General features: G+C 39.1%; 2 protein-coding genes and 2 long non-coding RNA genes across 17 annotated transcripts; all 4 read right to left on the reverse strand.

Moving 5' to 3' along the window:
* Positions 1-693: 693 nt before the first annotated feature.
* On the reverse strand, positions 694-7,449 carry LOC116263322 (uncharacterized). Of its 6 annotated transcripts, none has more exons than XR_007574366.1 (10): positions 7,181-7,449; positions 6,754-7,068; positions 5,634-5,724; positions 3,006-4,291; positions 2,750-2,887; positions 1,949-2,039; positions 1,701-1,862; positions 1,545-1,619; positions 1,227-1,337; positions 694-1,158 (listed from the first exon to the last, which is right to left on the reverse strand). It is a non-coding gene; the product is annotated as an uncharacterized LOC116263322 (long non-coding RNA). The 6 variants fall into 6 exon arrangements; XR_007574363.1 differs by having other exon boundaries at positions 6,754-7,088; XR_007574364.1 differs by lacking the exon at positions 6,754-7,068.
* An 18,612-nt stretch (positions 7,450-26,061) lies between these two features.
* Positions 26,062-31,947, reverse strand: LOC116262472 (uncharacterized). Its single transcript, XM_031641887.2, has 6 exons — positions 31,781-31,947; positions 29,243-29,347; positions 28,972-29,126; positions 28,243-28,330; positions 26,699-26,916; positions 26,062-26,549 (listed from the first exon to the last, which is right to left on the reverse strand). The coding sequence occupies exons 2-5, from the start codon at positions 29,275-29,277 to the stop codon at positions 26,790-26,792; spliced, it is 405 nt and encodes a 134-aa protein (XP_031497747.1). The 5' UTR covers positions 29,278-29,347; positions 31,781-31,947; the 3' UTR covers positions 26,062-26,549; positions 26,699-26,789.
* Positions 31,948-38,135: 6,188 nt separating this feature from the next.
* On the reverse strand, positions 38,136-44,215 carry LOC116262474 (uncharacterized). Its single transcript, XR_007574369.1, has 6 exons — positions 43,520-44,215; positions 39,782-41,067; positions 39,526-39,663; positions 38,725-38,815; positions 38,477-38,638; positions 38,136-38,395 (listed from the first exon to the last, which is right to left on the reverse strand). It is a non-coding gene; the product is annotated as an uncharacterized LOC116262474 (long non-coding RNA).
* A 19,200-nt stretch (positions 44,216-63,415) lies between these two features.
* On the reverse strand, positions 63,416-69,506 carry LOC116262473 (uncharacterized). 9 transcript variants are annotated; one of them, XM_050079823.1, is made up of 6 exons: positions 69,179-69,506; positions 66,569-66,673; positions 66,298-66,452; positions 65,574-65,658; positions 64,034-64,227; positions 63,416-63,884 (listed from the first exon to the last, which is right to left on the reverse strand). In XM_050079823.1, the coding sequence occupies exons 1-5, from the start codon at positions 69,253-69,255 to the stop codon at positions 64,125-64,127; spliced, it is 525 nt and encodes a 174-aa protein (XP_049935780.1). In that variant the 5' UTR covers positions 69,256-69,506; the 3' UTR covers positions 63,416-63,884; positions 64,034-64,124. The 9 variants fall into 9 exon arrangements, 5 of the variants coding, with proteins under 5 accessions (XP_049935780.1, XP_049935778.1, XP_049935779.1 ...); XM_050079821.1 differs by having other exon boundaries at positions 64,034-64,251; XM_050079822.1 differs by having other exon boundaries at positions 65,574-65,661.
* Between the last annotated feature and the right edge of the window lie 2,583 nt (positions 69,507-72,089).

The raw sequence follows: 72,089 nt of genomic DNA on the forward strand, positions 1-72,089 counted from the left end.
ATAAAAGCCAAAATCTCACCAATGGCTAAAAACCTTTCTATTTGAAACCCAAAAAGAAAGGCAAAGTTGTGAATCCAAGTCGATAGAAACCCAAACAGAAAAATGAAATCTCCTATATGTTCAAATCACTTCAAATATGATTACAAATGCATTGTAGTTTGATACGTTGAGATATTTGATATGCTTGTTTTTTTTTACTTGTTCTTATAAGACGACTGATATATTGAAAATTGATTTCTCTAAAGTGAGTATGATTTCATATTAATTTTTTGAAATTTTTATTACATTTGTTTCCTATTTTTATTTGAATAATTTTCTAAAATTAAAAGCACATTCCTTAGTTAACTAAATTCACAAAAAATTCAACCGATTCATTGAATCAATAGCCCATCCATTTCAATTAACCCACTTATCGAGCTCTTGACCCTCTTCAACTTGCAGCCCTTACATCCAAAATCCTAGCCAAGTGGACGAAGCACTTGACATGCATCTCCCCTTGCACTTGCAGTTTGTGATGTTCATCATTTTACTAAATAATGTAAATCTTCCATTATTTTGCTTTTAATAGGCATAGATGCTAGATTAACTTTTGTTGTAAATATTCTTTTACCTGTTTTATAGTTGTAAGGTATCATGACAGAAGTAACACAAACATCAAATCATCCCATACCTAATAGAACATAAATGCCAGAATAAAGATATAACAAGCTATGACTGGATTGGATATAAGAGCTGCAAGATTCCTTGATAACATTAAATGACCTTGATTGTGAACAGCTGTGTGAGCTGCAGTACTCCTAAACTCACTACATTGGACATGGTCCTCTCTGAATGTTGAGTCAAACTCTCTTGATGCTGCAATGATCGATCAAAGGTGATTGTGAAAAGTAGTAATCAGAGGTGAAGATAAGACAGACACAGAATTAAATTACTTCATCTTGCCAAACAACTTCTGAATATGTGAGGTGTCATGGACAGCCTAAGTTAAGAACTAATTCCGTAGAGATTTGAAATGTAGCAACAGCGAGACACAAAAACCAGTGTGATGAGATGAAGCTGGCTAATGCATAGGCATGTACATGTACAGAGTTCTCACCTTGCCAGCATGAACCATGCACAGCTTCAGCCAGTGCAATACCACCCTCACCATTATTACAGCTGAAAAAAGAAACAAATGAGACCGATATTTCCAACTCTGGAGCAGATAAATGTTGAAAAATATATACCTTGGCGTCAAACCCAATCCTCCAATCAATGCGGCACAAAGATCCACTCATAATGTCTCCACAAAGGTTTCGCATCATCAACACATCAAAAAGAGAAGGATTTTTCACAAGCTGGACGTACAGATCACTGAATTAACGTTCATTTAAGCCACACAATGAAAGTTTCCACTCAACTCAGAGTAACTAAGGTACAATGCAAATCAATTTTAAGAAACTAAGAGATGGCTTGATTAAAAACAAGCAAATATGCAGTGTATAAATAGAATATGAACATTTTTGTTTTCATCATCATAGAATTAGTAACCATATATAGCATACCATCATACAGCAATTATCAATGGTGACTTCCTCATAATTGATCTCTGGATACTTTTCTGCTACCTCTCGGTAGCACTGCAACCAAAGAGAATGGAAAGCTAAGTGAGGTCAAGAGAGAAATCATCATCTCGAAATGGAAAGCAAATATAAATGTACCTTAAGAAAAAGTCCATCAGTCTTCCTCCTATTGCTGGCTTTGTGTATGGGGGAAACTTTTTTTCTTCCATGGGTTTTACCATAGTGGAAAGCATATTCTGCAAATGTCAGACTAGCTTGTCTGGTAATGATTTTGAGACTTTCAACAACACCTCTAACAACCTGATTACAAAAGAAAAAACTAACTGAAAAGCTCGAAAAAGAGGGCAATAGAAGAACAAGAGATTGGCATTGCTCAACAAAATTACCTGATGCTCCAGGCCGCTGTACTCTCCTTCCTCGTTCTAACGAATTGCCAGAAGATCAACATCATCATATCGGATTTTGTAAGCAGTAAACCTGAATTAGATGGGTGGCATGAATCAAGGATTGCAGTTTAAAAAATTGAAATCAATGTGGGAAAAAGAGATTAATTGAACAACAAAATTAACTCCAGCAATTAGATGTAACGGCACAAACAACATATAAAAGACCACTTCACTATGTTTGTCAACTGACAAGGATCTTTATATATAAAAGGGAAACTCTTCATCCACTTGTACATTTTTATGGTACAGTAATAAGAGGAGATATTTGCACGTTACTAGTTTGTGATTTGCCTTTTCTTCAAAGAAGCTTTTTGCTCAAGTAAATATCTACCAAAAATAACCATCGTACATATACATAGATATGTACATAAAGGGAGAGAGAGAGTAAACCCCAGGTTTCGGTAATCCACATATTGAAAAGATGATCCAAAGTGTCACAACAACTTAGTTCCAAGTCTACCTTCCACTGACATTCAACACTTTTTCTATTTCCTATGGATTAGCTATGGCAAACCTGAATATTCGGGAATAGCAATAAAATTATAAATGGAGAAGAACCAAAACCATGCAAAAGTGATCACTTCTGTGTCATTTGATGTTTACCTCCATTTAAAAGCCTATACCAATTGTGCTAATTTCATCATCATTGGAAACTACAAATGGTAAGCAATTCAGAACAGGCAACACTCATCATATTTCAAGAGTAAAATGTGAGAGAAGCAGAAAAGAAATAAGACGTACATGTGCTTGAATTTTCTGAATCCATATTCTATTTTGCCTTCTATCATCTTCATGGGTCCAGATCTAATCATGGTCCTTTCAGAGTGAGAACAATCCCTCTACTTTTCACTCTCAAATGACCAATTCTTGGAAAAGCTTCTATCAAATTAAACAGCCAAACCAAGAATCAACGAAATTGATGTATCAACATATATCCATAACAAAGCAGAATAAAAAAGGATAGAATAAAGAAAGCTTGTAGAGAAAGTAACTATACCGGAACACTCCAATGGAGAACCACCCACATGACCATGTGCATGCAAGAACTCCTTCAACACCATCTCCTTGCAACTTTTCCATGCTTCAAACACCACTTCCTGCATGATTTCAATTTCCAAACGTCCATCACAGACTTGAAAGAATTTCCCTCCCGCAAATATCACCCAATATAATGACCTGTTACCCGGGCCATGTAAGCGGGTTCATCAAAAAGCGGCAAGATTTTAGCTGGGTTGATCTTGCAAATGTAAACATTCAAATATTGAGAGAGAGAGAGAGAGAAGAATTACCTCTTCTCGACTTACCTACAAGGGTCTTAACATGAAGAAAAGAAGAAACCAAGAGTATAAGGCCTTTGATAAAATCTTCAGGACACTCATCGTCTAAAAGCTTGCCAACAACTGAAGGAGCATTTGCAGGATTCACCACCCATCAAGAATATATATATTCTTGATCAACTGAAACTTACATGCAACAGCACATGCCAACTGAAAGAATGTATGCATAATACTCTAGGGAGACTAAAAGCAGGGCTAATAGACAAGCCATTGCTAAGTAGCCACATGTTGGTCCATTCATTGGCACATTCAAGCCTGACAACAGCCTCATCTATAGAGCTCTAATTTGGCCCCCAGTGCCTACAAAGAGTTGGATGAACTTCATGTACATCCAAAATGCCAATGATTTATGATTAGGCAAAACAAGACATTTGACAACCATATCCTACAATAACGAGATTCCTACAAAGATTGCTTTTAAACCTGTGAACAACCAAATCTAGTAAACTCTTGGAGGATAGCCTCATCTTATGTTCCCCAAGGGACAGATTTATTGGAAACAAGCTTGCAGTTGTTTCGTTGAAATAAAAAGATCAAGTAAAGAAAAAATAAGAAAAACACACTCTCTCTATGCCCATGAAATCTACACAACATGCCCACCATGGCAAAGGCAAATCACCCCCCCCCCCCCGTTCACACATGTAAGTTATAGTCCATGCATTGCCTCCCATTCCGAAGCATGTACAGCTTCCAGTAACATAAACCAGTTCTTTGCAAATAGATAATTGGTGTTATCCCCAAGTTCTTTCATTTGGAAAAGAAACGTACTAAATCATTATGCAGGCAGTTTTTTGCAAAATAGACAAACTTCCCTTTGTAAACGCACAGAGCATTTGGTTGTCATTTCAACTGTCTTACCTTGAGTCGCACCAGTGAACCCATCAAATGCCAGGTTACCAGGAGGTGCGTTAAGATGCACAAGCTAGGTAACAGTCACTGAGTTAGTCTGTAGAAAACAAAAAATCACTAAGTGCACAAGATATTTGCAGAGGAACAAAATAAATCTTAAGTGCACAAAATAGAATGCTGGTGATCATTCTATTTGTGTTGATGTACCAAGTTGATTTAGTGAATCTTGATGAATTTGATGGGAAGAAAATGGAAAAAGAACTTTTCAAGTGTAGGTGGTTGACTTTTTTCAAGAAAAAAAAATGGATATTTTTATGGGGACAAGAAAGACATGGAAAAACCTTACCAATCTCATAGTGAAGAAGAAAAATATTTCAAGAAATCTTTCTCAGTGTTTTATGCATAGGTATATTTATGACACAAATTTCTCCAACGAAGTACACCTTGAAATGTGTTTCTTGTTCATCAAGGACCCGCTAAATGATATAGAGGATAGTTTCTTTACACATTTTTCCCTCTTGGGAACACATCTTGGAAGCTTCCTGTTGACCAACAAAGAGGAGGGTCGTATAGATCTTTCATCTGTTTTATTGGTACATACTGGACCTGGTTTTACAGTAGTCTCATATTTGGTTGCACATGAGCTGGACTTGCTATCTTTACATTTAATAATTTATTCTTGTTAAAAAATCTTTAGAAAAATTGTATTTTAAAATGTTTGCTTGCATGACTCGAAAATGATCATGCAATGAAAAAAATTTGGCACACGCATACAACCATTGCATACTGAGTCATCATTATAGGCAGTACCAGTGGCAAAAAAACATGCGAATTTCTGATATGATGTTTTAGATCTCATTTCAGGAGAAACATGCTTATTTGGTCTACTGAGAGCACCACATTCAAGACTTTGCATTGTACTAGCGTTCCAGAGATAGTGATGTATGAACGACTTTTATGGCAATTGAATCAACATATGAATTTATCAAAAATTAAGAGAAAATGATATAACAGTGCAAAACATAATTACATAAATCATTGATATGGAAATCTACAAATTGTTGTGCTAATGAATATGCATTATAATTTATAAGGCATCTGTCCCCAAAAACTTATTTACCAAGTTTAGATTCAGTTGATTTAATGTAAGGAAGTCGTTAGTTTGTGGATCGGCCCCAACCACTTCTAACTCCTGGTAAAAGGGCCTGGTCCACATAGTTGAACAACAAAAAGTAGAAAAGAGAAAAAAAAAAAACTAAGTCTCCCACATTGACTTTGAATATTTTAAGATATTCTATTTGTAGAATAAATTCAAAAGACAAATATTTAAAGCAAAAAAGACACCCGTTTTAGCGACATTAGTGAAGCAAAATGGAGAAAAGAATAAAAGATCACACATGATGGAACCCAAAAGCCGACAAAACATGAACTTCACTAACCGACTGGTGGTTTGAGCTCTCCACCAGCAGCATACTTGCCCATGACCCCGTTTTCACCTTTTATTCCAGGGCAACTCCCATGTAGTGAAGTCTGCAAACATGAAAAATCAATATCTAGATTAGGTTTGTCCGAATTTCAACATGAAAACTAAACAGATGCTTGATGGCGAATGGCGTAAACAGCTGCCAAGAAATACGGATTCTTTAACTCGACCTAAAAAGGTTTCGGCTTAAGCAGGCACAGCATCCACATCCATAATACTCCTATCGTTTCATACCCCAAGAAGAGAACACAGTTTCACAAAAATCAAACCTAGAACTAGAAGAGATAGAGAAAGAGAGAATAATTACTGAATCAGTCTGACAAATGAAAATTCTCCTATGCTTAGGGCAGATGGTGAGCGAGGAAAGCAAGAATGATCAATTAACTTGAAATTTCGCTCAATTAGCTTGGGAAATGAAATTTCTCCTATGCTTAGGGCAAACAGCGGGCAAGTGAAGCAAGTAGCGACAACAATGTTGATAGATGGATAGTCAGCTAGAGGTCAAGACCAAGAGACACAGATCAAGAGAAAAACAATAAGAATGGCCAATCAAGGTAGAGAGGGAACCGGAGAGTAAGAGAGATGTACAGAAATCGCCAATCGGTAGACAAAATATAAAGAAAGGGACAGATCGAGAGATCAAAGAGGAGACTGAACGAAAAACAGTCAGAATGGCCAATCGAGAGAGAGAGGGAGTCGGAGAGTGAGAGAGGTGTACATAAATCGCCAATCGGTAGACAAAAAACAAAGAAAGAGACAAATCGAGATATAGAGATCAAAGAGGATATTGAACTAAAACAGTCAGAATGGCCAATCGAGGGAGAGAGGGAACCGGAGAGTGAGAGAGGTGTACATAAATCCCCAATCGGTAGACAAAAAATAAAGAAAGGGACAGATCGAGATCGAGAGATGAAAGAGGAGATTGAACGTTAATGGAGATCGAGAGAACGTACTAGAAAAGAAGCAGGAGAGATAGAGAGAGAGAGATCAGGAAAAGTACCGAGCGCGAGATAACAAAATGGGGAGAGATTAGATGAAAATAGGAAATTACATTTCTTATAGAAAAAATTGCTCACCCTAACATGCGCTTGTGCTTGTGCGGATATTGGGAACGATTCCCCAAACCATGAACCAGGAAACGTGGTGGTGCGATGAGATGTTGTCACCGGCGGTGATGAGGTTGAGGAAGTTGGCCCAGCAGAGGACGAGATGTGCAAAGATGTGGCGGTTTCGGAGGATGACGGCAATCTCTCCCAAACCCTCTCGAAAACCTCTCTCTCCCGTCGCCCCCTCGAACGCTTTGATTCCGTGAAATATTCGTGACTCGCTTGAAACGCAAAAAATCTCGCGAATTATTGCAGTGTCACCACTTGGCTCCTTTGTCTCTCGACCTTTTAGATGCCCCCGTTCCCTTCCGGTCATAGCGATCATTGTTCTTGTGGATCAAAAATTTTCCCAAACCAGAAAAACAGAACGAGCGAATGGAGGAGGGAGGAAACTTACAGTCTTACTCCACCATCAGAGGCAAGTAGCGAATTGTAAAGGATGAACTGTGGCAACCCAGGCACGCAATCTGCATCCTCCTCCATTCTCGGCACCATCGAGGATCCAGCCTCGCTCCCATCGAGAGAGAGCGAGAGAGGGTGCTTTCCCTCAGATTTCCCCTCCTCCGATAGCACTCGGCGGGAAAAAAGACGGCCTTCAACGGTGACGGTTGAGAAGTTGTGTTTCTTGAACTTCTTGATTATAACTTTCGAAAATTTAAAAGCGTCTCCCGGGTAATTCCCCGCCCCCAAGCAAGAAACGGAGGCAATCGATACACGGTCAACATTTTGGCGAGTAATGTGCCACTCCCTAGATTTGAAATCCAGATAATGCCATTTAAATCTGGATCCGAAGCTCCATATGGAATTGACAATATGTGATCAGATTTAAGTTATATTATTCAGTTTAACTTGGTCTCAACCTTGGTAAATGAAATTCATATTGGAATAACTTAGACTCCTCCCTCATTTTTCAGAATTGTTCTTGGACCTTTCTATAGTAGGGGGCGGTGGGGTGGGGGAGTATAGATGTCATTTATTTGCCCATGAAAGAGCAAATGCTCTACCTATAAATTCCTTTTTTTATCCTTAAATAGACTTAAAGATCGGGTCAATCCATGGATCAGATGCGGTTTAGCAGTTTTGACAGTTTTGGCTCTACATATTTCCAATTCCCCTGTCGATCCAAGTTCAAAATGTAGTTGTATTAGCTGGGAAATAACAATATTTTCTAATATAGGACTTGGATAACACCACATGATTTTTGTACTTAATGTTTAAAATTATTGTTTTCGTTCAAATGCTGCTAAAATGTTTAGAAAACATTAGCCAGCCACATCATTTTGGCACATTTAATTCAAACTACAAGAATTGTGTATCCCGTTAACAGTACTTTTGTTGTAAACATTCTTTAACCGTTTCATAGTTGTAAGATATCATGACAGAAGTAATACAAACATCAAATCATCCCATATCTTATAAAACGTAAATGCCAGAATCCAGTGATGCTATAAACAACATGATCTAGCGTTTGGGTCATTTCTTCTCCCAAGAATATTAAAAGGATTACAAACAAAAAGGCAAAGGAAAGATAATTAAAATTAAGATTCCCTATCTCCCAGCAAGGTTCGATATGAAACTTTCCAACATATTTATCAAATATTGGTCTTGCTGTCCGTCTTATGATATTGCATATTGCATGCAGAAGTTGCATAAAAACATTAGAACACAAAGTACTTTCTTGAATTTAGTGGATAAATGCCAAGTTTGAGTTTCCACCTTATCCATTTAAAACCAGACATCACTAATAAACATGTTCAACCAATATGCAGGAAAGGGCTGAAACTGTACTTGGATATAGTTCACCGAACAACTCTTCATCTATATAAAATGACAATCCAGCAAGACCAAAGCTACTAAATCGACAGCTACCACACGAACTTATCAATGTAGGAGCCAAAAGCAGAAAATTTTAGGTTCTTTTAGAAAGATGCAAGAGAAGGCAACCCACAAGTAAGTAAGCAGAATGTGAAATTCATGAAAAGTCAACTCAGTCATAATCAGGATTCTTCACCCAAAAAGGCATGAAACTGGTTGCATCAAGGTTGAGTTCATCTCATGGACAGGTTTGATATACGGATCAGTGTAACAAAAGTTTTCAGTAGGAATAAGCCATGTAAACAAATCGATGAAACAGAAAATTAAATAAAAAATAATTTACAGCAATAAATTAACAAAGTAAAGGCATGACTGTCTCTGTGAAGTGATATGGGGGAAAGAGTGGAATCACTAGAATAGGAAGCATTGGCAAACATAGATCCAGAGGCAATCAAAATTCATAATCATAACTGCAGCGGCCAGAAATTCCCAAATGACAGACAAAAGGCTTAAGTGACCATGTGGCTGCGCAGCATGTACATTCTAAATGTCTTCATCCGATTAACTAACAGCTAAGCAGCCTAAAGAGCAGATTTTTCCAGATATCATTTAACCAATTTTACAAATGTGTAAAACATGCCTTAGATTTTAGATGATGCTTACTTTCTAACAGAGAAAACAACTTATATAGTACTAAAAGTCTAAAATCATGATTACGAAATCAGATATTTTAGTTAAATTAGTACAATCGAGAACATGCTTTCGTTAGTAAAATACTGATATTAAATAATTCACAGCTAAATGTTTAGGAAGCGAAAAAAATACATGTGAATCCTTAACATTGAGGACAATTAAGAGACAGAAGCCCATTCACACACACACACGCACATACACAAACAGATATATTACAGGTATGGACTATGTGCACTAATAATGAGGGCAGCTTAAGTTGCATGGATAACTTTTAATTATATATTAAAGGTTCACCTATCACTTGGTAAATGAAACTAGTAGACATTATAAGAAACAATCGCAAAGCCGTAAGGACCTTGAAAAAATGACCTTGCCTGTTTCTTTCCTATTTTCAGGAGTCACTACTGGGTGTAACGTCAGAAAACATGTTGAGAGAGCATCAACAGATGCAAAGGCAGTCATAACAACATATGAAGGAAAACAGAACCAAGCCACCATACAGCCAATCTAGGAATCTGCAGTAACAATAAATTGCCAGAGCCAGTGAATCCTCCTGTATCTGATAAACCAAATGCTCTCTTGGAATGAACAACAGCATGTGACAACACTTCAGAGTGGGAGTAGCGTGTTACCTAAGCAAGAATGCAAGAATTTGATGCCGTTCACAGCAACAATGCATAACAAAAACAGTTTTTCTTTTTCCGTGCTTTTGTTTTTTGCTCATACCTTACCACACAGAAATATCACAACAGTTCCCTTGGAGAAGTCTTCATAGAAAGGCACCCTTGGCAGCATGATTCCCGTCTGAACTGAAGAAGAGAGTTCAATTCCCTGAAACGTACTCTCTTGGCATGATCAGATCCTACCTGTTGAGACTTTAAGTTGTAGGACGATGCAGAAGACAAGTAAGCGGCTTTTTCCAGGCATTCACATTGTCCATAAGCTTTCCATTTTCCTTGGATTGTCTCCTTCCCCTCTCCCTCATTAGGTAAACCAACAGCAGGAAGTGCGGACATGAGAGAAAACCCAATTTTGGATCCTAATAAGAGAACCCTCCACGGGCTCTTCCCATATTCCAAAAGAGAGATGCCTATAATTTTTAAAAGGATTTGACAGAAAGAGAGAAAAAGGTCAACACCAAGCTCATTAAGCAAATGTGTGCACCAGCATGGTATTATTTAAAGAAATAGAAGGTGTGGAGCTGGTGAGCGTTTAACTTTTGTTTCCTACATGATCATGTTCATCACCTAAATGATCATGTTCATCAGCATCCATATTCAGTGCCACCATGTTGGAGCTGGAGTGTTTACCTTCTTAATGAGCTTGGTGTTCGGCCTCTTTAGGCCTCTGTAGGTTCAAAATTATACGAAGGCTGATAAAACAGCATCTATCTTTTGGAATATGGGAAGAGCCCATTGTTAGGATTTGGAACTTTTGTCGTGTCTTTTTCTCCCTGCACATTTTTTTTAATAGGAAATATAAGGTCAACGCCCCAACTCCAAACATTGTAGCTCCAAGCATAGCTTAAAAAACCCCAGCTCAATCTGATTATTTAATTGGATTCCCAAAGGTTCGACATATGGTATCTCTAATTTGAGAAGGGACAAACTTCAAGGAGGGTCCCTTTAATTTCAGGACAGATCAGTGAATCAACGGGGCGTTAAGGAATTAAAAGATAGATAGATAGACGTTACTTTAACCAAGTAGTAAAGTGAGTCACTTCAACCAAGTAGTAAAGTGAGACCATAATCTGATCTCGAACTAATTGATACCAACCACACCATTAATTCACGACCAACCAGCCCAAAATCACTAATGACCTCCATAGTAAGATGGGCCCTTTCAGCCAGGCATACCCAAAATCAGAACTGCTCCAACCATTTCCAGGCAATCAAAGACAGCCTTAATGTCACTCACCAGCAAAGCTTACCTTAGCTTAACTTTAGAGCAGGGTTGCCAAATTTTATAGGATGCTAAGCAAATCAGTTGGCCTCTGTATGAAACTCCCATGCAGAAACATTGTTGACAAATCATTTGTCCTGACAGGGATAATTTTATTTCATGTTTTCCTGTAGCCACGGAAACTTTGAACCAAGAACTTTAAATCAGACGGTCAGGACACCATAACGACCAAACTCTTGTAAGCAATTGATGGCAGTCAAGAGTGCAAGATCTCAGCAAACAAACCTCAGTCTTATATGTACCTAACCCCAGTGTGTCTATATCCCAGGAAAAAAAAACACAAAGCAAGAAAAAGGCAAACAAACAAACAAAAGAAAAGGCTCACTGGAGACTAACAAAAGTTGGCATAAATGAGAAATATCAAAGAAAAAAACTCTTCAGTCTTCACCATCAACTGCCTGCCAACATCCCTAGCAGAGGAGCGAGATACTTCTATCCAAGTCTTTCAGAGTAGTGCAAATGCTAATAGCCAATGTTATCCGTATCGTACGATACGGACGCGTATCGTACGATACGTATCGTCTGTATCAACAAAAACGATACGACACGCCTACAATACACGATACGGAGGTGTATCGTAGACGTATCGCCCATATCGTACGATACGGGCACTGTATCGTACGATACGGTCGATACACCCCCGTATCGTACGATACGGGGGAAAAATGGCAAAAGGGTCCGATGGCCCCTTTTTTTCATTTTATTTCAAAAGATATGCTCCTCTCTCTCTCTCTTCTTGTTTCTAAACATTGCAAGAGACGTGGGAGGAAGAGATTTTCCTCATTTGCTTTAAGTTTTGCCCGTGAGATAGCTTTCTTTCTCGTAGAGGGCACAGTGGAAAGCTTGGAGAAAGAGGGCTTTTTGGATCATGAAAGATGATAACTATGTCTATATGTTTTGACTTCTGAACTTATGAATTGTGATGTAATCGAATACTCTTTGGCTGCTTAGTATGTTATTTTGATTTTTGAATGTCTGATTTCTTATTTTGGAATGTGTTGTTCATATTCATACTTCATAGTTCATACTTCATATACATGAATGATGAATGTTCCTTTAAATACATTTTTCTTGATTTTTTCTTGTTTTTTCGAATTTATTTAATTTTTTTCTGATTTTTTCTATTTTTTATAATTTTTTAATATTTTTTACAAATTAAAAATTAATTTTACGATACGTTACGATACATTTACGATACGTTACGATACGGCGTATAGGTCGGCCTGACCGATACGCGATACGATACGCCAGTGATAACATTGCTAATAGCATAAAAACAATAAAGAAAAGAGCATGGAATGTATTGGCTGCCATATTGCATCTTCATGTTATTAGATTTGAATAATATTGCTTGGAGAAACATAGGTAAAACAGCACCGAAACACATCACTTAAATGCATGGGAATGAATAAACAAAATAATCACCTTGATGGTGCTGTATGTAGTAAGCAATACCACCAACAGGAATAAACTCACCACCTAAGTATTCAGATTCCTTCCATTCCCAAGCAATTTCGACGGTACGTCCTGCAAAATTAAATTTATGATGATCCAAAAACAATATTGGAAAAAGGACTAGGTTTCCACCCATGGTTGGACCCTTTAGGAGGTATAAAACCATTTTGGGTTTTCTTGAAATGTTTATATATTCTAGATTTACCTAGATCCCATGTTCTAATGTTTACTTTTTCATTGTCGATCGAAGGAAGTCCGTAAGTACCTACCTATTAACATTGTCTCAATATTAACATGTAGAAATGCAAACTAGCCGAACAATACGTGGATGATAACAGAGAATACTCACCACTTGAAAGACCAGCGCATCCGCATGCTGAAAAGATGGGATTTTTTGGTCGAAAGGGCAAAAGTCACCAATTTAACTTGAATTCAACATTCTTACATAAAGAGATGCATTCAGAAAGTCCAATTTTGCAATTTGGCATATATGCATAGATTAGTAGTTCCATGTGCACTGTAGATGTGACGAGGCCCTTGTAGAACTCTTATGGTTCAAAAGAGGGGAAAATCTCTAAAAGGAAACTTTTTCACTATGAGATAAACAATCAAATGATTTAACCTAAAAAAATAAAGCCCACAAAGAAGCATATCAAAAGCACGTAGGCCTGGTTACATGGGATATGGCATGGCAAGCACAAAAACTTGACATCACAAAACATACCAATCAAGCTTTTGTTGTCTCAGGCCTTCTTCAAAACAAAAAGTTTGCAAGACAGTAAACAGCTAATGATGCATGCTATTCCGGACAACGGCTGCTTGGGGGTTAGGCCCCCATCCTTTTATTTCAACAAAATAAGAGGTATATACAACAAAAATTGGTCCAGAAGGACCTCATCATCTATGATTGGTTTCTTTAAGTGGATCCCACATGTCATCTATGGGATTCCATCTGGTATACATGCCATTGTCCGGAATGGACATCAAAAGGTTGGTGGCTTCAACGAGAGGCCATCTCCTGCAAAAAACAATCCTATTGAGAAGACTGCTGAACATAGAGTTAGTGTCAGTGTTGCGCCTGCCTGTTAGGGTACTGCGGAATTGCTGCTTCCAATCGCCACTATTGGCCAGTATATAGATACGCCCTTGATTATCTTCTCAGTTAACCAGGTACCCGATGCATTCCATAAGTATCTCGGTCTCCCACCATTCAGACATGTTGCCAAACCAGCAAGCTAGACCGTGGCGAAACCGGCCCGCTGTGTCTCTAATGAGGCCTGCGACCCCTTTTCTACCAGCCATAAACAGGGAGGTAATGCTGATTTCCACCCATGTATCTGCTCGGTTTGCTCCATTGCTCCACAAGATCCCTGTGCATAACCAGTTTTGTTCCATTGATACGTCCACCAATGATCGCAGCAGTGTGACCAGAAAATTTTGGCCACATTGCCTATAGGAATATCTCCGCTATGCTTAAACTGGTTGCGCGTTTTCCAAATGAACCAAATCCCCAAATGGAAACTGTCTTTCCAGCATTTATCCAAGGTTTTGTCTTTGAAGCCTTGCTTGTGCCACCTGATGAGTCCTTGCTTTAAGAATTGAGGGCTCCAATGCCATGGAGCAGTACGCCCAAACTTGCCATAGATGCAAGCCCAAATGGGTCTAGCACCCTTGCATTCAAAAAAAAGGTGTGAAATATCTTCACTCGCTTGCTTGCAAACATAACACCTTGGTTCTTTATTTTGGAAAACATGAACAATTTCCTGGCTGAGAAGAAAGCTGTCTTGGATGCATCTTCCCTGTAGGAAGGCACTTTGATTATTGGATATGATCCTGTTGAGGATTGGCCGCATGCGCTGGACCATGATCCTGGTAATAAATTTCATCGTGCTAGTACAGAGGGATATAGGGCGAAATTTGTCCAACTGCTTAGCTCCTTGCTCCTTGGCAGCAAGATGATGTGAGTCCTGTTAATGGATTTAACCAGCTTGCCGGAATGAAAAAACCCAGTGATAGCCGCAGAAACGGCCTCCTTCACAGTATTCCAATTGGACTGGAAGAAATTATTACCAAACCCATCTGGGCCCGACGCGGAATCCTTATCTGCCTCCATTACTGCCCACTGAATTTCTTCTGTAGTGATAGGTTTCAATAGGTCAGCATTCTCCTCTAGAGACACAGTAGGGCCTGGAGCGAGAGAATGCGGTAGGCACCCATCACCCTGAACATTCGCTAAAAGATGAAAAGAAGTCTGTGCAAGCTTAGAATATATCAGGCATGTTTGTTAGGAGCTGACCCCATGGGAGATAATGTCGATCTTGTTCCTTCGCCTCCATTAGCGATTCCTTGGAAGAATTTGGTGTTGAGGTCTCCATCCTTGATCCATTTGATTCTGGATTTTTGGCGCCAAAGGCGTTCTTCTAGGTGCAGGAGCACCGAAAGTTGTCGCTTGAGGTTGCACTCTTCCTCTATCGCCTGAAAGTGGCCACTTTCAATCTGAGATTGTAGGTATTTAAGTTTAGATTTGATATCGGCAATATAGGGGGATAGATCATTGGCTCCACCTTTGCACCACATCTTTAACTTGTCCCTGGTGGCCTCTAGTTTGTAAATGAGTTTAATCATTGCGCAGCCTCTAATGTCCACTGTCCATGCAGAATCAACTTGGTTTTTGTACCCTGCCATGTTCATCCAGTATTGAAAATGCCGAAATGGGGTACGTCCCCAAGTTGAGTACCTACGCTTTGAAATGCAGAGCATCAGATATTGTCCTAGGGAGCACTTCCAATTGCAGCAACAATTCTGGATCGTCCACCCATTCTTTGGAAACATAACATCGATCTTCTTGGACATCACATTATCTTTGCCCACCTGGTTAGTCCAAGTGAATTTCTTATCTTGGCAAGAAACTTCAGTTAACGCCGATGAGGTGACAAAGTTTGATAAGGCAATGCAGGCGTAGAGTGGCGGGGCCCTCCTAGTTTTTTCATTGCTGTTTAGCACTGCGTTAAAGTCGCCCATACATATAATAGCCTCACTGCACCGGTTCAAAGTATCAAGAAGGATAGGGAACATGGTCTTCCTTATTCTAAAATCAGTGTGTATAAACCCCAAAAACAACAAAAGTTTGACCAGTTGAGGGGATATAAAACTGGGCGACAATCCAATGGGGATGAGCATACCAGTTTTGGAGAGTCACTACCGTCGGATCCCAGAGGCCAATGATGCGCGCCTAGGGTCCCGAAAGATGGATGTTGGAGATTTGACAATAGTCTGGAATCTTGAACCGAAACTTCTGAAGCTGTTCCGCGTTAAGCTTGGAATCAATAGCAAAAGCAATGGAAGACTTAGTAGACCTAAGAGTACTTAAGAACTCATGTTGGGCTGGAGTAGAGGCCAGCCCGCGGACGTTCCAAGATAGGATCTTCATGGGCAAGGAGTTTCATGCCCCATCCTTACTTCTCTCGAAACCCATTTCCATGTCCTCAAAGGAAGGACCCTCCTGTTGGCCCTGGACTAACCCTGCCATAGTTAGGTTCTCATCCTCTTTAGTCCTCCTTTCGACCGTCTCAGAATTGTCACTCACGGTGGGAGGACTGGTTCGCTTCTTGGCTCCAACAACTTCCTTATGCTTGAGTGTTCTTTTCTTGGCCTTGTCAGCCAATTGGGCATTGATGGGAGATTTCATGGATTTAGAATGACTCCTTGTATCGGGTAAAGCCTGAGAGGGTCCCTGTATGCTTTCGCTTTCCAATTGCATTGGGTTTTGTTGATGTATGCTTTCGCTTTCCAATTGCATTGGGTTTTGTTGAGGACCTGTCGCGCCCTTACTTCTACTCTGTATGTCTTGTGTGCCTGAACGATTACCATCTGTTTCAGATTCCTTTCCTCAACCTCTGTCCCCTCCACCATATTTGAGAGAGCTTCAAACTTGTTGTGTTCCGGGTGAGAGTCTGGTTTTCCTTTAAAGGATTGGGATCCTCTTGGGAGTTCTAACTTGTTGCAGGCATTAAGGGTGCTCTTGTCCCCTTCCTTGGGAGCCTCTTTCATCATGCAGGAGCCATCAAAGTGGGTCATCAAAGTGGGTTGTGGATCCACATTTATGACAGTACTTGACCTTAGTTTCGTATTCAATAGATTGAACAAAAGTTTTACCACCTGTTACTTCTAGTTCAATTTCTCTTCTAGTTCAATTTCTGGTGTTGGCCTAAACCCAAGCGGGATGTCGATTTTTACGCGGGCAAAACCAAACCGGTGGAGGTGCCTAGTATATTCGTCAGCTTCCACGAATGTACCACCTATTAAATCAGCAATATCCGTGAACACCCGAGGATTCCACCATTCCACTGGCAGGTTCAGGCAAGCGAATCCAAATTCGGACACGATTGGAACTCTCAATCCGCATAGGCATTCCAGGATGCCATTGGTTAGCAATAAGCAGTCTTCCTCCCACAAACCATCGATCAGGCGACAAAATGAATTTCAAATTAGCTTCAGAAGTTGTGCGGAGAAGGAACATACCTTTCCCAACGGAGGTGAACTTAAGGTCTGTGATACCAGGCCATAAGCTGCGAAGGCCCGCAAAGATGAAGCTATAGTCGAGCCGACCTTTCCCAGCCCCTCCCACTAGAGTTGCTATGGCGCTGAAGCGGAACGGCTGGCATATGACTTCATATGATTGTTGAGAGATAACCAGGCGTTTCTTCTTTGCCACCTCTTTCTTCTCCAGCGGGGGCATGTTCATCTCTGTCTGGAGGCTATCTCCATCCACAATATCCGCCCACCATTTCCCCATTTTCGGACTGGAAGGAGAAGGCAGATCCTTACCTCTAGCAGCACCATCTTCACTATCACCCAAAATCATGGGTTCTCCGCTTTCAGCTGGTTCTCCCATCCTCGGGAGCGTCTGCTGGGCCAGAGGCCCACTGCAGCCAGCAACTCCTCCTTCCAACGTTTCAGGGTCGCCTCTGCCCTGTCTTTGCCTTGAGCCCCCTATGGAGGATATCACCCATTCAGAAAGTTTATCCGACAGCTTTACCTTTGCTCCTTGCAATCCTCCAGCAGCACCATCTGCAGTACCACCCTCATCCATGGGTTCTCCGCTTACATCTGGTTCTCCCATCTTCGGGGGCGTCTGCTGGGCCAGAGGCCCACTGCGGCCGGCAGCTGCCCCCTCCAACGTATCAAGATCGCCTCTGCCCTAGGAGAGAGAACGTTTCTCGAAAAGGGTTTACCTCTTCTGAGATGATGCATGCTATTAAAACAAACCGAAACGTCATTCTATGCTGAACCAAATAGAAGAAAATTACGGCATGATATGGTACACAGACAATATCAGTCAAGAGAGTTCCACGTTCAGGACCAAGTTCAATAAGGTTCACTTTCTCTGATTGCCCATCTGTTCCCAAAGACATACACTCCATATGCCAATCATTCTACATCAGGAGTACCACTAATAAGTTCTAACTTCTAACATGCCAAAACCAGGGCATCAATCCATCAAGTCTCTTAGTAGGACAATACAATAATCACATATACAATTTCTAACATTTGCAATCACTATATCACATTCCATGTTTTAATTACAAAAAATGGGGAAGAGGGTTGGAGGCAACCCTATCACTAATGATTCCCATTTCACCCAGAACAACCAAGACAAAACCCTTTCCTTTAACAAACAAACCACATATATATATATATACACTCTATTCCAATTGCTTTGGATCTAACGTAACCCGTTCACATTCCAATCTCTTACCTGGGTGTCGAAGTGATGTTTGGCAGATTTGACATCAAGGGCACGCATTAGTAGTTACAAGTGCTTCACCCGTGGATGCACCCTCAGTATCTTCTCCATAAATACTGCACCCAGCATATCATGAACTACTCATGAATATACACATATGAAAGAGAGAGAGAGAGGGAGAGATGTTGCTCTCATTACTCTTGCAGCAAACCCAGTGCAGCCCGTGATTAAGATGCTCTAAACTATGAGCAATGTTGTTCAGAGTAGCCATTGGTATCTGATATTGAATGAGGATTGGAGCTTTCTCCTGCTCTCACTGTGTGTGTCCCGCCGCAACCTGTAACAGAAAAGAAAGAGAAGGGCAGTTCACTATACTGCTGGTGCAGCTTCTTGATCGAACGTCCCTCTCTATTTATGCCTGCAGATGCTTTTTCGCTGTTTCCCCAAGCAGTTCAAGTGAAATCCTCTCATGTCAACGTCAATGTGCATGCACCAAAAGTCTCTTCTGAGAAGCAAGGCCCAAAGCCACTCATTTTCTTTTAAATAAATGAATATGGGCAAAGAAACTCCAACATCCAACTAAAAACCTGCCCCCTTTTTCCAACTGTCATAGATATTCAATCAAGCAACCCCAAAGCCACTCATTTTCTTTTAAATAAATGAATATGGGCAAAGAAACTCCAACATCCAACTAAAAACCTGCCCCCTTTTTCCAACTGTCATAGATATTCAATCAAGCAACCTACAAACTTAAGCAATATAGATATGCAGTTCAAAGAATACATCAAGAATGTGACGCAACCAGTAGACCCAAGAACTTGATCAAGTTTTATTTATCAAAAGAATTGAGCAAAGACAGAAAAAATAAAAAACCAAGCAACTATGTGACTAAACAACCCATGCCACAATGGGAGTGAAAATCAACATGACAAGCACTATGCTGGAAAACCACTAAAGCAGAAAATAAAATAAAACAATTGAACTACTATAAATCAAACCAACAATTCTCGACAAAACTAAAATAATCTAACTAAGAAAGAATATGATCATACTGAAAACAAATGAAACCAATAACCTTGACCTATACCGGACAAGTACAATACCTGAGGCATCTACTCAACTAACATGACACAAGAAGAAATTGAGTACTAACCTGGTCTAAAGACATGAAGGACCCTGCTGAAGCAAAGGCACCGCTTGATAGTTGATGACTATGAAGAATACCTCCACCCTTGGCTGCTCACTTTTGTTATTGAAAAAAGCATACGCCAGCCAAGCGGAAGAAGGGTGAAGAAAGGACGGGGTAGATGAGAAAAAGATCGATTAATGGAGATGGGTTAGGCAAGAGATATGGGGCTTTCCACCCCCTTTTTACCTCGGATAATAAAGAAACACTATATTTTGCAAAACTACCTATTGCAAAAAGGCCAATACACATATTGGATGAAGCCAAGGACAAAACCCATAACACTTTGACAAAAATGTTATAAATAAAAAATCGACCAGTTCTTTTGAAAAGAGATAAGAGGTTTTTTATGACAGTCTCAACCCTAAGTCAAAGTTATGCCATTGAAAACCAGATACTCAATTAAGAGAGAATAATGGGTGAGGTTCCCAAATGATCTGACTCTCCCAAGATAGAGGAAAAGATGGACAAATTGTCACATTAAGCATAATTGGCCTGTCTTTGAGGAGTTTCATCCATTCCAAGAACGGCCTAGCGGTTTGGTAATGAAACGACAAAGATCTTTGAAGACCAAGGGGATTGGTTAGTTCCTCATATGCCTAGGAGGCCTCGAAACATAACAAGAGATGTCAAGTTTTTACTTTGAAATAGTTCAAAATGGTCAATTTAACTCATAAGCTTGAGTGCTTGTGTTGTGCAAATAACATGTCTTTCGTTTATCCATAGTACCATACAAGCACCAAGATTCATTTCGCATCCATGTCATCGAATCTCTAGAAGGGATTTCATTCAATTTCCAAAATATGAACATAAAAGAATCACCCTCAACATCGTAGGTAATCAAAAAGAGGAAAAGATATTGACCCCGTAATTGCACATCCACAAAAGATTGTCACATTCAATTCCCGCGAGTTCAGCCTTCATGCTTTTCATCTATTGGCAGGCACCTTTTGCTTTTTTTTTTTTTGCTTCTTTTTTTTTTTTACATTCGACATTTTGCCTTTTGATTTTTTTTTCTTGCTTTTGATTTTTCTTTTCAGGCCGACCTTCACCTTTGAGGGAATACCTCACCACCCCAAAGGCTACTACGAAGCTCCACCGCTTTGGTGGGTATGTGTAGCTTTATCACGTGTCCCACCCGCTTCAACTTACGGGTGTTCGACGATCAAAAGGTTCATAAGTCATTATCTTCACGGAATAGACATAAATCACCTATATGCCTACCCGGTACTCTTGATTACTGACCCAGAGGAACGACTACACAAGCCCCGAGCCCATCTCTCAACTCTCATTTTGCTACCTGCCAAGATCTTATAGAGCATTGTGGCTTCTCTCTCGGGATATTTTCCTCCTAAATCCTTGTAGATGTTTAATTACCAAAGTCAATGGCTTTTCCTAGTCTTGACTTCCTCAGCTTCATAGGATTTTTCTTGATTGCACATATCCAAGATTTTTCATTTTTCCTCTTCCATTGATTGCTAACAAGAACTTGAAATTTTCTCCATTCACTCGGGGAGGTACTAAAGATAAAGCAAAGACATAATATTGTGTGAGAAGACAATTTTAAAAAGCTTTTAAGCAAAATGTAAAATTTTCTCTTTTACAAAAGTTTTTGACATCAAATGTTATGTCACAAGGAGGATGGAACTCTACTCGCTAAAGAAAGGGTGATTTCAAAACAAGATGGGTTGGTTTGTAGAAGAACGAATTTCACCAACTTCCCCATACAAGCAGAGCCTTTTACACAAAAGGTTGATCAAAAGGTAACCAGTTTCCATAAGATTAGGTGATCAAATGAGTGGAAATTTCGCAAATGGTTTGAGTTAAGCTCTTCTCTTTTCTCGAAGGAAGCCCAGGATAAACTAATCATATGCAGCCAAATTTATAAAATCATTGGGTAAATGACACTGAAAACTACGGGTGTTAGACTCAAAATGTGAGGCTATCCACCAAAGTTTTGACTAGTTTTGTGTTCTGGTTGCACAAGGACTTTGTGAAATGATGATTTTGCAAAAGGATACAACACAAGGAACAAGTTCTCCCCAAAGTCTCCTCATAAAAGTAGAGCCTTGTGGTGGACAAAATTCCCCAAATTCTCATGTCGTAAGGTTTCCTTGCAGAGGGTTTGATCATTGATCACCAAGAAAAAATGCCTACACCAACAACTCACTCTTCTAGCCAACTAAAAGGCCACTTTCAAGACTGAGTTGGATTGGACTGAATGGTTTGAAATGCTTTTGATCAAAGCTCGTGTTCAAGACCAAATGGAACAAACGGCTCCCCAAGATTTCTCTGCCCATGCATATGCATACAAAGGTCCTAAGAATATGACTCAAATTATGGTTTTACTATCTAAAAATCAATCCAAAGGTATGATAAACCATAGACTACACCCCTGGCTAGATAGCACAAACAGAATCTGCTAAGATGCAACCCTCTTAGCAATAACACCAAAAAACAAAATGCATAAACCACCATGCATGTCCTAAATGAGAAAGTCTAAAACCTGCTATACACCACTACTTAATGAATTCCTGCTATATCTTCAAACATAACGAAGCAAAACGAATTGATAAAGCTAACGGGTAACCACATCGAGCATGTATATACAGAGAGAAAGAGAGAGATGACCAGAATGGTTTGGGCACCAAGAGCCAAGGCTTTCAACATGCCTGTCCAACGCCTAATTCCTCCATCAAGCAGAACAAGAATTTTACCAGCGATAGCTTGAACAACCTATGCTTGAAATAGGAAGACCAACAGGGAGGGGAATCATGCATCTCTCAAATGTGTTAACAGCTTATCAGGGAAAGGACAAAATGGATAGAAGTTTTCTTGCACTCTGTTTTGAGAAGGAAAAAAGAAAAGCTTGTTTTTGTCAAGAAATAGCAATTTTGGAATCATTTGAGGTGAGTCGACGTTACCTCCTCAAGGGCAGAAATTGCAGCAGGTGCACAGTCAAGTTGGCGACCACCATGATTCCAAACAATTACGCCATCTACTCCAACCTCAATAGCTTTCCCAGCTGCAGGAAGTAAAGGAAACACATCAAACAGGAGAGAGCCATTTCCATAACATTGTTAACATTCATACGGCCTTGTAATGCACCATGCCGAGAAAGTTGCTTGTGCTTGTTAGACACATGAAATTAAAGATCAACTTTTTTCATAAACTAGGTGGGATTCCTACCACAATTCGCACCTAACTTACTCTTTCGAAAGCTTTTGATGCAGCATCTTAAAACTCCTTTACTGGTTATTTTGTTGGCAAACTCGATTCGTGTGAAATGGTTAATTTGTAAGATCATTTTGGATTCAGTCCTCAACTTTGCTCTTCAATGTTACCCAGGACCGAGCCCCAAAGTGCTTGATAACAACTGATTAACGGTTATTCTGACCATTGAAAAATGAGTATCTGCAAAAGAAATATGAAATTTAAACGACAATGCTCCAATGAAGGATATCCCTTCATCACATGCTTCGATTGACCTAAAAAACACTTTTTGTTATTGCGACCCAATGAATTTCTCCTCTATCACCTCTGTCTTTTTCTTGACTTAAGACTTATATTTTTCAGATCGCATATGTGCGTAAATTCAAACTTATCGTATATGTTCTTGTGTAAATCACTTATAGGCATTACCGTATATGCAATTAAATCAAGCAATCAAGATAAGAGGGGCGACCAACACCATAAGCATGAAGCTCCCACCTGCCACTAACTTGACGCCGTCAATGGGTCAGAAGACGGTGAGACCTCTGACGACGTTGCCCATGTAGGTATTGTTGATGCTGGTGGCGGCTTGCTCCCCCAGCTTGGACATGAGGAACGTGAGGTTGAGCTCCACGGGAAGGGGAGAGACCCTCCTCGGGCAGAGGTTCTCCTCGGAAACCCTCCTCCGACCACAGCTAGATGGAGAGAGAGAGAGAAGAGAAGAGAGACTGAGACAACTTGCAGAAACTGCAACGCTTGCTTTCCCCAACGATCACTTTCCTTTATCTTTTCTTTTTTGTTACATTCTTTTCCTTCCCTTTTCTGTCTCTTCCTTCCCTTTTATGTCTCAAATGACTTGGGTTGGATATGGGGCAGTACCTTAAACATCGTTCCATGCAAACAAAAAACATTTTATTCATTAAATATAACTAAGGCCCATATATAGGTTTGTGTAATTTTTGCTTTTTACTTTTTAAATTAATTAAATAATTTAATTTTTGTAATTTAAAATAAAATTAGTGATAAGTGCCGATTATGTATTAATAAGTAAATTGATATGGAGAGCGAACACCAATATTTACAACATTAGTCTTGATTATATATGTTTCACAAAATCAGCTTATCGTTTTCTAAGGCCTATTGAATTAATGGTTTGCTTTGAATCCTTAACTCAAATTCAAGGCATAGACAAGTTTGGCTGGTTGGTTAGAGAAATGAGCTAAAAATAAAAGTTACAATCAAAATGTGTGCATTGTTTAATTTTTGAGTTCTAAATAATTAGATTCCCAACAATTGCTACAAGATTTCACCTTAAATATTCCATAAACAGTCTAAGGTACCTTTTAACCACTGCAAGCTTAACAAATGAAAACTGAGATTTTGAATTGCTTCATTTAATTAATGGCTTGTTTCTTTTATAATTTAGGTGATGAAACAAATTATTAATACGACGCTCTTACCATTACTTGTTATCTTATATGGAGTTGCATGGGATTTTATGCCCTTCCAGGCTTAAAGTGGTTTATTACTTAATCAATTTGTGCATGCTTTTGCAAAATTTATAATTGATTGGAACAACCAAAAAATAAAATAAAAACCTAAAGTAATTGATTTGTCTAGCCAGTCCAAACGGCGACTCGATCATCGATACATATGACTTGTCTAGCAAAGATAATGGGGCCTGGTTTTAAATCTTATGATATGGATTCTGCATGTGTCAATGCAGATTCAAGTCTAAGATCCAGAAAAAGATCCAATCCATTTGATGTAAATTTTTTGGATCTCAAGTTAGTTAGAGAAAGAATGGGGTACAAATTTCAGCAATTCTGAACTCAAATTTCTGCCCCTTGAGTCCAAAACATGCGAGTATGCATGGTGGACTCGATGAAGTTCGGATCAGCTCGAGGCCGACCTATTTCCAGCCTTCGGTCGCCCCATCTAAGAAAGATTCCACCACAGGGATTGATAAATGGGAACAGTTAAATTCCAATTAATTTAAACTTGGTTCCAAGAATATTTTATGTTAAAATTCAAAATTTTTAAGAACCTACAAATGTCTAAATCCAGAGAAACTGGGCATAGTATCTTATTCCATCTCGTATAAAAATTAAAGTAAGCATGGAGTGCCAAACTTTCTCTGCAACGCATAAGGTATATGGTGACAAATTCACGTAAAAAAACAATATAATCCGTCTGCCACATGGCTGTTTTTGTATAAGAACATGCATGTGAATAACTTTTCCTAAAGGGGAATGACTCCAACAATTCCAAATTAGTGTAGCGTTATTCAAACCATTTGCCCAATACTTATGAGGCAAAATCCTTCAATTTTCCCATAAAAGCTACAAGAAACTCGTTTTCCTCTCTTGGATAAATAATTTCAAGAAGTGTCAAGGTGACAAATATAACAACATAGGCAACCTTCAAACCGAATAGATTGTTTATCGTATTTCTTGAAGACAGAAAATCAGACATTAAAGTTACTTGATGAATCGTGAAACACGTTCTCCTTCTTTTACAAATAAACTCATTGCGCTGCTAATGGATATCAACAACATAAAACATCATCTATACTTACCAAAGTATAGCTTTGCAGAGAATCTTGAAAAAAAAAAAGCCAAGAAAAAGAACCAGAAAGCAAAGCAAAAGACGAATTAATGTGCCGACTCTGCGTTCTTCAGAGGTCGAGCTTCCTTTTCAGCTTTTCCTAGCAATTGTGAGAAGCAGAGAGTTAGTAACTTAAGTGTGTTAAACAACATGAATCAGTGCACAAAGAAAGAGGACAAACGTAGAATATTTCATCCATCCCGTCCTCTTTCTTCTTCCCACACAAAAGACATTTTTCCCCGCTTCTTTTCTTTTCTCGCTCTCTCCCGTTTGGATCACCGCTGTAGCTTTGCAACGGTGAATATCTTCACCGTTATAAGTGCCCATCACCTCTATAGACCTATGCCGGTGAGGTATTTCCTTGCTATAGCCTTTTGAAGCTACCGGCGATATTGGTCACCGGTGGAGGGCCCTATACCGGTGACCTTCCACACCGCAAAACATCTGTTTCGACGGAAACTACCATCGCTATAGGCTTATAACGGCGAAGTGAACCACCGTTATTGATATATACCGGTGATTAGAATCACCGCTGTAGCCTTGGAGACTCGTTCCGAATAATAAATATAAGACATCTGTTCAAGAGCATGATCTAGCAGATTCATATGACATGCGGTGTACATACTTCATTCCAGCGTGCATGGTTATGCAGCTAGAAACTCCGGTTGCTCCCTTCCATTTACATTTTTTTTAACATTCCTATTCAACAAAACTTCAGCTATTTCTCTGTAATCAATACCACTATATTAGCTGTAGCATAGGATTTTTTTAACTCTCCATCCTTCAGGTTTATATGCAATTGAATGGTTTGCATGTAAATGTTAATCACGTCTTCACTTGCAATTCTAAAGAATCCAAAGGTTGTCAAGCTTAGCTTGGAGTGTCTTAGAACCGTTCATGACCATTGTCCACATGTGAAGCTTCAAAGAGGAATAAACGTCCCATTCAGAAAAGTTGCTTTTTTCTTACATCAATAAAGTTTAGCTAGCCGCCACAACTTGTAGCCACTTCAACATTTAAGCACGTCTTGGTATCAACATATATAATCCTTGCTCGGTTTTATGTTCTATCTACTCGAATATTTGTATCCTGCAAAACAAAAGTAACGCCATGTATTTTATAAGCAAGTTCCGTTGAAAGACCGAAATAAAGAAATACATAAGAAATCTTTTAATTGGCTAGCGAGAAACAAAAAATAACAAAATACATAAGAAAGGAGAGGCAGATAACTTATTGACCTTACGTCAGTGGAACCCATGCACCAACCAAAGATCAGATTCATTCTTCGTCCTTGACCCAAGTGGACCTACAAATGGAGCCCCCAAAAGCCTATTCTTCTATACACTCGCAAGCTAATATCAAGGAAATGTCAAATGGCTTCCGGTCAAGAAGCTGAAGAAAGAAACCAATTGGGTTGAACAAGATGCCAAATCTGCTACAAAACATCCCGTACATGCTATCAAGAAAATTGAGAAAGAAACAATGTAAAATATCAATTGTAGGAAAGTCAAAATTACAGTTAAACAAATGCGGTGCCTTGGTTCATTTAAATGGAAAGGAAAAAATGCAAAAGAAAGTTGGGGCAATTTATCCTCGTCATCAAAAGTCAGTGATCTTGGATGTGGATGCTGGTAATGGCAAGGAACAATTATTGCATTTGTTGCAGGGTTAGATTTATGTAATGGGCGATATGATACCAAAGCACTCTTTATTTACGCCTTCGTTCTCATGCTTTCTATTTTTTTGTTGTTGTTAAAATTTTCTTGTTTTTTTATCCATTCTTTGCACCATTCTCCTAATCCTCGAAGAATTTCAGTTTCCATTCCATCATTATACTGTGATAAACTGTAAAGTCAACAAAGCTGCAGACATAGTTAATATTGCTTCATCTAATAACAACCCATAGTCTTCCAATCATGAAGAACTGTGTGTCATGAGTTTTTTTTTGAGACAACAATCGGATTGCAAGCTATAACATTCAAAAACATCATTTGTCATTTTTCTGTAAATGGGGCCCTTATAAGCAAGTGTGGCTTCCCCAAGGGAGCCGTGGCGTGACTTACCCTGCAAAACTTGATGGCCCTACAAAACTGATGACCCTGATGATTCATTACTGAAGCTTTCAAGCATTTCCGAGACAATTAATATAGAAGATGCACCGTACTTAAAATGAAAATAATCCAAACGCATGACATGTACAGGTCATTCATTATTCCTACTGGAGCAACAAGTTTTCGATCTCAATAATTCAGAAACATTCAGCCCATGCATCTATCCACCAAGAATCTCTTAAAACTGAACAAAAACGCAGCTTCCAATGGTAAGTCTAGCTAATTGGAATAACCAACATCAAAATTCTACATATGAAGTGAATTAAAGAGCGATGAAAATGATGGATGGATGGCGTGGGTATGAACCAAGTTTTCGGGTGGGAGATGTCAAAAACGATTCTCCGAGCCAAGGGACGTTTTCTCTTGATCCCATACTCTTTCTTTCCTGCTTCCCAACAGACATTTTGATAAAACCCCTCTCTGTTGCTGGCTCTAAAACCAAATTAGAGACACTGATGTGTGCAGAAGACGAGTTGCAAAACCGGCTCTAAAACTAAAAGGGGACCAGAAAAAGAAGGTTATTTAAGTAGATGAAGAATCACTGCAATAGGCAAAGAAAGAGATAAGAGGTGGCGAGAGAGAGAGAACGGAACCTTCACAAGAAAGGAAGACAAAAATCAAAGACAATAACATGTAAGCAAATGGGCAAGAAGGGAAAATGTTCAACTCACGACTTTTTCATTGAGAATAACATTGAAACCCAAAAGCAATCCGGAGAAGACGCACCCATCTCGATCAATTTGCTCCAGATGTGTGCTACTAAGTGGAAAATGGAAAATTGTAACTTCTAAATATTAAAAGTTCACTAAAACTTTTTTCAAAAGAGAAAGAACAAAGATACAAGGAAGAAAAAATCTATCGATGCACGTGAATTGCATAACCATAACAAAATAAAAACTAAAAGAGGGTCTAGTAACAAGAAAAACAACAATTACACTACAACATTTATTGCCTTTCCCAGGGTTTAATAAGTGCACTCTCCCGGCACCCCACCAGCATTGGGCATGCACTGGTTTGGGAGAGACATGAGTTTGGCCGCCGTTTAATAAATGCCAGTAAAAGTCCTAGAAAGCACTACCTCCATTAGCGCAAGCTACATGTTGCTGCTGCCTGCAGCATATTGCCATTCGCAAAATGTATAAACGGGGCAAGTTTGTCTGCTTGTTAAAGTAACTAATGCATCGATCAAAGAGTTTAATACCTACCACTATAATGCTAAAAAAACAAAGTCACTCAAGCATGCTGGAGTACTTTTAGCTATTTACCATGTCATGAATTGTTAATGAAGTAAATGTCAAACAAAGTTTGGAATCAATACTTTGATCTTATGCAATTTAGTTACAACTTGATGATCTAACAAGCATCTTGAGATTTAAAAAAAAAAAAAGAACATTACGTACCTAAACAGATGTCTTCACTTGGTTTCATCTCTCTGCCCCTAATTGAAGTTCTTTTGTCACTTTCTTCCTCCTTCCTTTTATTTTTTCCCTCCCTAGAACGTGAAAGGGAAATATTGCACTCTAATATGGTTAAATATATCCTAAGCAGGGTTTCTCTGTACAAAAATATCAAAACATGTGGATTCTTCATGACCCACCTTTTTATCTCATCATATGTCAACAACTCAACCAACTAAAACCCTGTCAAAGAGAACAAAAATGCATGCATTACCTTTCAAGAGAAAACCAGACTGCAACAACAGACATGTCCGTCAAAGGAGTTAGCTCTCCTAAGGTTGGTTGGGATGTTGTAGTAAACTGATTTGCCGAAAGAGAGCTGCAAGGAGAAGTAAACTTGTAGCAATCAGTTCAGAAGATCCTATTCAAATCAGTACGAGAAACTCCAACAACCAAAACCATGATGAAAAGAAATTCCATGCAATTAAAACAGCTACCCAGTGCACAACACCACAGGCATAAATGTTAATCAGGTCTTCACGTTCAATCTTAAAGAATCTATAGGTTGTCAATCTTAAGCTAGGCTTCTTTCAAAGTGTCTTTTGTTCGTAGACTGAGAACCTCCTCTGTTTTCTTGATGCCTTCATCTGGATCATGATCATTGTCTAAATGTGAAGTTTCAAAGAGCAATTAACGTCCCACTCAAAAAAGTTGGTTTTTTCTTACATCAATAAATTTTGGCCAAGTCATCAGCACTTGTGGATTTGTGGCCATTTCAACATCAAGGCACATCTTGCCATCAGCGTATATTAGAGGCAGAGGCAGAGGCTAACACTAGTGCACCTCGACAACAAAAGCAATCTAATGTAGAAATCTACTGCTTCTACCTGATCAGAATTTTGACTTCATTTTTCCAATATTCAACTTGAGGATCAATAAAGATGAACTTCCATTAGATGAGAAATGGTTTCCAGTATGATGTTTATGACAAACTGGCCCTTGACTTATAATTCTGAAATACATGGAAGAACTGGTCGGAAACTTGTTAAGATCGATAAGACTTGTTTAGAAGGATTTGCTTAGGACATTCTCTCAAAGAATGTCAAATTAGAAATGTTAAGGGCCAAATATTCAAGCTCACAAACTGCATTATATTGAATCTGATTCAAGAACAACCCAGACATAGATCATATCCCCATTTACCAACCACTGTTAAACATGGAAGAACCAGATTCTTAGAGCATGATAATGTCTCATGAATGGAAGTGGAAGCTAAAAAATGAATGGTTACCCCTTCTTTCCGAAAAGGAGATGATAATCTCCATACATGGCATGAACTGTTTATGTGAAAAGTGAGAAAAAGTCTTGACATATCATTATATCGTCTCAAATTTTTCGGACGCATTAACAAACCCTTTAATAGAGAAGAGTGCTAACCCTATGAGCAAGCAAACAGTTAAAATACTTATTGAACAAAAGCATAAATAGCAGAAAAAAGGCCAAGACCAGCAATCTACTTTGCTATCTATAAAATTGTGGTAACGTAAGTAAAATTGGGCGCATTGAAGAAAATCTATGGCAAATGTAAGAAATGTGCATTTCATGTGGAGAGGAAACTTCCCAGAATCTCGTGGTACCCAAAAGTTATAAAATTTTAAATTTGACAACTAATAATGTTATATGGTGCTTGCTGGATCTTCACCCCTTTCTGAAGGATTTTACTGTCATCTTTGTTATTAAGAGAACTCAAACCAGCAGAAATGATACAAAGCTTAAAGGAAATTCAGTCTTGAAAAGATCCTAATGTTTTGTAGCCATGCAGGGCTAATAAAACTCGCTGGTTCGGAATCTTGTTGAACTCCTATCAAATCTAAATACCTGCTTTTGCAAACTAGCAGTGCACCAGGACACAACTTAACATCTTGCAGGTGTAGAGCTTTATCGAGGAGAAACGTTTTTTCCGTTAACTAGGGGGTAGGGGCCTTGATCAAGTAAACAAGAAAGGCATACACGAGTATGAGTTTGGATCACGTTAGCTTTTGTTTGGTCTATATCTACCATGTGTGAAGTAACCAGACAATATATGGTCCAGGCAACAGGGCATGCCCGATAGTACCACCTCCACCTTATTGGGTAAGCTATAAAACATCATATCACAGAAACTGGAAAATTTTATCACACAATAAAGCGATCTATGTTTAATGGCATAATAAAATAAAAGAATGAATACTTTGGTGACAGAGACAGGAAAAGATCTGTACCATGTTCATAGTGGAGGCAAACAAATGAACGCAGCAAGGACGGAAAAGATAAATCCCATGATCTAAGTTTTGTACCACTTTGCATAATGGAGCTAAAAAGAAATGAGCACAGGAAGGACAAAAACCCATGGCCTTTTCTATCTTTCGTTCCCTCTATATTAGCACCAGACAGCTGGTAATAGAAAGCAAATCTTCACCAACCATCACTTTGAGTCAGACCAAGCAACATGTTTTCAACTCGCTGGACATGCTAATGTATGCTTTCGTTATTTACAACTGTAGGATACACCGGTTCAGCACCCAATTCATCTTTCATCATCATAATCAGACCTCATAAATGTACATCAACAAAATCTTGTGCACGGATTCTAAATGTGCGCTGTTAAGTTGTAAACCAGGGGGATTAGGCTGCCACCATTAAAATCTTGAAACAAATTAAGAAAAAATATGCATAAATTGCGTTTTAAAGCATTTCAACCTATACTCAGCGGAGGAGACAAAGAGAAGGGGAGGGCATGGCGATGAATCTACCATCCCAAAAACGAGCGTACCATCTTGACGTCCTTGGGTACCTAGGAACCAAATCCCCATCAAACGGCTGGAGGATCTCTAATACGCCGATTACCTCGCTGGTCTCCAGCTTGCTCTTCTTCGCACGCAGCGTGATCTTACCGTCCTTCTCCTCGAAATTGAGGGAGCCATAGGAGGAGACCTTGAAGCCCGATCACGTCTAGGGTGTAGGTGAGGCGGGTCACGAACTTGTTCTTCTCGAACTCCGGCGGGGCATCTTGCTGACGCCCTAAACCTTTCTTGAAAAACCAAAATGAGATGGGGAGAGAGAGCACACGCACGGGGGAGAGAGAGAGAGAGTGTGTGGGAGTTCCTGTAACCGCCAACGAGAGCTCCTAACCGCCACTCGCACGTCCAGCGGCCTGAACTGGGTGGTGTCTGCCAAATTTAATTGAAACAGAAGGCGAACGAAAAGTCATTTGCGAGGGCCAAATCAGAAGGAAAAAAAAGTTCATGAATCAATATTTTCTTTAAAATCCAATTTATACATCGGTTCGGTCTCTAACTTGTTCGCGTTTCAATATTTCTACAAGTTTTCGAGTTTAAACCTTTAACTTATTTTACCAACTCATCTTACTTCTCTCTCTCTCTCTCTCTCAATTGTAATCCCATTCAACAGTCCTAAGTGCTTTAGATATTGTTTAATGTGCAAATAAAATATTCAAATTGTTTAATAATCAACGCCTAAGTTTTTTGGCTTAACATACCCATCTTAATTTTCAAATATATAGTTTTAATATCAATTTTTATGGTATTAAAACTAAAAAAGATTCATATAATTTGTTTTTGTAAGAACTGTGGGTAGGACGGCTGGTCCCGGTGAGGACGAAGACTTGGAGACGGTCAATGAATTGGCCGAGAGCGAGGATGGGCATGGAGATGGCTAGAGGAGCGAGACGGAGGACGAACGGGAGGGAGAAGAGGTATTGATGATATTGATGATAAGTAATGTTATTATCCTTGTATAGAATCTAATTGGTCTGATTCATGTGCTGATTCCTTTTGTAGGCAATGAAAGTGATCAGCATGAGGATCCTTTGTTGTCTGCCTTTGGGATTAACTTTTTAGAACATGATTAACTTTGTAGAACAGTTTACACACAGATACAGGGTAGAATTCTTCATCTTCCAAAAGTATCTGCACATTACAGATTTGCCTCATTTTTGCTGTAATTCTGTATATGGTAACACAAATTAGAGGTGTACTGACCTTTTAAATTCTTTTGTTTTGGGGTTTCTGTTCAAACTTGTCTTTGGCAATGGGGAATCAGTTATGCCACGAAATGGCCTTTGGAAGATAGACCAAACGGTGCTTATTTTTCATATATATATATGTATACTTGTAATTTTCTATAGAGCTCCTTGTTTCAAGTTAATCTTAGTTTTTTGATAGGCATTTGTTGTGTTCAGCAAATGCTTCAACCGCTAACATCAAAAGATGGGCCATCGTTAGTATTTCTGCAAGTTGTGACACAAGGAATCTTGTTGGGGTGCTTATTAGCAGTGCCAAGAACAAGGGAATTGTAAGTTGCAGTTATTAACACTTACAGAAATTGTTAGTTCCTGCATCACGCTGCTATTACGTTTACCAATATTGTCTTTGTTGTCAGGTTCTTGTGTATTATCCTTGGTTGCAGATAATCTCTTCTTTTGCTAAAAAAAAACGGTTATATCTTCATATTATTGCACAACCTAACTGTTATAATTGAGGAAAATCCTAAAAGTCTTAATGCCTCAGCTCATGGTCGAGTCAAGAACATGTTCGAGTTCCTTCAATCCGAATTGTCAGAGAAGCCAGAATTTTGCTTTGTGTTATATCATATCTAAAACAAAAAATTCATGCACCTATGGTAGCATCTCTCAGTACAATTCCTCAAGACTTCCCTTCATTTTGTCTACGCCATTGAAACATGTCTATGATTGTCGCTATGGATAAGTGTAGTGTTGTTTCTTTGTGACTTTAGGTCAATGAAGAGAAAAAGCCTTGTTCGGTTTGGCATTCCAACACAATGTGTAGCACCACTCAGAAGATTGGTAATCTATATCTCACTGATGTTAAAGATCAATCCCAAGGTAAAGACAATCTTGTTTTTATTTATGTTTTTGTATTACTATTATCTCTTATTTACCTTAAAATTCATTTTTAACATTATGGTAACATTGTTTAATTTCATATGCTAACAAAACCAGCTTGGTGGAACCAATTCCTTGCCTGCAATTGAAGACAGACCATCGATTCCAATAATTTTCATCATCACTAAGTGCACAAGATATTTGCAGAGGAACAAATTGAATCAAATGCTGCTTTTCTAATATAGGACTTGGATAACACCACATGATTTTTGTACTTAATGTTTAAAATTATTGTTTTCGTTCAAATGCTGCTAAAATGTTTAGAAAACATTAGCCAGCCACATCATTTTGGCACATTTAATTCAAACTACAAGAATTGTGTATCCCGTTAACAGTACTTTTGTTGTAAACATTCTTTAACCGTTTCATAGTTGTACATGCGTCGAAGATGCTGCTCTTGCATTCATATTGAAGTAAAATATGCATGTGAAATTGTGAAGTCTCCCTGTCCCCTCTATGTAAGATAGAAACATAGACACTATAAAGAAGACAAAAGGAAATGATGGTCACCAAGGAATTCGTTGTTGTGGAGGCCCTTTGCATCATCTAATAACAATTTCAGGATCCCGCAAACCATGTTTTCTCCTTCTTCTTGTCTGTTTCTCGTCTCTGTGAGTGATGCATCGAATGGTGAACGGATACATATCATTATGTACATCCATCTATCTATTCTATCTCTTTGATTCCATAGTCAATGAGATCCGAAAAGGGGTCGGATTGTGGCCGTCTGGTCAAGATGACCATTTTCTTCTTCTTCTCACCGTACGTAATCTTAAGATTGTCCACGTTTCAAGGCCTATAGAATCATAATCAAGATCCAACAACATTTGGATCCAAATTGCATTAGGTTAGGGTGTGAGGGATATTGGAGCAGATAAAAGGTTATTATAATTACATATCATTTTCAAGAAGAAGGGATCACAAGAACTGTTTTGGGGAACTCTCTGGTAGTTTAGTAAATTGACACCTAGACAGTCCAGAAAAGCTGGTCGATCCACGTTCAAAATGCTTTTACTAGTTAAGTAATAATAATATTTTCTAGTATAGGACTTGGAAAACACGGTATGATTTTTGTACTTAATATTTAAAATCATTGTTTCCGTTCACATGCTGCTAAAATGTTTAGAAAACATTAGCCAGCCAAATCATTTTGGCACATTTAATTCAAACTAAAAGAATGTATATACCGTTAACAGTAATTTCTTTTGTAATTAGACAGGTTTAATCAGAGTCAATAGATAATGGGAAGCATGATTATGCTTCATTTCGGCTTTCATTCCAGACATAGGCCTTAATTTCGTACTTTCCTCAAAGATTTTATCCTTTGGACGTGGAACAACGAGGTGCGTTACAAGGCTGATGTTTATTAGTTTTTTCATGGTCAAGAACTTTGTGAAATTCAAAAATCCTTCAATAGGCATTCATGGGTTCTATTTTCCTCAATTATAAGACATGAAGTTATCCAAAGTTCATAAAATCTAGAGAAATAGTTAAGTGCGTGTATATGTCCATTCCGTCCCCATTTCAAAGACTAGTTATATTAAATGAACAGAAAAAAAATGGGATTAGAGCTTTTGTATGTTTTATTCTTGGGTATTGAAGTTTAGGTTCTTATTTCTATGATATACCGGTGACGATTACAACCGCTACAGATCTAACGCGGTGATCTTTTGAACCGGCATAGACCTATTGCAGTGAGGCCCCGCGCCGCTAAAGATGATTTATACCGGTGACGATCATATCACCGCTATAGACCTACAGCAGTGGCTTTCACCACCAGTATATCCTACTATAACTGAAAGCAAATTCGCCGTCCTACACGCCCAGTATTCGTTTGTGGGGCAGCCCAAGTGCACATCAAGCCTACGGCCCTACGCCTCGGGTTACTGCTCTGGTCCCCATCTCTCTCTATTTTTTAGGTTTTTATCCGTCTATCTTTTAAACCAATTTTGGTGTCATACACTACTAGTATTCATTTGAGGCGCCCCATGCACGCACATCAAGCCTGCACCTCAGGTTATCACTCGGGTCCCCATCTCACTCTCTGTCTCTCTTTTGTGATTAAAGCTTTTATCCGTCTATTTCTTTTATCATATAGCTATACTTTTGCTTTGTTTACTTTTTTTTTTTCTCAGCAACATGGTAGAATTTAGCTAGCATAGGATTTATTCAACGTTGTATGTTGAATCAAATCTTGAAATTTCACAAGCTTAGCACATCGCTTCACCTTGTTGCACTTGACGATATTGTATAATACTATGAATTGCCGGATAAAATTTGAAAGTACAACCAAATCAATGAAATTGGGCAAATGTCCAAAAAAATTCTATGCGCAGAAGAAGACCTTGACAATAACTCAAATCCAAGCAAACAATTAAATACTAAAATAACATAAGAAATTTACCTCTCCACATAATCAGGCTCTCTTCTCCCCTTCTTTTGGGTAGCAAGATCAGGGTTAGGCAGAACCCTTCCAAATTATACCAACATAGCAGCACCCTGGAGCATTGCTGTAAGAATTGGTCTAAACCAGCATGAATTGGCGAATAGACTCAATCAGATGCAAGGGTCAAGTCCAAGAGTATACAAAATCCACCAATTTTCTGCATAATGGCTTTGACTTGGGAGTGAATCAGCCAATACAGACAGAATCACCCATCATTTAGCCCATCTCCAAGGATGCACTTACAACAGAAAAGAAAACAATATTTGAACAATTTTACAAATACACATGTACATTCCATAAAAAAAGAGCACAAACAAAACCCTTATAGTTTTTTTGCCAAAAAAGGAAAAGAAAGGAGAAAGGAAAAGCACAAGCTCAAACACAAAGCTTGGATCATCATAAAAGCCAAAATCTCACCAATGGCTAAAAACCTTTCTATTTGAAACCCAAAAAGAAAGGCAAAGTTGTGAATCCAAGTCGATAGAAACCCAAACAGAAAAATGAAATCTCCTATATGTTCAAATCACTTCAAATATGATTACAAATGCATTGTAGTTTGATACGTTGAGATATTTGATATGCTTGTTTTTTTTTTACTTGTTCTTATAAGACGACTGATATATTGAAAATTGATTTCTCTAAAGTGAGTATGATTTCATATTAATTTTTTGAAATTTTTATTACATTTGTTTCCTATTTTTATTTGAATAATTTTCTAAAATTAAAAGCACATTCCTTAGTTAACTAAATTCACAAAAAATTCAACCGATTCATTGAATCAATAGCCCATCCATTTCAATTAACCCACTTATCGAGCTCTTGACCCTCTTCAACTTGCAGCCCTTACATCCAAAATCCTAGCCAAGTGGACGAAGCACTTGACATGCATCTCCCCTTGCACTTGCAGTTTGTGATGTTCATCATTTTACTAAATAATGTAAATCTTCCATTATTTTGCTTTTAATAGGCATAGATGCTAGATTAACTTTTGTTGTAAATATTCTTTTACCTGTTTTATAGTTGTAAGGTATCATGACAGAAGTAACACAAACATCAAATCATCCCATACCTAATAGAACATAAATGCCAGAATAAAGATATAACAAGCTATGACTGGATTGGATATAAGAGCTGCAAGATTCCTTGATAACATTAAATGACCTTGATTGTGAACAGCTGTGTGAGCTGCAGTACTCCTAAACTCACTACATTGGACATGGTCCTCTCTGAATGTTGAGTCAAACTCTCTTGATGCTGCAATGATCGATCAAAGGTGATTGTGAAAAGTAGTAATCAGAGGTGAAGATAAGACAGACACAGAATTAAATTACTTCATCTTGCCAAACAACTTCTGAATATGTGAGGTGTCATGGACAGCCTAAGTTAAGAACTAATTCCGTAGAGATTTGAAATGTAGCAACAGCGAGACACAAAAACCAGTGTGATGAGATGAAGCTGGCTAATGCATAGGCATGTACATGTACAGAGTTCTCACCTTGCCAGCATGAACCATGCACAGCTTCAGCCAGTGCAATACCACCCTCACCATTATTACAGCTGAAAAAAGAAACAAATGAGACCGATATTTCCAACTCTGGAGCAGATAAATGTTGAAAAATATATACCTTGGCGTCAAACCCAATCCTCCAATCAATGCGGCACAAAGATCCACTCATAATGTCTCCACAAAGGTTTCGCATCATCAACACATCAAAAAGAGAAGGATTTTTCACAAGCTGGACGTACAGATCACTGAATTAACGTTCATTTAAGCCACACAATGAAAGTTTCCACTCAACTCAGAGTAACTAAGGTACAATGCAAATCAATTTTAAGAAACTAAGAGATGGCTTGATTAAAAACAAGCAAATATGCAGTGTATAAATAGAATATGAACATTTTTGTTTTCATCATCATAGAATTAGTAACCATATATAGCATACCATCATACAGCAATTATCAATGGTGACTTCCTCATAATTGATCTCTGGATACTTTTCTGCTACCTCTCGGTAGCACTGCAACCAAAGAGAATGGAAAGCTAAGTGAGGTCAAGAGAGAAATCATCATCTCGAAATGGAAAGCAAATATAAATGTACCTTAAGAAAAAGTCCATCAGTCTTCCTCCTATTGCTGGCTTTGTGTATGGGGGAAACTTTTTTTCTTCCATGGGTTTTACCATAGTGGAAAGCATATTCTGCAAATGTCAGACTAGCTTGTCTGGTAATGATTTTGAGACTTTCAACAACACCTCTAACAACCTGATTACAAAAGAAAAAACTAACTGAAAAGCTCGAAAAAGAGGGCAATAGAAGAACAAGAGATTGGCATTGCTCAACAAAATTACCTGATGCTCCAGGCCGCTGTACTCTCCTTCCTCGTTCTAACGAATTGCCAGAAGATCAACATCATCATATCGGATTTTGTAAGCAGTAAACCTGAATTAGATGGGTGGCATGAATCAAGGATTGCAGTTTAAAAAATTGAAATCAATGTGGGAAAAAGAGATTAATTGAACAACAAAATTAACTCCAGCAATTAGATGTAACGGCACAAACAACATATAAAAGACCACTTCACTATGTTTGTCAACTGACAAGGATCTTTATATATAAAAGGGAAACTCTTCATCCACTTGTACATTTTTATGGTACAGTAATAAGAGGAGATATTTGCACGTTACTAGTTTGTGATTTGCCTTTTCTTCAAAGAAGCTTTTTGCTCAAGTAAATATCTACCAAAAATAACCATCGTACATATACATAGATATGTACATAAAGGGAGAGAGAGAGTAAACCCCAGGTTTCGGTAATCCACATATTGAAAAGATGATCCAAAGTGTCACAACAACTTAGTTCCAAGTCTACCTTCCACTGACATTCAACACTTTTTCTATTTCCTATGGATTAGCTATGGCAAACCTGAATATTCGGGAATAGCAATAAAATTATAAATGGAGAAGAACCAAAACCATGCAAAAGTGATCACTTCTGTGTCATTTGATGTTTACCTCCATTTAAAAGCCTATACCAATTGTGCTAATTTCATCATCATTGGAAACTACAAATGGTAAGCAATTCAGAACAGGCAACACTCATCATATTTCAAGAGTAAAATGTGAGAGAAGCAGAAAAGAAATAAGACGTACATGTGCTTGAATTTTCTGAATCCATATTCTATTTTGCCTTCTATCATCTTCATGGGTCCAGATCTAATCATGGTCCTTTCAGAGTGAGAACAATCCCTCTACTTTTCACTCTCAAATGACCAATTCTTGGAAAAGCTTCTATCAAATTAAACAGCCAAACCAAGAATCAACGAAATTGATGTATCAACATATATCCATAACAAAGCAGAATAAAAAAGGATAGAATAAAGAAAGCTTGTAGAGAAAGTAACTATACCGGAACACTCCAATGGAGAACCACCCACATGACCATGTGCATGCAAGAACTCCTTCAACACCATCTCCTTGCAACTTTTCCATGCTTCAAACACCACTTCCTGCATGATTTCAATTTCCAAACGTCCATCACAGACTTGAAAGAATTTCCCTCCCGCAAATATCACCCAATATAATGACCTGTTACCCGGGCCATGTAAGCGGGTTCATCAAAAAGCGGCAAGATTTTAGCTGGGTTGATCTTGCAAATGTAAACATTCAAATATTGAGAGAGAGAGAGAGAGAAGAATTACCTCTTCTCGACTTACCTACAAGGGTCTTAACATGAAGAAAAGAAGAAACCAAGAGTATAAGGCCTTTGATAAAATCTTCAGGACACTCATCGTCTAAAAGCTTGCCAACAACTGAAGGAGCATTTGCAGGATTCACCACCCATCAAGAATATATATATTCTTGATCAACTGAAACTTACATGCAACAGCACATGCCAACTGAAAGAATGTATGCATAATACTCTAGGGAGACTAAAAGCAGGGCTAATAGACAAGCCATTGCTAAGTAGCCACATGTTGGTCCATTCATTGGCACATTCAAGCCTGACAACAGCCTCATCTATAGAGCTCTAATTTGGCCCCCAGTGCCTACAAAGAGTTGGATGAACTTCATGTACATCCAAAATGCCAATGATTTATGATTAGGCAAAACAAGACATTTGACAACCATATCCTACAATAACGAGATTCCTACAAAGATTGCTTTTAAACCTGTGAACAACCAAATCTAGTAAACTCTTGGAGGATAGCCTCATCTTATGTTCCCCAAGGGACAGATTTATTGGAAACAAGCTTGCAGTTGTTTCGTTGAAATAAAAAGATCAAGTAAAGAAAAAATAAGAAAAACACACTCTCTCTATGCCCATGAAATCTACACAACATGCCCACCATGGCAAAGGCAAATCACCCCCCCCCCCCCGTTCACACATGTAAGTTATAGTCCATGCATTGCCTCCCATTCCGAAGCATGTACAGCTTCCAGTAACATAAACCAGTTCTTTGCAAATAGATAATTGGTGTTATCCCCAAGTTCTTTCATTTGGAAAAGAAACGTACTAAATCATTATGCAGGCAGTTTTTTGCAAAATAGACAAACTTCCCTTTGTAAACGCACAGAGCATTTGGTTGTCATTTCAACTGTCTTACCTTGAGTCGCACCAGTGAACCCATCAAATGCCAGGTTACCAGGAGGTGCGTTAAGATGCACAAGCTAGGTAACAGTCACTGAGTTAGTCTGTAGAAAACAAAAAATCACTAAGTGCACAAGATATTTGCAGAGGAACAAAATAAATCTTAAGTGCACAAAATAGAATGCTGGTGATCATTCTATTTGTGTTGATGTACCAAGTTGATTTAGTGAACCTTGATGAATTTGATGGGAAGAAAAGGGAAAAAGAACTTTTCAAGTGTAGGTGGTTGACTTTTTTCAAGAAAAAAAAATGGATATTTTTATGGGGACAAGAAAGACATGGAAAAACCTTACCAATCTCATAGTGAAGAAGAAAAATATTTCAAGAAATCTTTCTCAGTGTTTTATGCATAGGTATATTTATGACACAAATTTCTCCAACGAAGTACACCTTGAAATGTGTTTCTTGTTCATCAAGGACCCGCTAAATGATATAGAGGATAGTTTCTTTACACATTTTTCCCTCTTGGGAACACATCTTGGAAGCTTCCTGTTGACCAACAAAGAGGAGGGTCGTATAGATCTTTCATCTGTTTTATTGGTACATACTGGACCTGGTTTTACAGTAGTCTCATATTTGGTTGCACATGAGCTGGACTTGCTATCTTTACATTTAATAATTTATTCTTGTTAAAAAATCTTTAGAAAAATTGTATTTTAAAATGTTTGCTTGCATGACTCGAAAATGATCATGCAATGAAAAAAATTTGGCACACGCATACAACCATTGCATACTGAGTCATCATTATAGGCAGTACCAGTGGCAAAAAAACATGCGAATTTCTGATATGATGTTTTAGATCTCATTTCAGGAGAAACATGCTTATTTGGTCTACTGAGAGCACCACATTCAAGACTTTGCATTGTACTAGCGTTCCAGAGATAGTGATGTATGAACGACTTTTATGGCAATTGAATCAACATATGAATTTATCAAAAATTAAGAGAAAATGATATAACAGTGCAAAACATAATTACATAAATCATTGATATGGAAATCTACAAATTGTTGTGCTAATGAATATGCATTATAATTTATAAGGCATCTGTCCCCAAAAACTTATTTACCAAGTTTAGATTCAGTTGATTTAATGTAAGGAAGTCGTTAGTTTGTGGATCGGCCCCAACCACTTCTAACTCCTGGTAAAAGGGCCTGGTCCACATAGTTGAACAACAAAAAGTAGAAAAGAGAAAAAAAAAAACTAAGTCTCCCACATTGACTTTGAATATTTTAAGATATTCTATTTGTAGAATAAATTCAAAAGACAAATATTAAAGCAAAAAAGACACCCGTTTTAGCGACATTAGTGAAGCAAAATGGAGAAAAGAATAAAAGATCACCATGATGGAACCCAAAAGCCGACAAAACATGAACTTCACTAACCGACTGGTGGTTGAGCTCTCCACCAGCAGCATACTTGCCATGACCCGTTTTCACCTTTTATTCCAGGGCAACTCCATGTAGTGAAGTCTGCAAACATGAAAAATCAATATCTAGATTAGGTTTGTCCGAATTTCAACAGGAAACTAAACAGATGCTTGATGGCGAATGGCGTAAACAGCTGCCAAGAAATACGGATTCTTTAACTCGACCTAAAAGGTTTCTGCTTAAGCAGGCACAGCATCCACATCCATAATACTCCTATCGTTTCATACCCAAGAAGAGAACACAGTTTCACAAAAATCAAACCTAGAACTAGAAGAGATAGAGAAAGAGAGAATAATTACTGAATCAGTCTGACAAATGAAAATTCTCCTATGCTTAGGGCAGATGGTGAGCGAGGAAAGCAAGAATGATCAATTAACTTGAAATTTCGCTCAATAGCTTGGGAAATGAAATTTCTCCTATGCTTAGGGCAAACAGCGGGCAAGTGAAGCAAGTAGCGACAACAATGTTGATAGATGGATAGTCAGCTAGAGGTCAAGACCAAGAGACACAGATCAAGAGAAAAACAATAAGAATGGCCAATCAAGGTAGAGAGGGAACCGGAGAGTAAGAGAGATGTACAGAAATCGCCAATCGGTAGACAAAATATAAAGAAAGGGACAGATCGAGAGATCAAAGAGGAGACTGAACGAAAAACAGTCAGAATGGCCAATCGAGAGAGAGAGGGAGTCGGAGAGTGAGAGAGGTGTACATAAATCGCCAATCGGTAGACAAAAAACAAAGAAAGAGACAAATCGAGATATAGAGATCAAAGAGGATATTGAACTAAAACAGTCAGAATGGCCAATCGAGGGAGAGAGGGAACCGGAGAGTGAGAGAGGTGTACATAAATCCCCAATCGGTAGACAAAAAATAAAGAAAGGGACAGATCGAGATCGAGAGATGAAAGAGGAGATTGAACGTTAATGGAGATCGAGAGAACGTACTAGAAAAGAAGCAGGGAGAGATAGAGAGAGAGAGATCAGGAAAAGTACCGAGCGCGAGATAACAAAATGGGGAGAGATTAGATGAAAATAGGAAATTACATTTCTTATAGAAAAAATTGCTCACCCTAACATGCGCTTGTGCTTGTGCGGATATTGGGAACGATTCCCCAAACCATGAACCAGGAAACGTGGTGGTGCGATGAGATGTTGTCACCGGCGGTGATGAGGTTGAGGAAGTTGGCCCAGCAGAGGACGAGATGTGCAAAGATGTGGCGGTTTCGGAGGATGACGGCAATCTCTCCCAAACCCTCTCGAAAACCTCTCTCTCCCGTCGCCCCCTCGAACGCTTTGATTCCGTGAAATATTCGTGACTCGCTTGAAACGCAAAAAATCTCGCGAATTATTGCAGTGTCACCACTTGGCTCCTTTGTCTCTCGACCTTTTAGATGCCCCCGTTCCCTTCCGGTCATAGCGATCATTGTTCTTGTGGATCAAAAATTTTCCCAAACCAGAAAAACAGAACGAGCGAATGGAGGAGGGAGGAAACTTACAGTCTTACTCCACCATCAGAGGCAAGTAGCGAATTGTAAAGGATGAACTGTGGCAACCCAGGCACGCAATCTGCATCCTCCTCCATTCTCGGCACCATCGAGGATCCAGCCTCGCTCCCATCGAGAGAGAGCGAGAGAGGGTGCTTTCCCTCAGATTTCCCCTCCTCCGATAGCACTCGGCGGGAAAAAAGACGGCCTTCAACGGTGACGGTTGAGAAGTTGTGTTTCTTGAACTTCTTGATTATAACTTTCGAAAATTTAAAAGCGTCTCCCGGGTAATTCCCCGCCCCCAAGCAAGAAACGGAGGCAATCGATACACGGTCAACATTTTGGCGAGTAATGTGCCACTCCCTAGATTTGAAATCCAGATAATGCCATTTAAATCTGGATCCGAAGCTCCATATGGAATTGACAATATGTGATCAGATTTAAGTTATATTATTCAGTTTAACTTGGTCTCAACCTTGGTAAATGAAATTCATATTCGAATAACTTAGACTCCTCCCTCATTTTTCAGAATTGTTCTTGGACCTTTCTATAGTAGGGGGCGGTGGGGTGGGGGAGTTTAGATGTCATTTATTTGCCCATGAAAGAGCAAATGCTCTACCTATAAATTCCTTTTTTATCCTTAAATAGACTTAAAGATCGGGTCAATCCATGGATCAGATGCGGTTTAGCAGTTTTGACAGTTTTGGCTCTACATATTTCCAATTCCCCTGTCGATCCAAGTTCAAAATGTAGTTCTATTAGCTGGGAAATAACAATATTTTCTAATATAGGACTTGGATAACACCACATGATTTTTGTACTTAATGTTTAAAATTATTGTTTTCGTTCAAATGCTGCTAAAATGTTTAGAAAACATTAGCCAGCCACATCATTTTGGCACATTTAATTCAAACTACAAGAATTGTGTATCCCGTTAACAGTACTTTTGTTGTAAACATTCTTTAACCGTTTCATAGTTGTAAGATATCATGACAGAAGTAATACAAACATCAAATCATCCCATATCTTATAAAACGTAAATGCCAGAATCCAGTGATGCTATAAACAACATGATCTAGCGTTTGGGTCATTTCTTCTCCCAAGAATATTAAAAGGATTACAAACAAAAAGGCAAAGGAAAGATAATTAAAATTAAGATTCCCTATCTCCCAGCAAGGTTCGATATGAAACTTTCCAACATATTTATCAAATATTGGTCTTGCTGTCCGTCTTATGATATTGCATATTGCATGCAGAAGTTGCATAAAAACATTAGAACACAAAGTACTTTCTTGAATTTAGTGGATAAATGCCAAGTTTGAGTTTCCACCTTATCCATTTAAAACCAGACATCACTAATAAACATGTTCAACCAATATGCAGGAAAGGGCTGAAACTGTACTTGGATATAGTTCACCGAACAACTCTTCATCTATATAAAATGACAATCCAGCAAGACCAAAGCTACTAAATCGACAGCAAAGTACCACACGAACTTATCAATGTAGGAGCCAAAAGCAGAAAATTTTAGGTTCTTTTAGAAAGATGCAAGAGAAGGCAACCCACAAGTAAGTAAGCAGAATGTGAAATTCATGAAAAGTCAACTCAGTCATAATCAGGATTCTTCACCCAAAAAGGCATGAAACTGGTTGCATCAAGGTTGAGTTCATCTCATGGACAGGTTTGATATACGGATCAGTGTAACAAAAGTTTTCAGTAGGAATAAGCCATGTAAACAAATCGATGAAACAGAAAATTAAATAAAAAATAATTTACAGCAATAAATTAACAAAGTAAAGGCATGACTGTCTCTGTGAAGTGATATGGGGGAAAGAGTGGAATCACTAGAATAGGAAGCATTGGCAAACATAGATCCAGAGGCAATCAAAATTCATAATCATAACTGCAGCGGCCAGAAATTCCCAAATGACAGACAAAAGGCTTAAGTGACCATGTGGCTGCGCAGCATGTACATTCTAAATGTCTTCATCCGATTAACTAACAGCTAAGCAGCCTAAAGAGCAGATTTTTCCAGATATCATTTAACCAATTTTACAAATGTGTAAAACATGCCTTAGATTTTAGATGATGCTTACTTTCTAACAGAGAAAACAACTTATATAGTACTAAAAGTCTAAAATCATGATTACGAAATCAGATATTTTAGTTAAATTAGTACAATCGAGAACATGCTTTCGTTAGTAAAATACTGATATTAAATAATTCACAGCTAAATGTTTAGGAAGCGAAAAAAATACATGTGAATCCTTAACATTGAGGACAATTAAGAGACACAAGCCCATTCACACACACACACGCACATACACAAACAGATATATTACAGGTATGGACTATGTGCACTAATAATGAGGGCAGCTTAAGTTGCATGGATAACTTTTAATTATATATTAAAAGTTCACCTATCACTTGGTAAATGAAACTAGTAGACATTATAAGAAACAATCGCAAAGCCGTAAGGACCTTGAAAAAATGACCTTGCCTGTTTTCTTTCCTATTTTCAGGAGTCACTACTGGGTGTAACGTCAGAAAACATGTTGAGAGAGCATCAACAGATGCAAAGGCAGTCATAACAACATATGAAGGAAAACAGAACCAAGCCACCATACAGCCAATCTAGGAATCTGCAGTAACAATAAATTGCCAGAGCCAGTGAATCCTCCTGTATCTGATAAACCAAATGCTCTCTTGGAATGAACAACAGCATGTGACAACACTTCAGAGTGGGAGTAGCGTGTTACCTAAGCAAGAATGCAAGAATTTGATGCCGTTCACAGCAACAATGCATAACAAAAACAGTTTTTCTTTTTCCGTGCTTTTGTTTTTTGCTCATACCTTACCACACAGAAATATCACAACAGTTCCCTTGGAGAAGTCTTCATAGAAAGGCACCCTTGGCAGCATGATTCCCGTCTGAACTGAAGAAGAGAGTTCAATTCCCTGAAACGTACTCTCTTGGCATGATCAGATCCTACCTGTTGAGACTTTAAGTTGTAGGACGATGCAGAAGACAAGTAAGCGGCTTTTTCCAGGCATTCACATTGTCCATAAGCTTTCCATTTTCCTTGGATTGTCTCCTTCCCCTCTCCCTCATTAGGTAAACCAACAGCAGGAAGTGCGGACATGAGAGAAAACCCAATTTTGGATCCTAATAAGAGAACCCTCCACGGGCTCTTCCCATATTCCAAAAGAGAGATGCCTATAATTTTTAAAAGGATTTGACAGAAAGAGAGAAAAAGGTCAACACCAAGCTCATTAAGCAAATGTGTGCACCAGCATGGTATTATTTAAAGAAATAGAAGGTGTGGAGCTGGTGAGCGTTTAACTTTTGTTTCCTACATGATCATGTTCATCACCTAAATGATCATGTTCATCAGCATCCATATTCAGTGCCACCATGTTGGAGCTGGAGTGTTTACCTTCTTAATGAGCTTGGTGTTCGGCCTCTTTAGGCCTCTGTAGGTTCAAAATTATACGAAGGCTGATAAAACAGCATCTATCTTTTGGAATATGGGAAGAGCCCATTGTTAGGATTTGGAACTTTTGTCGTGTCTTTTTCTCCCTGCACATTTTTTTTAATAGGAAATATAAGGTCAACGCCCCAACTCCAAACATTGTAGCTCCAAGCATAGCTTAAAAAACCCCAGCTCAATCTGATTATTTAATTGGATTCCCAAAGGTTCGACATATGGTATCTCTAATTTGAGAAGGGACAAACTTCAAGGAGGGTCCCTTTAATTTCAGGACAGATCAGTGAATCAACGGGGCGTTAAGGAATTAAAAGATAGATAGATAGACGTTACTTTAACCAAGTAGTAAAGTGAGTCACTTCAACCAAGTACTAAAGTGAGACCATAATCTGATCTCGAACTAATTGATACCAACCACACCATTAATTCACGACCAACCAGCCCAAAATCACTAATGACCTCCATAGTAAGATGGGCCCTTTCAGCCAGGCATACCCAAAATCAGAACTGCTCCAACCATTTCCAGGCAATCAAAGACAGCCTTAATGTCACTCACCAGCAAAGCTTACCTTAGCTTAACTTTAGAGCAGGGTTGCCAAATTTTATAGGATGCTAAGCAAATCAGTTGGCCTCTGTATGAAACTCCCATGCAGAAACATTGTTGACAAATCATTTGTCCTGACAGGGATAATTTTATTTCATGTTTTCCTGTAGCCACGGAAAACTTTGAACCAAGAACTTTAAATCAGACGGTCAGGACACCATAACGACCAAACTCTTGTAAGCAATTGATGGCAGTCAAGAGTGCAAGATCTCAGCAAACAAACCTCAGTCTTATATGTACCTAACCCCAGTGTGTCTATATCCCAGGAAAAAAAAACACAAAGCAAGAAAAAGGCAAACAAACAAACAAAAGAAAAGGCTCACTGGAGACTAACAAAATTGGCATAAATGAGAAATATCAAAGAAAAAAACTCTTCAGTCTTCACCATCAACTGCCTGCCAACATCCCTAGCAGAGGAGCGAGATACTTCTATCCAAGTCTTTCAGAGTAGTGCAAATGCTAATAGCATAAAAACAATAAAGAAAAGAGCATGGAATGTATTGGCTGCCATATCTGCCAGGCTGCAATGCATCTTCATGTTATTAGATTTGAATAATATTGCTTGGAGAAACATAGGTAAAACAGCACCGAAACACATCACTTAAATGCATGGGAATGAATAAACAAAATAATCACCTTGATGGTGCTGTATGTAGTAAGCAATACCACCAACAGGAATAAACTCACCACCTAAGTATGCAGATTCCTTCCATTCCCAAGCAATTTCGACGGTACGTAAAACAATATTGGAAAAAGGACTAGGTTTCCACCCATGGTTGGACCCTTTAGGAGGTATAAAACCATTTTGGGTTTTCTTGAAATGTTTATATATTCTAGATTTACCTAGATCCCATGTTCTAATGTTTACTTTTTCATTGTCGATCGAAGGAAGTCCGTAAGTACCTACCTATTAACATTGTCTCAATATTAACATGTAGAAATGCAAACTAGCCGAACAATACGTGGATGATAACAGAGAATACTCACCACTTGAAAGACCAGCGCATCCGCATGCTGAAAAGATGGGATTTTCTGGTCGAAAGGGCAAAAGTCACCAATTTTACTCGAATTCAACATTCTTACATAAAGAGATGCATTCAGAAAGTCCAATTTTGCAATTTGGCATATATGCATAGATTAGTAGTTCCATGTGCACTGTAGATGTGACGAGGCCCTTGTAGAACTCTTATGGTTCAAAAGAGGGGAAAATCTCTAAAAGGAAACTTTTTCACTGTGAGATAAACAATCAAATGATTTAACCTAAAAAAATAAAGCCCACAAAGAAGCATATCAAAAGCACGTAGCCTGGTTACATGGGATATGGCATGGCAAGCACAAAAACTTGACATCACAAAACATACCAATCAAGCTTTTGTTGTCTCAGGCCTTCTTCAAAACAAAAAGTTTGCAAGACAGTAAACAGCTAATGATGCATGCTATTCCGGACAACGGCTGCTTGGGGGTTAGGCCCCCATCCTTTTATTTCAACAAAATAAGAGGTATATACAACAAAAATTGGTCCAGAAGGACCTCATCATCTATGATTGGTTTCTTTAAGTGGATCCCACATGTCATCTGTGGGATTCCATCTGGTATACATGCCATTGTCCGGAATGGACATCAAAAGGTTGGTGGCTTCAGCGAGAGGCCATCTCCTGCAAAAAACAATCCTATTGAGAAGACTGCTGAACATAGGGTTAGTGACAGTGTTGCGCCTGCTGTTAGGGTACTGCGGAATTGCTGCTTCCAATCGCCACTATTGGCCAGTATATAGATACGCCCTTGATTATCTTCTAAGTTAACCAGGTACCCGATACATTCCAAAGTATCTCGGTCTCCCACCATTCAGACATGTTGCCAAACCAGCAAGCTAGACCGTGGCGAAACCGGCCCGCTGTGTCTCTAATGAGGCCTGCGACCCCTTTTCTACCAGCCATAAACAGGGAGGTAATGCTGATTTCCACCCATGTATCTGCTCGGTTTGCTCCATTGCTCCACAAGATCCCTGTGCATAACCAGTTTTGAGTTTTAACTCGTTGCGATATAGTCCATTGATACGTCCACCAATGATCGCAGCAGTGTGACCAGACAATTTTGGCCACATTGCCTATAGGAATATCTCCTCTATGCTTAAACTGGTTGCGCGTTTTCCAAATGAACCAAATCCCCAAATGGAAACTGTCTTTCCAGCATTTATCCAAGGTTTTGTCTTTGAAGCCTTGCTTGTGCCACCTGATGAGTCCTTGCTTTAAGAATTGAGGGCTCCAATGCCATGGAGCAGTACGCCCAAACTTGCCATAGATGCAAGCCCAAATGGGTCTAGCACCCTTGCATTCAAAAAAAAGATCTTCACTCGCTTGCTTGCAAACATAACACCTTGATGCTAGATGACGACCTTGCTTTTTCACTAACTCATCCGTTGGAAGACGGTCAGCACAGCCTAAGTACACCACCATCTTCCTTTCCACACTAGCATATTATCGATGGACTCATTGCCTTTCTTACGTATTCGTTGCCATATGTCGCGCCTAGTGATCTCCCCTTTATTATCATTCCTCCATGTAAGAACATCCGGCTGTTCCACCTGAATCGTAGGCAAAGAGGCAAGAATTTTAAGACCGGTAAGGAAGCCTCTTATGTACTCCCCGTTCGTCTCAATGATCTCTGAACACGGGATAGATGAAGGTGAGATATGGGAATCTTGTCTATCAGTCGATCAACCCCCCAATGATCTGTCCAGAATTTTGCCAAGGCACCATTCCCTATTTTCCAAACGACTTGCTCTTTCACCTTGCTCCATGACCGCAACGCCATACGCCAAGCTCCGGACACCCTCACAGTATCGCCCTTTGACAAGGGTAGCCCAAGGGGAGGCCTGCTGCAACACTCGGTAAACTAAAAAAGCCATGTTGGCCATATTAGTTTCCTTGATATCTCTGAGGCCAACGCCTCCCTCTAACTTAGGGAGGCAGAGAGTTGACCACTTCATGCGATGGTAATTTTTACGGTCTGCCATATCTCCCCACAGAAAATCAGCTGCCATTTTGTTCAATTGTTTGCAAGTTGCCGCAGGAAGATTAGCAACTAGGATCCAATAGCTAGGCATTGCGGAGAGAACATGTTTGATTAAACACAGACGGCCTGCAAACGAGAGACATTTTTGTTTCCAGAGTGCAAGCTTTTGGGAGGACCGAAGGATTAGCTGTCTGCATTGCACCTCTGTCAAGGTGGGGAGGGCCCCTTGACGCCAGCCCATTTCATGCTCAATGCGATTTAACACTTGACTGTCCATATTGAATGGGAGGATTGTACTTTTGGCAGTATTCATAACCAGGCCAGAGCAGGAGGCGAACTCATCTAGACACACTTTTAAATGGCGTAAGTTTTGTAACTCCATCCATGAAGAAAATAATATCGTCCGCATAAAGCGTGGAAGAAGGGGAGGTAAGTCCAGCCCCCATAGGCGGGATTTTTATTTGCCGGCTATTGATTTGCGCTTGGATGCTACGAGTGAGCATCTCCATGACTGAGATAAACAGGTAGGGGGAGAGGGGGTCGCCTTGCCTAAGACCTTTCAAACCACCCCCCTTCCTTGCCATTGATGAGAAGTGCCAATTTGACTGAGGTGACAATAGTCACGACTTTTTGAATCCATAATTCTTGAAAGCCTAGGTGGCAGAGGGCAGCCTTCAGGAAGTCCCAGTTGACTCTGTCATAAGCCTTGCTTAAATCAATCTTTACACCCTTGCTTAAATCAATCTTTACACAAGCCGCTTGGTTCTTCCTATTTTGGAAAACATGAACAATTTCCTGGCTGTGTCTTGGATGCATCTTCCCTGTAGGAAGGCACTTTGATTATTGGATATGATCCTCGCTGGACCATGATCCTGGTAATAAATTTCATTGTGCTAGTACAGAGGGATATAGGGCGAAATTTGTCCAACTGCTTAGCTCCTTGCTCCTTGGGCAGCAAGATGATGTGAGTCCTGTTAATGGATTTAACCAGCTTGCCGTAATGAAAAAACCCAGTGATAGCCGCAGAAACGGCCTCCTTCACAGTATTCCAATTGGACTGGAAGAAATTATTACCAAACCCATCTGGGCCCGGCGCAGAATCCTTATCTGCCTCCATTACTGCCCACTGAATTTCTTCTGTAGTGATAGGTTTCAATAGGTCAGCATTCTCCTCTAGAGACACAGTAGGCCTGGAGCGAGAGAATGCGGTAGGCACCCATCACCCTGAACATTCGCTAAAAGATTGACAAAGAAGTCCATGCAAGCTGAGAATATATCAGGCATGTCTGTTAGGAGCTGACCCCCATGGGAGATAATGTCGATCTTGTTCCTCCTTCGCCTCCATTAGCGATTCCTTGGAAGAATTTGGTGTTGAGGTCTCCATCCTTGATCCATTTGATTCTGGATTTTTGGCGCCAAAGGCGTTCTTCTAGGTGCAGGAGCACCGAAAGTTGTCGCTTGAGGTTGCACTCTTCCTTTATCGCCTGAAAGTGGCCACTTCCAATCTGAGATTGTAGGTATTTAAGTTTAGATTTGATATCCGCAATATGGGGGATAGATCATTGGCTCCACCTTTGCACCACATCTTTAACTTGTTTGTAAATGAGTTTAATCATTGCGCAGCCTCTAATGTCCACTGTCCATGCAGAATCAACTTGGTTTTTGTACCCTGCCATGTTCATCCAGTATTGAAAATGCGAAATGGGTACGTCCCAAGTTGAGTACTACGCTTTGAAATGCAGACATCAATATTGATCCATTGGCATCCATCGCCAGCATTCGGCATAGATCTGTCGATTTGGACATCCATTATTTTTGGTTATTATCAATGAATTTCGTATCTTGGCAAGAACTTCAGTTAACGCCGATGAGGTGACAAAGTTTGATAAGGCAATGCAGGCGTAGAGTGGTGGGGCCCTCCCAGTTTTTTCATTGCTGTTTAGCACTGCGTTAAAGTCGCCCATACATATAATAGCCTCACTGCACCGGTTCAAAGTATCAAGAAGGATAGGGAACATGGTCTTCCTTATTCTAAAATCAATAGTGTGTAGATAAACCCCAAAAACAACAAAAGTTTGACCTGTTGAGGGGATATAAAACTGGGCGACAATCCAATGGGGATGAGCATACCAGTTTTGGAGAGTCACTACCGTCGGATCCCAGAGGCCAATGATGCGCGCCAAGGGTCCCGAAAGATGGATGTTGGAGATTTGACAATAGTCTGGAATCTGGTTCAGTGTTAAGCTTGGAATCAATAGCAAAAGCAATGGAAGACTTCGTAGACCTAAGAGTACTTAAGAACTCATGTTGGGCTGGAGTAGAGGCCAGCCCGCGGACGTTCCAAGATAAGATCTTCATGGGCAAGGAGTTTCATGCCCCATCCTTACTTCTCTCGAAATCAATAGCCTTAACGATTACCATCGGTTTCGTTGTTAGCAGCAACCAACTTGCTTGATTCCTGCCCATGATTGTCTTCAGGGGCTGTTCCCCTTCCCGCCCCTTCCCCTCTTTTCAGAGCGACCCCTTTTCAGAGCGACGGAAATTCCTTTCCTCAACCTCTGTCCCCTCCACCATATTTGAGAGAGCTTCAAACTTGTGGTGTTCCGGGTGAGAATCTGGTTTAGAGTCTGGTTTTCCTTTAAAGGATTGGGGTCTTCTCTTGGGAGTTCTAACTTGTTGCCAGGCATTAAGGGTGCTCTTGTCCCCTTGGGAGCCTCTTTCATCAGAGCCATCAAAGTTTGGATCCACATTTATGACAGTACTTGACCATAGTTTCGTATTCATCAAAGTGGGTTGTGGATCCACATTTATGACAGTACTTGACCTTAGTTTCGTATTCAATAGATTGAACAAAAGTTTTACCACCTGTTACTTCTAGTTCAATTTCTCTTCTAGTTCAATTTCTGGTGTTGGCCTAAACCCAAGCGGGATGTCGATTTTTACGCGGGCAAAACCAAACCAGTGGAGGTGCCTAGTATATTCGTCAGCTTCCACGAATGTACCACCTATTAAATCAGCAATATCCGTGAACACCCGAGGATTCCACCATTCCACAAGCGAATCCAAATTCGGACACGATTGGAACTCTCAATCCGCATAGGCATTCCAGGATGCCATTGGTTAGCAATAAGCAGTCTTCCTCCCACAAACCATCGACCAGGCGACAAAATGAATTTCAAATTAGCTTCAGAAGTTGTGCGGAGAAGGAACATACCTTTCCCAACGGAGGTGAACTTAAGGTCTGTGATACCAGCAGCTGCCATAAGCTGCGAAGGCCCGCAAAGATGAAGCTATAGTCGAGCCGACCTTTCCCAGCCCCTCCCACTAGAGTTGCTATGGCGCTGAAGCGAAACGGCTGGCATATGACTTCATATGATTGTTGAGAGATAACCAGGTGTTTCTTCCCTGCCACCTCTTTCTTCTCCAGTCGGGGCATGTTCATCTCTGTCTGGAGGCTATCTCCATCCACAATAGCCGCCCACTATTTCCCCATTTTCGGACTGTAAGGAGAAGGCAGATCCTTACCTCTAGCAGCACCATCTTCACTATCACCCAAAATCATGGGTTCTCCGCTTTCAGCTGGTTCTCCCATCCTCGGGAGTCTGCTGGGCCAGAGGCCCGCTGCAGCCAGCAACTCCTCCTTCCAACGTTTCAGGGTCGCCTCTGCCCTGTCTTTGCCTTGAGCCCCCTATGGAGGATATCACCCATTCAGAAAGTTTATCCGACAGCTTTACCTTTGCTCCTTGCAATCCTCCAGCAGCACCATGGGTTCTCGGCTTACATCTGGTTCTCCCATCCTCGGGGCGTCTACTGGGCCAGAGGCCCACTGCGGCCGGCAGCTGCCCCCTCCAACGTATCAAGATCGCCTCTACCCTAGGAGAGAGAACGTTTCTCGAAAAGGGTTTACCTCTTCTGAGATGATGCATGCTATTAAAACAAACCGAAACGTCATTCTATGCTGAAAGTGCTTCTTACAGATTATAGCGGGAGGACCTGCTCCAAAGCAGCATGTGAAGATACAATAGCTCCAACAACATGCTTACGGTCCTCTTGCTACCACTTTCAAGTTTCAGGAACCTCCTCATCCACACACTTTATTGCACACTATGCTGAACATTTTTTAAATGTAAAGCTGCATTCAACCACGCGTATATGTAATGGTCTTTGGAATTTATCAAATTTTGACATGCCACATACTGCAAATTTGAAATACCAACGACAACCACAACTACAAAATAATCATTGATTGAAGTGTACTTGAAATGTAAACCAAATAGAAGAAAATTACGGCATGATATGGTACACAAACAATATCAGTCAAGAGAGTTCCACGTTCAGGACCAAGTTCAATAAGGTTCACTTTCTCTGATTGCCCATCTGTTCCCAAAGACATACACTCCATATGCCAATCATTCTACATCAGGAGTACCACTAATAAGTTCTAACTTCTAACATGCCCCAGGGCATCAATCCATCAAGTCTCTTAGTAGGACAATACAATAATCACATATACAATTTCTAACATTTGCAATCACTATATCACATTCCATGTTTTAATTACAAAAAATGGGGAAGAGAGTTGGAGGCAACCCTATCACTAATGATTCCCATTTCACCCAGAACAACCAAGACAAAACCCTTTCCTTTAACAAACAAACCACATATATATATATACACTCTATTCCAATTGCTTTGGATCTAACGTAACCCGTTCACATTCCAATCTCTTACCTGGGTGTCCAAGTGATGTTTGGCAGATTTGACATCAAGGGCACGCATTAGTAGTTACAAGTGCTTCACCCGTGGATGCACCCTCAGTATCTTCTCCATAAATACTGCACCCAGCATATCATGAACTACTCATGAATATACACATATGAAAGAGAGAGAGAGAGGGAGAGATGTTGCTCTCATTACTCTTGCAGCAAACCCAGTGCAGCCCGTGATTAAGATGCTCTAAACTATGAGCAATGTTGTTCAGAGTAGCCATTGGTATCTGATATTGAATGAGGAATGGAGCTTTCTCCTGCTCTCACTGTGTGTGTCCCTCCCCTCTGCAACCTGTAACAGAAAAGAAAGAGAAGGGCAGTTCACTATACTGCTGGTGCAGCTTCTTGATCGAACGTCCCTCTCTATTTATGCCTGCAGATGCTTTTTCGCTGTTTCCCCAAGCAGTTCAAGTGAAATCCTCTCATGTCAACGTCAATGTGCATGCACCAAAAGTCTCTTCTGAGAAGCAAGGCCCAAAGCCACTCATTTTCTTTTAAATAAATGAATATGGGCAAAGAAACTCCAACATCCAACTAAAAACCTGCCCCCTTTTTCCAACTGTCATAGATATTCAATCAAGCAACCCCAAAGCCACTCATTTTCTTTTAAATAAATGAATATGGGCAAAGAAACTCCAACATCCAACTAAAAACCTGCCCCCTTTTTCCAACTGTCATAGATATTCAATCAAGCAACCTACAAACTTAAGCAATATAGATATGCAGTTCAAAGAATACATCAAGAATGTGACGCAACCAGTAGACCCAAGAACTTGATCAAGTTTTATTTATCAAAAGAATTGAGCAAAGACAGAAAAAATAAAAAACCAAGCAACTATGTGACTAAACAACCCATGCCACAATGGGAGTGAAAATCAACATGACAAGCACTATGCTGGAAAACCACTAAAGCAGAAAATAAAATAAAACAATTGAACTACTATAAATCAAACCAACAATTCTCGACAAAACTAAAATAATCTAACTAAGAAAGAATATGATCATACTGAAAACAAATGAAACCAATAACCTTGACCTATACCGGACAAGTACAATACCTGAGGCATCTACTCAACTAACATGACACAAGAAGAAATTGAGTACTAACCTGGTCTAAAGACATGAAGGACCCTGCTGAAGCAAAGGCACCGCTTGATAGTTGATGACTATGAAGAATACCTCCACCCTTGGCTGCTCACTTTTGTTATTGAAAAAAGCATACGCCAACCAAGCGGAAGAAGGGTGAAGAAAGGACGGGGTAGATGAGTAAAAGATCGATTAGTGGAGATGGGTTAGGCAAGAGATATGGGGCTTTCCACCCCCTTTTTACCTCGGATAATAAAGAAACACTATATTTTGCAAAACTACCTATTGCAAAAAGGCCAATACACATATTGGATGAAGCCAAGGACAAAACCCATAACACTTTGACAAAAATGTTATAAATAAAAAATCGACCAGCTCTTTTGAAAAGAGATAAGAGGTTTTTTATGACAGTCTCAACCCTAAGTCAAAGTTATGCCATTGAAAACCAGATACTCAATTAAGAGAGAATAATGGGTGAGGTTCCCAAATGATCTGACTCTCCCAAGATAGAGGAAAAGATGGACAAATTGTCACATTAAGCATAATTGGCCTGTCTTTGAGGAGTTTCATCCATTCCAAGAACGGCCTAGTGGTTTGGTAATGAAACGACAAAGATCTTTGAAGACCAAGGGGATTGGTTAGTTCCTCATATGCCTAGGAGGCCTCGAAACATAACAAGAGATGTCAAGTTTTTACTTTGAAATAGTTCAAAATGGTCAATTTAACTCATAAGCTTGAGTGCTTGTGTTGTGCAAATAACATGTCTTTCGTTTATCCATAGTACCATACAAGCACCAAGATTCATTTCGCATCCATGTCATCGAATCTCTAGAAGGGATTTCATTCAATTTCCAAAATATGAACATAAAAGAATCACCCTCAACATCGTAGGTAATCAAAAAGAGGAAAAGATATTGACCCCGTAATTGCACATCCACAAAAGATTGTCACATTCAATTCCCGCGAGTTCAGCCTTCATGCTTTTCATCTATTGGCAGGCACCTTTTGCTTTTTTTTTTTTTTGCTTCTTTTTTTTTTTTACATTCGACATTTTGCCTTTTGATTTTTTTTTTCTTGCTTTTGATTTTTCTTTTCAGGCCGACCTTCACCTTTGAGGGAATACCTCACCACCCCAAAGGCTACTACGAAGCTCCACCGCTTTGGTGGGTATGTGTAGCTTTATCACGTGTCCCACCCGCTTCAACTTACGGGTGTTCGACGATCAAAAGGTTCATAAGTCATTATCTTCACGGAATAGACATAAATCACCTATATGCCTACCCGGTACTCTTGATTACTGACCCAGAGGAACGACTACACAAGCCCCGAGCCCATCTCTCAACTCTCATTTTGCTACCTGCCAAGATCTTATAGAGCATTGTGGCTTCTCTTTCGGGATATTTTCCTCCTAAATCCTTGTAGATGTTTAATTACCAAAGTCAATGGCTTTTCCTAGTCTTGACTTCCTCAGCTTCATAGGATTTTTCTTGATTGCACATATCCAAGATTTTTCATTTTTCCTCTTCCATTGATTGCTAACAAGAACTTGAAATTTTCTCCATTCACTCGGGGAGGTACTAAAGATAAAGCAAAGACATAATATTGTGTGAGAAGACAATTTTAAAAAGCTTTTAAGCAAAATGTAAAATTTTCTCTTTTACAAAAGTTTTTGACATCAAATGTTATGTCACAAGGAGGATGGAACTCTACTCGCTAAAGAAAGGGTGATTTCAAAACAAGATGGGTTGGTTTGTAGAAGAACGAATTTCACCAACTTCCCCATACAAGCAGAGCCTTTTACACAAAAGGTTGATCAAAAGGTAACCAGTTTCCATAAGATTAGGTGATCAAATGAGTGGAAATTTCGCAAATGGTTTGAGTTAAACTCTTCTCTTTTCTCGAAGGAAGCCCAGATAAACTAATCATATGCAGCCAAATTTATAAAATCATTGGGTAAATGACACTGAAAACTACGGGTGTTAGACTCAAAATGTGAGGCTATCCACCAAAGTTTTGACTAGTTTTGTGTTCTGGTTGCACAAGGACTTTGTGAAATGATGATTTTGCAAAAGGATACAACACAAGGAACAAGTTCTCCCCAAAGTCTCCTCATAAAAGTAGAGCCTTGTGGTGGACAAAATTCCCCAAATTCTCATGTCGTAAGGTTTCCTTGCAGAGGGTTTGATCATTGATCACCAAGAAAAAATGCCTACACCAACAACTCACTCTTCTAGCCAACTAAAAGGCCACTTTCAAGACTGAGTTGGATTGGACTGAATGGTTTGAAATGCTTTTGATCAAAGCTCGTGTTCAAGACCAAATGGAACAAACGGCTCCCCAAGATTTCTCTGCCCATGCATATGCATACAAAGGTCCTAAGAATATGACTCAAATTATGGTTTTACTATCTAAAAATAATCCAAAGGTATGATAAACCATAGACTACACCCCTGGCTAGATAGCACAAACAGAATCTGCTAAGATGCAACCCTCTTAGCAATAACACCAAAAAACAAAATGCATAAACCACCATGCATGTCCTAAATGAGAAAGTCTAAAACCTGCTATACACCACTACTTAATGAATTCCTGCTATATCTTCAAACATAACGAAGCAAAACGAATTGATAAAGCTAACGGGTAACCACATCGAGCATGTATATACAGAGAGAAAGAGAGAGATGACCAGAATGGTTTGGGCACCAAGAGCCAAGGCTTTCAACATGCCTGTCCAACGCCTAATTCCTCCATCAAGCAGAACAAGAATTTTACCAGCGATAGCTTGAACAACCTATGCTTGAAATAGGAAGACCAACAGGGAGGGGAATCATGCATCTCTCAAATGTGTTAACAGCTTATCAGGGAAAGGACAAAATGGATAGAAGTTTTCTTGCACTCTGTTTTGAGAAGGAAAAAAGAAAAGCTTGTTTTTGTCAAGAAATAGCAATTTTGGAATCATTTGAGGTGAGTCGACGTTACCTCCTCAAGGGCAGAAATTGCAGCAGGTGCACAGTCAAGTTGGCGACCACCATGATTCCAAACAATTACGCCATCTACTCCAACCTCAATAGCTTTCCCAGCTGCAGGAAGTAAAGGAAACACATCAAACAGGAGAGAGCCATTTCCATAACATTGTTAACATTCATACGGCCTTGTAATGCACCATGCCGAGAAAGTTGCTTGTGCTTGTTAGACACATGAAATTAAAGATCAACTTTTTTCATAAACTAGGTGGGATTCCTACCACAATTCGCACCTAACTTACTCTTTCGAAAGCTTTTGATGCAGCATCTTAAAACTCCTTTACTGGTTATTTTGTTGGCAAACTCGATTCGTGTGAAATGGTTAATTTGTAAGATCATTTTGGATTCAGTCCTCAACTTTGCTCTTCAATGTTACCCAGGACCGAGCCCCAAAGTGCTTGATAACAACTGATTAACGGTTATTCTGACCATTGAAAAATGAGTATCTGCAAAAGAAATATGAAATTTAAACGACAATGCTCCAATGAAGGATATCCCTTCATCACATGCTTCGATTGACCTAAAAAACACTTTTTGTTATTGCGACCCAATGAATTTCTCCTCTATCACCTCTGTCTTTTTCTTGACTTAAGACTTATATTTTTCAGATCGCATATGTGCGTAAATTCAAACTTATCGTATATGTTCTTGTGTAAATCACTTATAGGCATTACCGTATATGCAATTAAATCAAGCAATCAAGATAAGAGGGGCGACCAACACCATAAGCATGAAGCTCCCACCTGCCACTAACTTGACGCCGTCAATGGGTCAGAAGACGGTGAGACCTCTGACGACGTTGCCCATGTAGGTATTGTTGATGCTGGTGGCGGCTTGCTCCCCCAGCTTGGACATGAGGAACGTGAGGTTGAGCTCCACGGGAAGGGGCAGAGACCCTCCTCGGGCAGAGGTTCTCCTCGGAAACCCTCCTCCGACCACAGCTAGATGGAGAGAGAGAGAGAAGAGAAGAGAGACTGAGACAACTTGCAGAAACTGCAACGCTTGCTTTCCCCAACGATCACTTTCCTTTATCTTTTCTTTTTTCGTTACATTCTTTTCCTTCCCTTTTCTGTCTCTTCCTTCCCTTTTATGTCTCAAATGACTTGGGTTGGATATGGGGCAGTACCCTTAAACATCGTTCCATGCAAAAAAACATTTTATTCATTAAATATAACTAAGTCCCATATATAGGTTTGTGTAATTTTTGCTTTTTACTTTTTAAATTAATTAAATAATTTAATTATTTGTAATTTAAAATAAAATTAGTGATAAGTGCCGATTATGTATTAATAAGTAAATTGATATGGAGAGCGAACACCAATATTTACAACATTAGTCTTGATTATATATGTTTCACAAAATCAGCTTATCGTTTTCTAAGGCCTATTGAATTAACTGGTTTGCTTTGAATCCTTAACTCAAATTCAAGGCATAGACAAGTTTGGCTGGTTGGTTAGAGAAATGAGCTAAAAATAAAAGTTACAATCAAAATGTGTGCATTGTTTAATTTTTGAGTTCTAAATAATTAGATTCCCAACAATTGCTACAAGATTTCACCTTAAATATTCCATAAACAGTCTTTAAGGTACCTTTTAACCACTGCAAGCTTAACAAATGAAAACTGAGATTTTGAATTGCTTCATTTAATTAATGGCTTGTTTCTTTTATAATTTAGGTGATGAAACAAATTATTAATACGACGCTCTTACCATTACTTGTTATCTTATATGGAGTTGCATGGGATTTTATGCCCTTCCAGGCTTAAAAGTGGTTTTATTACTTAATCAATTTGTGCATGCTTTTGCAAAATTTATAATTGATTGGAACAACCAAAAAAATAAAAATAAAAAACCTAAAGTAATTGCATTTGTCTAGCCAGTCCAAACGGCGACTCGATCATCGATACATATGACTTGTCTAGCAAAGATAATGGGGCCTGGTTTTAAATCTTATGATATGGATTCTGCATGTGTCAATGCAGATTCAAGTCTAAGATCCAGAAAAAGATCCAATCCATTTGATGTAAATTTTTTGGATCTCAAGTTAGTTAGAGAAAGAATGGGGTACAAATTTCAGCAATTCTGAACTCAAATTTCTGCCCCTTGAGTCCAAAACATGCGAGTATGCATGGTGGACTCGATGAAGTTCGGATCAGCTCGAGGCCGACCTATTTCCAGCCCTCGGTCGCCCCATCTAGGAAAGATTCCACCACAGGGATTGATAAATGGGAACAGTTAAATTCCAATTAATTTAAACTTGGTTCCAAGAACATTTTATGTTAAAATTCAAAATTTTTAAGAACCTACAAATGTCTAAATCCAGAGAAACTGGGCATAGTATCTTATTCCATCTGGTATAAAAATTAAAGTAAGCATGGAGTGCCAAACTTTCTCTGCAACGCATAAGGTATATGGTGACAAATTCACGTAAAAAAACAATATAATCCTTCTGCCACATGGCTGTTTTTGTATAAGAACACGCATGTGAATAACTTTTCCTAAAAGGGGAATGACTCCAACAATTCCAAATTAGTGTAGCGTTATTCAAACCATTTGCCCAATACTTATGAGGCAAAATCCTTCAATTTTCCCATAAAAGCTACAAGAAACTCGTTTTCCTCTCTTGGATAAATAATTTCAAGAAGTGTCAAGGTGACAAATATAACAACATAGGCAACCTTCAAACCGAATAGATTGTTTATCGTATTTCTTGAAGACAGAAAATCAGACATTAAAGTTACTTGATGAATCGTGAAACACGTTCTCCTTCTTTTACAAATAAACTCATTGCGCTGCTAATGGATATCAACAACATAAAACATCATCTATACTTACCAAAGTATAGCTTTGCAGAGAATCTTGAAAAAAAAAAAGCCAAGAAAAAGAACCAGAAAGCAAAGCAAAAGACGAATTAATGTGCCGACTCTGCGTTCTTCAGAGGTCGAGCTTCCTTTTCAGCTTTTCCTAGCAATTGTGAGAAGCAGAGAGTTAGTAACTTAAGTGTGTTAAACAACATGAATCAGTGCACAAAGAAAGAGGACAAACGTAGAATATTTCATCCATCCCGTCCTCTTTCTTCTTCCCACACAAAAGACATTTTTCCCCGCTTCTTTTCTTTTCTCGCTCTCTCCCGTTTGGATCACCGCTGTAGCTTTGCAACGGTGAATATCTTCACCGTTATAAGTGCCCTTCACCTCTATAGACCTATGCCGGTGAGGTATTTCCTTGCTATAGCCTTTTGAAGCTACCGGCGATATTGGTCACCGGTGGAGGCGCCCTATACCGGTGACCTTCCACACCGCAAAACATCTGTTTCGACGGAAACTACCATCGCTATAGGCTTATAACGGCGAAGTGAACCACCGTTATTGATATATACCGGTGATTAGAATCACCGCTGTAGCCTTGGAGACTCGTTGCAACCTACGAACCGAATAATAAATATAAGACATCTGTTCAAGAGCATGATCTAGCAGATTCATATGACATGCGGTGTACATACTTCATTCCAGCGTGCATGGTTATGCAGCTAGAAACTCCGGTTGCTCCCTTCCATTTACATTTTTTTTAACATTCCTATTCAACAAAACTTCAGCTATTTCTCTGTAATCAATACCACTATATTAGCTGTAGCATAGGATTTTTTTAACTCTCCATCCTTCAGGTTTATATGCAATTGAATGGTTTGCATGTAAATGTTAATCACGTCTTCACTTGCAATTCTAAAGAATCCAAAGGTTGTCAAGCTTAGCTTGGAGTGTCTTAGAACCGTTCATGACCATTGTCCACATGTGAAGCTTCAAAGAGGAATAAACGTCCCATTCAGAAAAGTTGCTTTTTTCTTACATCAATAAAGTTTAGCTAGCCGCCACAACTTGTAGCCACTTCAACATTTAAGCACGTCTTGGTATCAACATATATAATCCTTGCTCGGTTTTATGTTCTATCTACTCGAATATTTGTATCCTGCAAAACAAAAGTAACGCCATGTATTTTATAAGCAAGTTCCGTTGAAAGACCGAAATAAAGAAATACATAAGAAATCTTTTAATTGGCTAGCGAGAAACAAAAAATAACAAAATACATAAGAAAGGAGAGGCAGATAACTTATTGACCTTACGTCAGTGGAACCCATGCACCAACCAAAGATCAGATTCATTCTTCGTCCTTGACCCAAGTGGACCTACAAATGGAGCCCCCAAAAGCCTATTCTTCTATACACTCGCAAGCTAATATCAAGGAAATGTCAAATGGCTTCCGGTCAAGAAGCTGAAGAAAGAAACCAATTGGGTTGAACAAGATGCCAAATCTGCTACAAAACATCCCGTACATGCTATCAAGAAAATTGAGAAAGAAACAATGTAAAATATCAATTGTAGGAAAGTCAAAATTACAGTTAAACAAATGCGGTGCCTTGGTTCATTTAAATGGAAAGGAAAAAATGCAAAAGAAAGTTGGGGCAATTTATCCTCGTCATCAAAAGTCAGTGATCTTGGATGTGGATGCTGGTAATGGCAAGGAACAATTATTGCATTTGTTGCAGGGTTAGATTTATGTAATGGGCGATATGATACCAAAGCACTCTTTATTTACGCCTTCGTTCTCATGCTTTCTATTTTTTTGTTGTTGTTAAAATTTTCTTGTTTTTTTATCCATTCTTTGCACCATTCTCCTAATCCTCGAAGAATTTCAGTTTCCATTCCATCATTATACTGTGATAAACTGTAAAGTCAACAAAGCTGCAGACATAGTTAATATTGCTTCATCTAATAACAACCCATAGTCTTCCAATCATGAAGAACTGTGTGTCATGAGTTTTTTTTTGAGACAACAATCGGATTGCAAGCTATAACATTCAAAAACATCATTTGTCATTTTTCTGTAAATGGGGCCCTTATAAGCAAGTGTGGCTTCCCCAAGGGAGCCGTGGCGTGACTTACCGTGCAAACTTGATGCCTACAAAACTGATGGCCCTGATGATTCATTACTGAAGCTTTCAAGCATTTCCGAGACAATTAATATAGAAGATGCACCGTACTTAAAATGAAAATAATCCAAACGCATGACATGTACAGGTCATTCATTATTCCTACTGGAGCAACAAGTTTTCGATCTCAATAATTCAGAAACATTCAGCCCATGCATCTATCCACCAAGAATCTCTTAAAACTGAACAAAAACGCAGCTTCCAATGGTAAGTTTAGCTAATTGGAATAACCAACATCAAAATTCTACATATGAAGTGAATTAAAGAGTGATGAAAATGATGGATGGATGGTGTGGGTATGAACCAATTTTTCGGGTGGGAGATGTCAAAAACGATTCTCCGAGCCAAGGGACGTTTTCTCTTGATCCCATACTCTTTCTTTCCTGCTTCCCAACAGACATTTTGATAAAACCCCTCTCTGTTGCTGGCTCTAAAACCAAATTAGAGACACTGATGTGTGCAGAAGACGAGTTGCAAAACCGGCTCTAAAACTAAAAGGGGACCAGAAAAAGAAGGTTATTAAGAAGATGAAGAATCACTGCAATAGGCAAAGAAAGAGATAAGAGGTGGTGAGAGAGAGAGAACGGAACCTTCAAAAGAAAGGAAGACAAAAATCAAAGACAATAACATGTAAGCAAATGGGCAAGAAGGGAAAATGTTCAACTCACGACTTTTTCATTGAGAATAACATTGAAACCCAAAAGCAATCCGGAGAAGACGCACCCATCTCGATCAATTTGCTCCAGATGTGTGCTACTAAGTGGAAAATGGAAAATTGTAACTTCTAAATATTAAAAGTTCACTAAAACTTTTTTCAAAAGAGAAAGAACAAAGATACAAGGAAGAAAAAATCTATCGATGCACGTGAATTGCATAACCATAACAAAATAAAAACTAAAAGAGGGTCTAGTAACAAGAAAAACAACAATTACACTACAACATTTATTGCCTTTCCCAGCGTTTAATAAGTGCACTCTCCTGGCGCCCCACCAGCATTGGGCATGTGGTTTGGGAGAGACATGAGTTTGGCCGCCGTTTAATAAATGCCAGTAAAAGTCCTAAAAAGCACTACCTCCATTAGCGCAAGCTACATGTTGCTGCTGCCTGCAGCATATTGCCATTTGCAAAATGTATAAACGGGGCAAGTTTGTCTGCTTGTTAAAGTAACTAATGCATCGATCAAAGAGTTTAATACCTACTACTATAATGCTAAAAACACAAAGCCACTCAAGCATGCTGGAGCACTTTTAGCTATTTACCATGTCATGAATTGTTAATGAAGTAAATGTCAAACAAAGTTTGGAATCAATACTTTGATCTTATGCAATTTAGTAACAACTTGATGATCTAAATAGCATCTTGAGATTTTTTTAAAAAAAAAACATTACGTACCTAAACAGATGTCTTCACTTGGTTTCATCTTTCTGCCCCTAATTGTAGTTCTTTCGTCACTTTCTTCCTCCTTCCTTTTATTTTTTCCCTCCCTAGAACGTGAAAGGGAAATATTGCACTCTAATATGGTTAAATATATCCTAAGCAGGGTTTCTCTGTACAAAAATATCAAAACATGTGGATTCTTCATGACCCACCTTTTTATCTCATCATATGTCAACAACTCAACCAACTAAAACCCTGTCAAAGAGAACAAAAATGCATGCATTACCTTTCAAGAGAAAACCAGACTGCAACAACAGACATGTCCGTCAAAGGAGTTAGCTCTCCTAAGGTTGGTTGGGATGTTGTAGTAAACTGATTTGCCGAAAGAGAGCTGCAAGGAGAAGTAAACTTGTAGCAATCAGTTCAGAAGATCCTACTCAAATCAGTACGAGAAACTCCAACAACCAAAACCATGATGAAAAGAAATTCCATGCAATTAAAACAGCTACCCAGTGCACAACACCACAGGCATAAATGTTAATCAGGTCTTCACTTTCAATCTTAAAGAATCTATAGGTTGTCAATCTTAAGCTAGGCTTCTTTCAAAGTGTCTTTGTTCGTAGACTGAGAACCTCCTCTGTTTCTTGATGCCTTCATCTGGATCATGATCATTGTCTAAATGTGAAGTTTCAAAGAGCATTTAACGTCCCACTCAAAAAGTTGGTTTTTTCTACATCAGTAAATTTTGGCCAAGTCGTCAGCACTTGTGGATTTGTGGCCATTTCAACATCAAAGCACATCTTGCCATCAGCGTATATTAGAGGCAGAGGCAGAGGCTAACACTAGTGCACCTCGACAACAGAAGCAATCTAATGTAGAAATCTACTGCTTCTACCTGATCAGAATTTTGACTTCATTTTTCCAATATTCAACTTGAGGACTCAATAAAGATGAACTTCGATTAGATGAGAAATGGTTTCCAGTATGATGTTTATGACAAAGTGGCCCTCGATTTATAATTCTGAAATACATGGAAGAACTGGTCGGAAACTTGTTAAGATCGATAAGACTTGTTTAGAAGGATTTGCTTAGGACATTCTCTCAAAGAATGTCAAATTAGAAATGTTAAGGGCCAAATATTCAAGCTCACAAACTGCATTATATTGAATCTGATTCAAGAACAACCCAGACATAGATCATATCCCCATTTACCAACCACTGTTAAACATGGAAGAACCAGATTCTTAGAGCATGATAATGTCTCATGAATGGAAGTGGAAGCTAAAAAATGAATGGTTACCCCTTCTTTCCGAAAAGGAGATGATAATCTCCATACATGGCATGAACTGTTTATGTGAAAAGCGAGAAAAAGTCTTGACATATCATTATATCGTCTCAAATTTTTCAGACGCATTAACAAACCCTTTAATAGAGAAGAGTGCTAACCCTATGAACAAGCAAACAGTTAAAATACTTATTGAACAAAAGCATAAATAGCAGAAAAAAGGCCAAGACCAGCAATCTACTTTGCTATCTATAAAATTGTGGTAACGGTAAGTAAAATTGGGCGCATTGAAGAAAATCTATGGCAAATGTAAGAAATGTGCATTTCATGTGGAGAGGAAACTTCCCAGAATCTCGTGGTACCCAAAAGTTATAAAATTTTAAATTTGACAACTAATAATGTTATATGGTGCTTGCTGGATCTTCACCCCTTTCTGAAGGATTTTACTGTCATCTTTGTTATTAAGAGAACTCAAACCAGCAGAAATGATACAAAGCTTAAAGGAAATTCAGTCTTGAAAAGATCCTAATGTTTTGTAGCCATGCAGGGCTAATAAAACTCGCTGGTTCGGAATCTTGTTGAACTCCTATCAAATCTAAATACCTGCTTTTGCAAACTAGCAGTGCACCAGGACACAACTTAACATCTTGCAGGTGTAGAGCTTTATGGAGGAGAAACGTTTTTTCCGTTAACTAGGGGGTAGGGGCCTTGATCAAGTAAACAAGAAAGGCATACACGAGTATGAGTTTGGATCACGTTAGCTTTTGTTTGGTCTATATCTACCATGTGTGAAGTAACCAGACAATATATGGTCCAGGCAATAGGGCATGCCCGATAGTACCACCTCCACCTTATTGGGTAAGCTATAAAACATCATATCACAGAAACTGGAAAATTTTATCACACAATAAAGCGATCTATGTTTAATGGCATAATAAAATAAAAGAATGAATACTTTGGTGACAGAGACAGGAAAAGATCTGTACCATGTTCATAGTGGAGGCAAACAAATGAACGCAGCAAGGACGGAAAAGATAAATCCCATGATCTAAGTTTTGTACCACTTTGCATAATGGAGCTAAAAAGAAATGAGCACAGGAAGGACAAAAACCCATGGCCTTTTCTATCTTTCGTTCCCTCCATATTAGCACCAGACAGCTGGTAATAGAAAGCAAATCTTCACCAACCATCACTTTGAGTCAGACCAAGCAACATGTTTTCAACTCGCTGGACATGCTAATGTATGCTTTCGTTATTTACAACTGTAGGATACACCGGTTCAGCACCCAATTCATCTTTCATCATCATAATCAGACCTCATAAATGTACATCAACAAAATCTTGTGCACGGATTCTAAATGTGCGCTGTTAAGTTGTAAACCAGGGGGATTAGGCTGCCACCATTAAAATCTTGAAACAAATTATGAAAAAATATGCATAAATTGCATTTTAAAGCATTTCAACCTATACTCAGCGGAGGAGACAAAGGGAAGGGGAGGGCATGGCGATGAATCTACCATCCCAAAAACGAGCGTACCATCTTGACGTCCTTGGGTACCTAGGAACCAAATCCCCATCAAACGGCTGGAGGATCTCTAATACGCCGATTACCTCGCTGGTCTCCAGCTTGCTCTTCTTCGCACGCAGCGTGATCTTACCGTCCTTCTCCTGGAAATTGAGGGAGCCATAGGAGGAGACCTTGAAGCCCGATCACGTCTAGGGTGTATGTGAGGCGGGTCACGAACTTGTTCTTCTCGAACTCCGGCGGGGCGTCTTGCTGACGCCCTAAACCTTTCTTGAAAAACCAAAATGAAATGGGGGGAGAGAGAGCACACGCACGGGGGGAGAGAGAGCACATGCACGGGGGGAGAGAGAGAGAGAGAGTGTGTGTGGGAGTCCCTGTAACCGCCAACGAGAGCTCCTAACCGCCACTCGCACGTCCAGCGGCCTGAACTGGGTGGTGTCTGCCAACATTTATTTATTTGCGACGGCCAAATCAGAAGGGAAAAAAAAGTTCATGAATCAATATTTTCTTTAAAATCCAATTTATAAATCGGTTGGGTCTCTAACTTGTTCTCGTTTCAATATTTCCACAAGTTTTAGAGTTTAAACCTTTAACTTATTTTACCAACTCATCTTACTTCTCTCTCTCTCTCTCTCTCAATTGTAATCCCATTCAAAAGTCCTAAGTGCTTTAGATATTGTTTACCTAAGTGCTTTAGATATTGTTTAATGTGCAAATAAAATATTCAAATTGTTTAATAATCAACGCCTAAGTTTTTTGGCTTAACATACTCATCTTAATTTTTCAAATGTATAGTTTTAATATCAATTTTTATGGTATTAAAACTAAAAAAAGATTCATATAATTTGTTTTTGTAAGAACTGTGGGAAGACTTGGAGACGGTCAATGAATTGGCCGAGAGCGAGGATGGGCATGGAGATGGCTAGAGGAGCGAGACGGAGGACGAACGGGAGGGAGAAGAGGTGATCATTCCTCTTCTTCGAATCTTTCCCCTTTCCGTTCTTGCTTTTTGTTTCTTTCTTGCATTGTTGCATGAATTCCATTTATTCACACATCATTTTTTGCCGCTTCATCTCATGCTTTTAATCAGCGGGTGTCCATTTGATATGCAAAAGTGTAATGTGTTCCTGTATGTGATCGTGACGAATTTCTCCATGATTCTGGTTTTTAGTACCTCCGTGAAGGAAAATGCTAAACTTTACCAAACTTGGACAACCTTGTTTTTTTTTTTTTGTATTCCACAATAGGAGCCTCTGAACTGGGAGCTTGGCATACCTCTTTGGTAGTTATCAGCAAAACTGTGGCCTGTATCTGGAAAACCAGAAGTATGAGGCTTTTTGAGATTCAAAATTTTGTTCCTAAAGTGAAAATCTATTTGTGTTTACATATCTGGATCCTACATGTTCCTTTTTGAGATTTATCATTAAAGCCTATCTTTGATAAAACAATGGTATTTCCTAGAATGGGATTTGCACGTTATGATTTGATGGTAATTGTCTTGAGCCATCCCTTTTGATGTCATGATGACTTTAACTAATGTGTTTGCAGTTTCCAACTGCGTGTCAAGGTTGAGGACAATGTTGTTGTCTATGAAACTACAGTGATTTCTGTGTATGTCTACTTTGTGAAGGAGAAACACATACAACTAAAGTATTAAGCAAACCTTCCATGCCCTGTTGTGGGCAGGATCAAATAACTTGCCTCCCTTCCAATTGAGGTAAAAGCCTTCTGTCTACTTTTGATTAGTTGCTTACATTTTCTATGTTCCCGTTTACATGATTTTCTTATCATTTCCTTTATTTTTAGTTATGAAATTTTATTTCACTTCAAAGATATACCAAAGCTGTCTCCCCTCATCAAAGGGCTTCCGTTGTTGAAAAATCGAGATAAAGGCCTCAGGAGTGCTCCGGAGCTTAATAGATGTGTGTTTTTTTCTTGATTATTATTAGTATAATATTGATGATAAGTAATGTTATTATCCTTGTATAGAATCTAATCGGTCTGATTCATGTGCTGATTCCTTTTGTAGGCAATGAAAGTGATCAGCATGAGGATCCTTTGTTGTCTGCCTTTGGGATTAACTTTTTAGAACATGATTAACTTTGTAGAATAGTTTACACACAGATACAGGGTAGAATTCTTCATCTTCTAAAAGTATCTGCACATTAAAGATTTGCCTCATTTTTGTTGTAATTCTGTATATGGTAACATAAATTAGAGGTGTACTGACCTTTTAAATTCTTTTGTTTTGGGGTTTCCGTTCAAACTTGTCTTTGGCAATGGGGAATCAGTTATGCCACGAAATGGCCTTTGGAAGATAGACCAAACGGTGCTTATTTTTCATATATATATATGTATACTTGTAATTTTCTATAGAGCTCCTTGTTTCAAGTTAATCTTAGTTTTTTGATAGGCATTTGTTGTGTTCAGCAAATGCTTCAACCAGCTAACATCAAAAGATGGGCCATCGTTAGTATTTCTGCAAGTTGTGATACAAGGAATCTTGTTGGGGTGCTTATTAGCAGTGCCAAGAACAAGGGAATTGTAAGTTGCAGTTACTAACACTTACAGAAATTGTTAGTTCCTACATCATGCTGCTATTACGTTTACCAATATTGTCTTTATTGTCAGGTTCTTGTGTATTATCCTTGGTTGCAGATAATCTCTTCTTTTGCTAACAAAAACGGTTATATCTTCAGATTATTGTACAATCTAACTGTTATAATTGAGGAAAATCCTAAAAGTCTTAATGCCTCAGCTCATGGTCGAGTCAAGAACATGTTCGAGTTCCTTCAATCCGAACTGTCAGAGAAGCCAAAATTTCTGCTTTGTGTTATATCATATCTAAAACAAAAAATTCATGCACCTATGGTAGAATTTCTCAGTACAATTCCTTAAGACTTCCCTTCATTTTGTCTATGCCATTGAAACATGTCTATGATTAGTCGCTATGGATAAGTGTAGTGTTGTTTCTTTGTGACTTTAGGTCAATGGAAG

Source organism: Nymphaea colorata, chromosome 10 (genome assembly GCF_008831285.2).
Source record: "Nymphaea colorata isolate Beijing-Zhang1983 chromosome 10, ASM883128v2, whole genome shotgun sequence".
NCBI classification, from domain to species: domain Eukaryota; kingdom Viridiplantae; phylum Streptophyta; class Magnoliopsida; order Nymphaeales; family Nymphaeaceae; genus Nymphaea; species Nymphaea colorata.

Excerpts from the sequence above, each read along its gene's own strand:
- LOC116262472 (XM_031641887.2), bottom strand. The coding sequence starts at position 29,277 with ATGTCTGTTGTTGCAGTCTGGTTTTCTCTTGAAAG. Across the intron at positions 29,127-29,242 it reads GTCTGGTTTTCTCTTGAAAG|AGAAACCCTGCTTAGGATAT; the intron begins GTAATGCATGCA and ends ATTTTTGTACAG. Across the intron at positions 26,917-28,242 it reads TTATTCTCAATGAAAAAGTC|CATGTACGGGATGTTTTGTA; the intron begins GTGAGTTGAACA and ends TTTTCTTGATAG.
- LOC116262473 (XM_050079820.1), bottom strand. The coding sequence starts at position 69,255 with ATGGCTCCCTCAATTTCCAGGAGAAGGACGGTAAGATCACGCTGCGTG. Across the intron at positions 66,674-69,178 it reads GCAAGCTGGAGACCAGCGAG|CTCTCTTTCGGCAAATCAGT; the intron begins GTAATCGGCGTA and ends TTCTCCTTGCAG. Across the intron at positions 64,252-65,573 it reads TTATTCTCAATGAAAAAGTC|CATGTACGGGATGTTTTGTA; the intron begins GTGAGTTGAACA and ends TTTTCTTGATAG.